The sequence below is a fragment of the Podarcis muralis genome, chromosome 15 (assembly GCF_964188315.1).
Source record: "Podarcis muralis chromosome 15, rPodMur119.hap1.1, whole genome shotgun sequence".
In the NCBI taxonomy this organism is placed as follows: Eukaryota; Metazoa; Chordata; class Lepidosauria; order Squamata; family Lacertidae; genus Podarcis; species Podarcis muralis.
Window position 1 is genome coordinate 30,462,979 of NC_135669.1, and position 71,248 is coordinate 30,534,226.

Genomic DNA, 71,248 nt, shown 5'->3' on the forward strand with positions numbered 1-71,248 from the left:
CCTACCTGATTTGCAGTTTTTGAAACAAAACATGCTGGCAGGCAAAATCGTCCTTCGAAATCTGCAGTCGTCCAGATTTCGCACATGCAGTTCTTTCCAACCAAGTAAGGTGTACAAAAAAATGCATATATTAAGATGTGCCTAAAATTGCAGATATTACTGAAATACATACAAAATGCATTGCATATGGTAAATATTGCTTTTCTTTTCTTTCTTTCTTTCTTTTTTGGCAGAATAGTCAAAGCTGCATTCGAAGACAGTGTGCATGAAAATTCTACTGAATTTTCTCAAGGACTTCTTTTTAAAATAAATAAATCAGCAAAGTGATGTGGTAAAGTGGGAAACTGAATGCAAGAGAGCCAGAATGCAAAAGTGAAATCAACAGATTTGCATATCCCTTGTCAGGAATGTAAGGCATGGTCTTTTCTGACATGCTTCATTGCATTTTTTGAAGTGGGTTGGATCCCTCTTCTTCCTTAAGAATAAATCACTGACTAATATTTATATAACCTTTCCTGCTCCAGTATCTCAGAAATTTATCCCCCAGGAACAAGGAAGTGGGACTTCTCTGTTCGATCGAGGAAGAACCTAGCAAATATTTCCTCTTGGCCTAAACCAACCTGAGGTTGGGGTGTGTGTTTTCCCTCATCCCGGTCTCATCATGAACCTGCCCACACCTGATAACCAGAGACTATAAAAGTTCTCGGAACCTAGCAATATCCACAGCCAGGAGCTGAGCACAGCAGGTGAGGCTTAGCACCTTTTTCTTGCTGCTGAGGACATGGCAATGCCCAGCTTCCCACACATAGGAAGTTAGCCATGTCCATTAATTTCAATGGGTCTACTCTGAGTAGGAGTAACACAGGCAACAAGCCTTGGTCCTATTTGTTGCATTTCTATTCCACCTTTTCCTCCAAGGAAACTCAAGGTGGTGTATATGGTTTTCCCCCTCCTCAATTAACCCTCACAACAACCCTGTGAGGTAGGTTAGGCAGAGTGTGGATTTGAACCTTGATCTCTCCCAAGTCTTAGTCCAGCAGTCAAGTCACTGCAACCACACTGGTTCTCTCCTTTGCTTCCCTTGGAACAACTTTTCGGGGTCTTAAAAAAACGTTTTTATTATTTCCCCTACTCAAAACCCACCCGTTCCTCTTTTATTTTGCAGAGATGAAGCGAGCCCTTTCTCTCCTGAGCCTCTTAGTGGCCTTTGGATTCCTGCCAGCATCCGAATCTTCCTCAGAAGGTAACACAACAAATCCTGTGACTCTTCCAAGGGTGGGGATATTTCTGGTGGGAAACTGGAAAAGGAATGTAATTGAATAATTATTTTCCTTTATTTTAATTTCACAGTATCTATATACTCCATGATTGCTCACAGCAGCTCACAAAAAGAGTTTTTAAAAGTATGTGCGTGGAACTCATTTCTAGGAATTTGCCTTTGATTTTTCATATAATCACAGAATTGTAGCTTTGGAAAAGGGCCCAAAGGGTCACGTCTTGTAGAGTTCATGCATCGTTTTGGGGACAGGGTGGGGTGAATTTATGGAAATCTTCAAGGAGATCCATGATTGAGTGGGTTGGGGAGGGTGCCTCTCTAAACCCCTTTTCTGTCAAAACCTGGTATGTGGATAGGAACCAACCTCCAAGAGGGCATCTCAGCTTAAGGCCTGCAAATAGCCACTCGCCTTTGGTGAGTTGAGAGTATTTTCAAGGTGACCAGGAAAGGAGATTTTTATTTTTTATGTTCGGTCCTGTGGAACAGGCTCTCAGAGTGTGGTGCAAATGAATTGACATACACATTTATGGGAAGGCTGGGCTGGTGAAAAATGCCAAGGTGGTGGGGTGGAGAATTTTTTGTAAACTGAATTGGCCAAGATTGTCCTGGATAGTCGCTGCATCATGCCATCTGTGTACCTTGCTGCTGAAATTTGATTCCCCTGGTTTGGACTTGGGGGGCCCTTTGAGCTGATGTTTTTGGTTCTCTCTTTTAAAGCTTTGGCCTCTGAGAAATTGACTGGTCCGGACATTTTATTCAGCATCAACACAGCCAAGCGGTTGGTGGATCAAGCATACAAGTTGTACCGGGAGAGGTGAGCTTCCTTCATGTAAATCTGCATTAAATATTCCCTCTGTCCACTTTCAGTCATCATTAGTGAAGTATGCCCCTAGGGTATATAAGTACAGTGGTACCTCGGGTTAAGTACTTCATTCGTTCCGGAGGTCCGTACTTAACCTGAAACTGTTCTTAACCTGAAGACCACTTTAGCTAATGGGGCCTCCTGCTGCTGCCATGCCACTGGAGCATGATTTCTGTTCTCATCCTGAAGCAAAGTTCTTAACCTGAAGCACTTCTGGGTTAGCGGAGTCTGTAACCTGAAGCGTATGTAACCTGAGGTACCACTGTACATAAGTACATACAATTAATCCAATAAATGTAAAATTATTAACAAGACATTATGATTTTTATGAATGGATCCCAAATATCATTGTATTTATCCATGCACAATCTGCATCTAAAAGCAATCCGTTCATATATTGCCAGAGTTGGCATAGCATCATTAACAAAGAATTTTAGAAAGAGCATGCAGTGGTACCTTGGTTTTCGAACGTCTCCGTTGACGAACATTTCAGTTTATGAACACGCCTTGGAAGTTGAATGTGCCACATGGTTTCCTCTGAGTGCAAGATTCTGAGCTGTTGGCTGTTGAGTTTTTGAACATTTCAGAAGTCAAATGTCTTCGGGAACGGATTACGTTCGTAAAACTGAGCTACCATTGTAGTTTAAAAAATAAAACTGAAGGGAGCAAAACAACAACAGCAACCCAACGAGTAAGGGTCACTGCATAAACTTGCCAGTTGCTGGAAACCACAAGAGAGGAGGGTGCTCTTGAGCTTGCATCCTTCTAGTGGGTTTCTGGGTGGAACAGGATGCTAGACTAGTTGGGCTATTGGCCTGATCCAGCAAAGCTCTTTTAGGTTCTTAGGTTCGCCATTAGGAAGGCTTGCTGTGAGACTTCTGAGCACTTTCTGCTAAGGTCCCCTGTCTCCCTGCTGCCATCTCCTCTGTGCTTCTCTTTCCAGAGCGAAGGAGAACTTGAGAAACCCCCATCTCACCCCCTCCGACTTCTTGAGACATTTAAAGGAACCGGTGGCAGGGACCAGGACTGCAATCCGGGCAGCGAGTTACATGGAAACGGCGTTGGATCTCCTGAGGCAGAAGCTGCAGAAGGTCTGGCACCGTCGGTTCAACATCACAGGTATTGTGAATCCCCAGGCAAAAGCTTTAGCACAGTGGGGATGGTGGTGAACTTTCAGCCTGCGAGGCAGGTTTAGCCAAGCCACACCCACTTTACCTGAGGCAGGTAAAAGCTGGCCAAAAGGGGGGTTTGAAGGCACTGCTGCTCAGCTGATGGTCGGTGCCTGCAAACTGCTGACTCTTTGCTTGTGCAGCTTGATTTCAAACCACGCCAGTAAATGATGCCCCGTGATGTCAGGTGATTGACAAGTGGGCAGCCTTACCTCTCACACTTGGTGCAGGGGGTGGGGTGGGTTAGACCGCTGAAGGTAGATTCCCATTGAAATTTGCTTCTAAGACAAAAGCCATTGCTTTTCTTCCCCTTATCGGATATCTTGTTTAGATGTGCTAAGCATCCAGCAGAAAGATATGATCACCAGAGCCACTGGCTGTGACTATCTGATCCGCCCAGTCCGGTGCCCACAAAACAGCCCTTATCGGACCATCACAGGAGAATGCAACAACCGGTAAGGAGAAGCTGGCTGGAGAAGGGTTTTATTTGGGGTGGGGGGTGCAGGCAGGTCAAAGGTTCTCCCTCATCTGAGGGGAAATACCACTCTTACCACTGGTAAGAGCTGGAGAGGTCATCTGGGAATCTGGGCCAAAGGAAGGTGTTGAAGGAAATTAGAAAATCAGAAAAAGGACGCCAAAATGATCAAGGGCATAGAGTGGCTTCCCTGTGAAAAAAGGTTGTGGTATTTGGGATTTATTAGTTTAGAGAAAAGTCAAGTAAGAGATGACATGATAGGAGTTCATAAAATCATGTGTGGCATGGAGGCAGCAGACAGAAGAAAGATTTTCTCCCTCCCTCATAATACTAGAACTCACAGCCCTTCCGTAAATGTGACTGTTGGTCCTGAATCTCCCAACATTCAGTTTCATTGGACGTTCATGATTTCTAGTGTCACGAGAGATGGCAAAAAGCTTTTCTCTCCCCACTCTCCCCATGCAGATCCTCATCTCTCAGAGCAGGCATATAAATATGTCTCTTGATATGTTCTTAACTGCCCAGAACTTTGCTGCTACGCCACATTTAGAGGCGGGCAGAAATCTGGTGCGTGGCTAAGTTCTGGCCTGCACGTGATTTCGAGGAGTGCGGATCAGCTCACCTTGCAAAGGTTAATCCCTCAAAGCATGCCTGCCTCCAGAAGAGCCTTCACGCATGGGGCAGAGTTCCAAACTAATGCGCTTCTCCCCCCGCTCTAGGAAGCACCCTCATTTTGGTATGTCTAACCATGGCTATGCCCGCTGGCTCCCAGCAGAGTATGAGGATGGTGTGTCTCTTCCCAAGGGTCTCATCCAGGGCCAGCTTTATCATGGACACCCGCTCCCACTGGTAAGAGCTGGGAGTCATCCCGGGATCCTGGGACAAATTGTAGAGAAACAGCCGTGTTGGGGGTGGGTTCGAAGAGGCAGCTGAGGTGGTGGACCAATCGTTCGGGGTTTCTAGGGGGACAGCATGGTGTCTGTCACCACATGGCCAACCCCTATAGGAGGAGATTACTCTCATTTGATACAGCAAATCCCTGAACACTCACCGAAATGAGATATTCTGCTTCTAGGCAATTTGAATTTGAGCCAATCATTTTTTAAAAATAAATAAATACAGCTTTCATCGATTTATCGTAAACAAATCTACGAACTAAGACATAACCATACAGATCATAACAAAAACTACAAACTAAGACATAACCATACAGATCATAACAAAAACTACACACAGGGTATATTCTGTATAAAAAACAAATGACTGAGACGCAGCTTTTAAGATCAGTCTATATAGTCCAATCAGGATGTGGGTGGCGCTGTGGGTTAAACCACAGAGCCTAGGACTTGCCGATCAGAAGGTCAGCGGTTCGAATCCCCCCAATGGGGTGAGCTCCCATTGATCGGTCCCAGCTCCTGCCAACCTAGCAGTTCGAAAGCACGTCAAAGTGCAAGTAGATAAATAGGTACCGCTCCAGTGGGAAGGTAAATGACATTTCCGTGCACTGCTCTGGTTTGCCAGAAGCGGCTTAGTCATGCTGGCCACATGACCCGGAAGTTGTACGCTGGCTCCCTCGGCCAATAAAGTGAGATGAGCGCCGCAACCCCAGAGTCGGCCACGACTGGACCTAATGGTCAGGGGTCCCTTTATGTAGTCCAACCACAAAGAGGACTGAGTCGAGGGGGGAGCGCATGTACAACTCTCCTTATCTATATAATAAGAAAATGGGGACCAGTCTGTGTCAAAACTGTCTGATTTGGCTTCGCCCCAGACAACGCATTGATGTCTGGCCAGGTATTCAAATAAAGCAATGGAATTGCATAGGAATTTTTGATGCTTTCCCGTATTGGGCTATTACCAACATGGCTTCTTATAGTAACTACGTAGTTTTTTAGAAATTGAATTTCATCCCCACTATACAATGGCTCAAAAATCTTATTCACGTGCCCTACAAACCCTCTAGTGCACTTCTTGGCAGTGGCATGAATGGCAGAGTGCTGCCACATGTTTGTGTCTCTGTGTTGTTGTTGCTTGCACATTGCTTACAGTTCCTCTTCTGGCTTCCCCTGTTGGAGCCAGAGCACTTAGCATTGAGGCTATGCAAATTGAACACTCTGCATAATTTCCTCCGGTGGCCCTTGGGTGCTCCACCATAGGTGCGGCAGGTATCCAACGAGATCATCGGCACCCCCAACGAGAAGATCACGGACGACCAGGAGCGCTCGCTGGCATTCATGCACTGGGGCCAGTGGGTCGACCATGACATGGACTTAGCCCCCATGACTGAAACCAGCATCCAGAACCAGGACGTCCACTGCGACACCAGCTGCAACTACGCGCCCCCCTGCTTCCCGATTAAGGTAACGGAAAATTCGGTGTTAAGAGATTCTTAGGGCGAGACAGGTGTATGTGTTTTCCTGGCGTGGGGTGGAGTCAGGTCTTTTGCAGGCCCTTTGTCCCCTTTGAACTATTAGCTCCCAGCAGCCTTTGACAACATGGCACCTTCCAGGTGTGTGGGACTACAACTCCCATCAGCCGGCTCGACTGTGATCCCATGAGTCCCAGCATTGTACAGGCATTCTGGCTGATGGGAGCTGCAGTCTGAAATATCTGGGTTACTACGTAGCTCTTGACATATAGCAAAGTGCACATCATAAATGTTGGAAGGTTCAGGACAGATAGGGAAAAGTCCTTCTTCACACAGTGTGGTGGTTAAACTGCGGAACTCGATCCCACCTGAGACAGTGATGGCCATCAAATTGAATGGCTTTAAAAGAGGATTTCACAAATTCATGGAGGGAGAGGGCTATTGATGGCGACTAGCCATGATGGTGATACTCTGCCTACAAAGTTGGGGACATTAATGCTTCTGTATACCAGTTGCTAGAAACCACAGGAAGGGAGAGTGCTGCTCTTGTGCTCAAATCCTGCTAGCAGTCTTCCCTTGGGGGCATCTGGTTGGCCACTGTGAGAACAGGAAGCTGGATGAGATGGGCCATTGGCCTGATCCAGCAGTCTCTTCCTGTGCTCTTATACTCTCTTATTGGGTGTTTCCAAGAGTGGCCCACAAACTGCATTTGCCCACTAGCAGATTTGTGCCAGGGGGCTGAGTAGGCTGAGTTTTTTAAAATATCTAGCAGAGCCCATGGGGAGAGGAGAAATGTGCCGCTGTTTGCATGGGAGGAACAGTTCCCTGGTCATCATATTGGCCAATGCCTGTAACATCACCTACCACCCTCCCACAATACTTGGATTAGTGGTAACATTTTCTTTTTTAAAAACAAACTTGTTGGGAGTGTGATTATTTTTCTTTCTTTCTTCTGGAAACTAAAAAACAAAACAAAACTTGGGCCAGTCACTGTCCCTGCACCTAACCTACTGCCCAGGATTATTGTGGGGATTAATGAAGAGGGGAGAACCATGTCTACTAACTTGAGCTTCTTGGAGGTATAGATGCAATAAATAAAAAACAAACAAATTGTGGGATTGTTTTCTGCAGATTCCACCTGGAGACCCGCGGATTACAAAGCCAGGCATCTGCATGCCTTTCATCCGGACCACCCCTGTTTGCAACCCCACGACATTCATCCGTGAGCAGCTCAATTCCATCACGTCCTTTCTGGATGCCAGCATGGTGTATGGGAGTGAGGAGCCTTTGGCAAGAAGCCTCCGGAACCAAAGCAACTCTCTGGGTTTAATGGCGCTCAACCAGAACTTCACAGACGCTGGTCTGGGCCTCCTTCCTTTCGAGAGCAATTCAAACAGCATCTGCCTCTACACAAACAGAACTGCCAACATCCCATGTTTCAATGCAGGTATGTCTTTCCACCAGGGCATGGTCAGCAGCTGCCAGTCAGTGTAAACAGTAGTACTCTAGGTGACCAATGATAAGGTAACTTCCTATGTTTTGATGGATCTGGGCATCAAGTGTTAGGCCAAATGCACACCATATGTTTAAAGCACTATGATACCACTTTAAACAGTCATGGATTTCCACCCCCAAAGGATCCTGGGAAGTGTAGTTTATTAAGGGTGCTGAGAGTTGTTAGGAGACCCCTCTTCCCCTGCCAGAGCTATAATTCCCAGGGTTTCCCGTGAAGAGGGATTGATTATTGACTCTGCCTGCCATTGGCTCTGGCGCCACCTGCTGTTGGGCTCCCTGCCTTCTGCCCTACCAGTCTCCATGTGGCTTCACACAGCAATAAAAGAGTGTTAATTCATTTTCTAGCTTAATCAGCTTGAAATCAGAGAGATGGTTTCTTTAATTTTGCAGGGGATAAACGTGTCACTGAAAATCTGGGGCTGACAGCTCTCCACACCCTCTTTGTCCGGGAGCATAACCGATTGGCCAGGGAGCTGAAGGTGCTGAACCCACACTGGGATGGGGAAAAGATCTATCAGGAAGCTCGGAAGATTATTGGGGCAGTAAATCAGGTATGGTGAGAAATGAGCTTTTCCTTCTGGCTTCATTCAAAAGGGAGTTTCACCCTAGCTTCATTCATGCCTTCAGGGAAGGTGCAAGGGAGGAATTTAATTCAGCTCACATTTAGAGACAAACTCACAGAATTTGCACTTTCTGCAAGAATGTTCAAACCAAATTCTTTGCATTTCTCCAAATTTCACAGTGCAGTTCTCCAGCCAAGTGATGGGTACAAAAATGCATATTTTGGGGGTAAAGTGTGCATTAAAAGGGAAATATTGGAGAAAATAACAAAAAAGTCAACTCACTGGGAAACCAAGAGTACCCTGAGAAGAATTGGAAACCCCATGACCTTGAAGAAGCCAACAGCTGTAGAAAAAGGCACTGTCCCTTTAACTGCCAAGGAGGCGGGACCTCCAGGCACTTAGGGGGCAGGGCCTCTAGCCAGCGACTACCTGGCCGGGCTATAAAACTCTGCCAGTTTCTCTGGGACCTCTGCTGAGACAACTTGGATGCCTGGGCTTAGCAGTGCTGTCCATGGTGCTGAACCCCCACCTCAGTCGCTCTCCAAGGTCCTGAGCTGTTTGGAGGAAAGGGCTGGATGTACAGTACAGTTGCATCTTAACACAAACGTTTGGTTTCAAGGCTTCTGCATATACATGAAAATCACATATTCCCAAACACCCCTCATGGCTTGTGGGTGAGGGGAGGAGAGACAGAATCCCTTGTGCTTTCAGATCCTGTGTGCCAAGCGGGCCTTACCCAGCAAGTAAGTCAGAGAGCTAAAAAGCTCTTCAGGTAACACAAACAGACCCATTGAGAAAAGCCTTGCCTGGATTGAACATGGATGATTTCAACCAGCCTGCCTTCAACCACATTGGGTTGAAATAGCACAAGTTAAATGTGTGTAAGATGTGGCTGTACTGCATATGTAAAAATCATGCCTGAGATGTAACTCCAGTTGCTCATATGAGTCCCATATTAGCCTGACCTCGGTTGTCTTCCCTCGTGTAAGATCCTGGAGGTCAGGGACTCTCTTTGTTTCCCTTCAAACTTTGTAAAGTGGCCACTAAACACCCATAGCCACACACTTGCACACACACACATTGTGCTCATTTCTATACAATTTTAATAAATAAAAATAATAAAAATATTAATGCTTGTGAAAACTTAAAGCTGGACAGAAGCTGTGTCTTAATTAGAGGACAAATTGCACTCTGGAAGGCTAGGGTGGTTTAATTAATTGTTGTTATTTTGTAACTGTTGTTTAAGTTTGAAATCAATAAAACATATTTTAAAAACCCAAAATTAACAGTGGAGTCTTCCCTGGTTTGGTTGCAGGTGATCACCTTCAGAGACTACCTACCCCTTGTCTTGGGCAATGAGATGAACAAGCAGTTGCCTTTGTACAAAGGCTACAATGACTCTGAGGACCCCACTGTCTCAAACGTGTTCTCCCTGGCCTTCCGGTTTGGACACGGTTCTGTTCCCCCGTTTGTGCCCCGCCTGGACCAAAACTTCAAGCCCCTTGTCCCATATTCCAATGTCCTCCTTCATCTCACCTTCTCTGCTTCATGGAGAATCATAATGGAAGGTAATGCTTTTGTTCCTTGTCCTGCGGGGTTCTTGGGCTGTCTGGGAAACAGAAATCTTCTAGGAACAAAGTAAGGGCAAACAGGGGTCGCAGCACAGCCTAAAAGACCAAGGGTGGGCATTTATGAAGAACTTTCTATAGAAGGTTGCTCCAAGCTGGAAAGTGTGCAGAAGAGGGCAGACAAGATGATGATGGGTCTGGAAACCAAGCCTTGTGTGGAACAAGTTGAGGGAGTTGGGTATATTTAGCCTGGAAAAGAGAAGACTGAGAGGAGATATGATAGTCATCTTCAAATATCTGAAGGGCTGTAGATGGAGCAAGCTTGGAAGATGGAGCAAGCTTGTTTTCTGCTACTCCAGAGGGGACAAATTTCTGATGGTAAGAGCTGTTCGACGATTTTGAAGGTGGAAAAACCGTCCCCTTTCCATTAAAAAACAAAAACAAAAGGACACCCTAAACCTTGGGTTGAGTGTTCCTCATCTTCAGGGCCAGCACTACCTTTCTCTTCCAGGTGGCATTGACCCTCTTCTCCGCGGCCTCCTGGCCGACCATGCCAAGCTGATGAAGCAGAACCAGATGATGGTGGAGGAGCTCCAGGAGCGACTCTTTGAGCAGCTTGAGCTCATCGGCCTTGATCTGGCATCCCTGAACCTCCAGCGGGGGAGAGACCATGGACTGCCAGGTAGGTGAGCCTGTCCTGAAGTTTTTGACCCTGTCCGTGGTTTCTTGTGCTAAACAGTGAGTGAAGAGATCCAGGGTGGCTTGGTGAGGAGGAGAGTCAACAGGAGACTTAGGATTGCAATGTCTTTACAGAGATGGGAGTTGGGTGATTCCCAAGAAACCTGAGGCCTTTCTGTTAGGTATAATTGGACCGAAGGAATTGTTTAATTTGTTTATGTATGCTATGATGGGGGCAAGATTGTCCAAGCACACAAATGGAAAGAAGAGGAAGCCCCAATGAAAGAAGAATGAAGATGATGGAATATTATGAGATGGCTAGACTAGCTGTGAGAATTAAAGAACAGAATGAAGAATGAAAAAAGAAATTATTGAAGGATGGAAGTATTTTGTAGCATATTTGAAAAAAATATCATGGTTATGTTAAAATGTATGCAGGATTTGAAGTACAGCAGCAGATAAGAAGTGGTAGTTTAATCATTTATAATCAACGTACCATATTTTCCCATGTATAAGGCAACCTTTTTTCTGAATTTTTTTAATGATAAATTGAGGGTCGTCTTATACACGGGTTAATATGCTGAGCAAGAGAGGGCTGGTGCTGCGGCAGTAGCAGGGAAATGTCAGAGAGTAGGCTGTTTACCTGCTCTTCCTGGCTTAGGAAGAGTATTTGGTGAGTGTCAGTATGTGGTATATTACTGCACCAGTTCCGTCAGCCAGAATGGGGGATTGTCGAAAAGCTGCTCAACAGCTCAGCAAACTTACAAAAGAAGCTCACCAACTGTTGAGGGCTCCGAAAAATAGGGGTCGTCTTATACATGGGGTCATGTTATATACGGAAAAATACGGTATATAATGGGTAAAATATAAGAAATATACCAGCTTTATAAAGAAAGAAAAGAACATAATGGAAGGGTGGATGGGAAGTCAGCGGATGTGAAATAAATGTTCTGATGTTTGTTTAAAAGAATTTGTAAAATTTGAAAAGCTAATTTTAAAAAAAAGTTTTTTAAAAAGGAGTTGAGTAGGCTGCAAGTTGAGCAGGTTGGGGGGGGGGGATAGCCTAAGATGTCCAAATCCTTTAGCACATTTGAAGAAATAATGTATTGAAATGTTTAAAATCCCCCATTAATATGAAGCACATTTCCATTGCAAATGTATTATACAACCTGGGGAAATCCTCGATCTCCAAATACAATTCATTCGTATTAGCGATCTCAGCAATTTATACACTTTTGTTGAACAATTCTAAGACAGATGCTTGATAAATGCATTCTAGCTTCAGAAGAATCACCATACCGTTTGGTGTAAAAAATCGGTTCCCTTCGGTGGTTGCACTGTGCCACACTGTGGTCAGTCACAAATACATCCTTGTAGCAATACTGTCAGTACTGCGAAAGAACGTTTGACCACCTTTCCATTACAACAATGCACTGGTCCTCAGCAGGTGACTCAGGACTGGAGCTCCAATCTCAGGATGGTCCTCGCAGAGATGTCACTGCCGTTTTGTTTTGTGAAGAAAAGCAGCCCTCCTCCTGCTTGAAACTGGAACAGATGCTGTTGGAAAGCTGTTTCTCCTTCAGTTATTTGTCTGGTGGCAGTAGTTGAGGAGGAGGGCAGGCTGGCTGGCAAAGGCCCTGCCTGTGGAAAGGAGGTGGCTAAGCAGCTGAGAGGAAATGGGTGTGTGGATTCGCTCCCTGTCCCCGTCCTCTCCCTGCTCAATAGTCAGTGCAGACCATAATGAGCTGGATGAAGCATGGGTCTGATTTTTTGGAAGGCCCATGTTCCTAAGGAAGGCAATTCTTCTGAAATCCCCCCTTCTTTACCCCAGTCTCCTCTTACTTCCATGGCACTTGGCTGCTCTGCTTCCCATTTATCCATCCTCCAGCCAGACTAACAACCTTTCCCTGCTCTGCTTCCACCAGGATACAATGCCTGGAGGCGGTTCTGTGGCCTATCAGAGCCCAGCGATGAGGCTGAGCTCGCTGCCGTGATGGGCAATTCCCAGCTGGCAAAGAAGTTCATCGACCTTTACGGGACACCAGAGAACATTGACATCTGGATTGGGGCCCTGGCTGAGCCCTTCGTCCCCTATGGGAGGGTCGGGCCCCTCCTGGCGTGCCTCATCGGGACCCAGTTCCGGAAAACCCGGGACGGAGACAGGTGAGCTGCTTGCCCTCTGAGGCTCTCATTTCTCTTTGTGACAGCTTTGTGACAGAGCTTGGGGCGTAATTAGAACCCAGGTTCCCTTTTTAGGGAAGGGGATCTGCAAGGAGGATGGCCATTTTCTTGCGGGGCTCAGTGTGCCATTCTAGGAGTGCTGCAATCGACACAAGATAATATCACCATTGTAAACAAACAATAAATGTCCATTAAAATGGCAAAAGTAGTTTCTTTCCCAAATAGTTTCTTTCTTGAACAATAGCAAACACAGTAAATAAAGAGCTCACTTGTGATATACCAGTGGTTCAGTGCTCGGATGTCATTCCGGTAATCCAACGTTTTGTCGCTAAAGAGCCCAGTCATCGAGCTTTGTAGTAAATAATATACAAGAGAAGACTTAAAGGTAAAGGTAAAGGTACCCCTGCCCGTACGGGCCAGTCTTGACAGACTCTAGGGTTGTGCGCCCATCTCACTCTAGAGGCCGGGGGCCAGCGCTGTCCAGAGACACTTCCGGGTCACGTGGCCAGCGTGACATTGCTGCTCTGGCGAGCCAGAGCCGCACACGGAAACGCCGTTTACCTTCCCGCTAGTAAGCGGTCCCTATTTATCTACTTGCACCCGGGAGTGCTTTCGAACTGCTAGGTTGGCAGGCGCTGGGACCGAACGACGGGAGCGCACCCCACCGCGGGGATTCGAACCGCCGACCTTTCAATCGGCAAGCCCTAGGCGCTGAGGCTTTTACCCACAGCGCCACCCGCGTCCCAAGAGAAGACTTAGGCTGACTTAAAGCAGGGATATATCTGTCTCCATCTGCATGTTTCCATCAGGAGGAGCATAGAAAGAGGACAATGTCCTTCAATTTGCTAAACCTGGTTTAGTCTTTATTCCTGCATTTGCAATTCTTCAAGATAAAAGCTATTTGGAAAGAGAGGAGAGGAGCACTGAACCACTGATATATTACAGGTGAGCTATTTATTCACTGTATTTGTTTCAGGGACTAGACTGAGGGGGACAAGACTGAGGAGTAATGGTGGGGACCACCCCCCTTCTCCCGAAGCTTCCAGAGAAGAGGAAGGCAGTATTGAATTACAGCAGTGGTTTGAGGAAGGTCACAGCTCAGAGACAGGCGAACAGAAGAGTTGGGAGGTGCTGGGAGAAGAGAAGGGGGAGACAGAGCAGCCAGCTGACACGTTATCACTGGAGAGCATTTATGGCCCCCCTTCTCCCAGAACATGCCATTCATTGCAAGAGCAAAGGTCTCAGAGACAATTAGCCCCTGGGGGGCACCGTAAGCGGAAGTGCTGTTGTTAGGAAGGGAGCAGGGAGGCGTTCAGTTGGAGCAACGCCATTAACGGGAGATAGACTGCATTCCTTTGTCTCTCACTGTGACGAGTAAACAAATTAGTAAGAACTCTTCTTTGTTTTTCTCTGCTTCTTGCTGCCACCATGGGAGGGATAGAATTCCCCGAAGCCTAACAGTTTGCTATTGTTTAAGATAAAAACTATTTGGGGAAAGAAACTACTTTTGCCATTTTTATGGGCATTTATTGTTTGTTTACAGATAGTTGCCTTGGCGATATTATCCTGTGTCGATTGCAGAAGTCATTGTATCCCCACCCTGTTCATTGTTTCATTCTAGGAGTGCGGGCATTGTTGGTACTTGACAAAGGCCCTCTATTGATCCCCAGAAACCCCCCAACTCTGTTCCTCCTTAGGATAAGAAGCTGCCTTATGGTGAGACCTATCTACTTCAGTGTTTGCTGCTGGTAGCAATGCTCCCATCAGCCCCAGCATCGTACAGCCACCCTAGCTGGGGCTGATGGGAGTTGGAGTCCAGCAGCATCAGGAGGGCACCAGGATGGCAAAGGATGCTCTAAGCATCTGACTGGCTGCTGCAGGAAACCAGGTGTGAGACAATGGGGCCTTTGGGCTCTTCTGGGGATCTCAGATAATGTTAGTGAAAACAGTTAAAAATACCAGAAGTCAAAAAACGTAGCAGGTGCATGGAAAGATTTCAAGGAGTGGTGGACCCTTTTCAGCCTGAGAGTCACATTTCTTCCTTGCCAACCTCGGGGTGATGTGGGGTACATATCAGTGCTAAGTAAGGCCAGAGGCAAAAGTGGTTGGAGGCAGTGGGTGTGAATGTAACCTTTGTACAGTAGGCTACGCCGCAGCCATGCACAACCCAGAGGCTTCTGCATGTGCTCGTCTCCATCCTCCACCCAGGCAAGCAATCCAGGCATTCTCAGAGTTTGAGGATGCGGCCCAGTCAGTTAAAATCCCTCCAGGGAGATGCAAAGCAGGGCATGACCTGGGAGCACCCTGAGAGCCAGAGGGAAAGGTCTAGAGATGCACATCTGGCCTGCTGGCTGAGGACTGCCCACCTGTGATTTAAACCAGTGGTTCCCAAAGCGAGCAGTACCACCCCCTACAGGGTGGCGGGATTCTCTAAGAAGCAAGGGGGCGGCAGGAGGGCATTGGAGGTGTAAATAACTAACTGATTTGGAAAAGCTGGTATCACTGGTTCAAGTTGGTCAGTTTTGTTGAATGAATTAAACTCAATAGTTTTAACTGGATTTTAAGTAAATGCACAATTAATTCTTACTGTTTTGAACTTTGTTGTGTTATTATCTTATTTATAGTGAGGCACACAAGTCACTATTATGAATAACAATTTTTATAGGGTAGGGTGTGCTGGGGGGGGTTTGAGCTTGTGGAATCAAGCGGGAAGTGGCCCCCAAAAGTTTGGGAGGTGCTGGTTTAAAGGATAAAACCCTGAAAGCATTTGCTCAGATGAAACTGTCTTCTAGCATTACTCAGGTTAGAATACAGCCCTTGTTACCAATTAGACGGGGTTTGACGTCCCAGGACAAATGCCAATCAACCTCTTCCTCTGCCCTTTCCTCCTTGCTTGTTGCAGATTCTGGTGGGAGAATCCCGGGGTTTTCACCCCCTGGCAGCGGCGGGTTCTGAGCGGCGCCTCGCTCTCCCGCATCATTTGTGACAACACCCACATCCAGGAGGTGCCCCACGATGTTTTCAAGATGAACCACTACCCGAGCGATTTCGTGAACTGCCGCAAAATTGGAGGACTGGATTTGTCTGCTTGGAAAGAATAGACTGGCAGCAACTGGGGAAGTTTTGGGGTGGGTGGGTTGAGACATTGCAAACCTGCCAGAATGCCAGAAAGTTAATGTGAGCTGGGACTCAGCCCTGCGGGTATCACAACCACTCCAGAATGCATAGTGACCTTCTTCAGGTCACAGAGTGATGAAAACTGACCTGTCTCCTGAGCGAGACTCCCAGTTGGGTTGGAGTTCAGATCCTGTAGATAGTGAATCATAGCATTGTTCAGTTGGCAGGGACTCCAAGGTTCATCCAGTCTAAACCTTTGCAATGTCGGAATAACAGCTGAAGCACCCCTGGCAGATGACCATCCAACCTCTGTTTAAAAAGCTGTAGTGAAGGACCTTTGTAGTCCACTGCCACAAACTCTCAAAATGCCTCTTTGCCATCTCTGGGCCAAAATCTGGGATTCATCTCTGCCATTCATATTTCCTGACATTCTGGGAAGGCGGTTTGGGCTCTGGGATGAAGGAAGGTCAGTTTGAGGTGGCTATTTGGGGTAGATTGGGGCTAAATCCAGCAATGACCATCCAAGGATTTGTGACACTCAAATCTGCCCTTGGGATGTGAAAACAGCACAACCAGCCAGATATTTTAATTAAGCAAAATATCACAAAATAGCAAGGTGGGGTTTTTTTGTTCTTTAGAGTTCTTGACTAGGCAGAACTCAGAATCTGAACGCTTGCTCGCCCTTTTGCAACATTGTTGTTTGGCCTAGTGAAGTATTGCCCTGCTGTGGATTTTCTGATGGAATGAGCCGTTCATCCGACTTTAAGATTTGCTCTTTTCTCTTTCCTTTCCATATTGTCACATAGCTGGATTTCGAAAGCGATGTGCAACACATATTCTGATTTCATTTCAGTGATTGTATAGGCACTAACCGGGAGGTGTATTTATTTTTTAATGCTGGAGTTGTGAGACTTATCTGATCAATACTAATAAAAAAAAACACCCCAGATAAATACATGAAACTGTAATCTGTGTCTCCAGGGTGACTGGTGCCCCTTGGGCGGAAGGCAGGGAGCCCAACAGTAGGTGGCGCCAGAGCCAATGGCAGGCGCAGCTGACTAATTCTAGGCTTATCTTCCTCTTCCTACTCTCTGCTAAGTTCTATGAAGGCAACAATGAGACTAATCAGATGATAGTCAGTGGCACCTTCTGGGCTGGTTGTAACAAGGCAGGCAGATGGGGGTGGGGGTGTTGGCCAAAGGGAGACCGAGGTGGTGGGGCAGTGCCCCACTTGCCTTAATGTACAATCCTCTACTGCTGTGCTTTCTGAACAAAGAGACACAGGAAGCTGCTAATGGCTCCAGACCCATAAGAACACAATAAGAGCCTGCTGGATCAGGCCTATGGCTCATCTAGTCCATCAGGTTTGTTCTCCTCAAGGAGGCTTGCCTGGCGAAATCATTATACATCTTTAGGTTGTTGTCAGGCAATAGCTTTCCTCTATAAACAGGCCTTTAACTCTCTGTGGCCTTTTAGAAGTGGGTTAGATATTTTCAACGTATTTCTTTTTTCCTTTTGGTTTCAATGTATCTACAGTATGTGGGTTTTTGTTTTCATTTTGTTCTGTCTGGTTGGCTGCTTTCAATTTGCTTTGGGTTGCCCTAGACAAGAGAAAGCGACTCACAAACTCAGTGAATAAAATAAATAGCCTAGGATCCTGTTCTCACAGTGGCCAACCAGATGCGCTCAGAAACCCCACAAGCAGGACCCTAGCACTAAAGCAATTCTCCCCTCCTGCAGTTTCCAGGAACTGCTATTCAGAAGCATTGTTTCCCCAAGTTGTGGAGGCAGAGCAGAGCCATCATGCCCAGTAGCCATCAAGAAGCTTCTCCTCGTCCATGAATTGGTCCCATCATCTTTGAAAGCCATCTAAGTCCTTCAAAGCCCTATACGGCCTAGGACCCTCGTATCTACGGGACCGCCTCTCCTGGTATGCCCCACAGAGGAACTTATTGTCTTCAAATAAAAACATCTTGAAGGTCCCAGGCCACAGAGAGGTTAGGCTGGCCTCAACTAGAGCCAGGGCTTTTTCATCTGCGGCTCCAACCTGGTGGAACGCTCTGTCACAGGAGACAAGGGCCCTGCAGGACTTGACATCTTTCCGCAGGGCCTGCAAGACAGAGCTGTTCCACCAGGCCTTTGGTCAGGGTGCAGCCTGACTCCCTCCTTTGGCAACCTTTACAAAACTTTAGTTTATGGTTGCCATCAATTTTGATTTTAATTAATTTTTATAATGTTTTTATAATGTTGCACTATTTTAGTGTTAGTTACAGATAGGTAGCCGTGTTGGTCTGCCATAGTCAAAACAAAAAAATTCCTTCCAGTAGCACCTTAAAGACCAACTAAGTTAGTTCTTGGTATGAGCTTTCGTGTGCATGTGTATCTGAAGAAGTGTGCATGCACACGAAAGCTCATACCAAGAACTAACTTAGTTGGTCTTTAAGGTGCTACTGGAAGGAATTTTTTTATTTTAGTGTTGTTAGCCGGCCTGAGTCCGGCTTTGGCTGGGGAGGGCGGGATATAAATAATAATAATAATAATAATAATAATAATAATAATAATAATAATAATAATTATTATTATTATTATTATTATTATTATTATTATTATTATTATTATTATGTCAGTGGCCATCCCTGCGCAGCAGACCTGCAACAATTGTCCTTTGAGCATAGTGTCAACCCATTTGGTAGTAACCTCCCCGCCCTCAAGTTTCAGCCACTGACCATTTAGGGGTATCTGTATCTGCCCCCCAAATACATTTTTCGTTTTGAAAAAGTGTCTATACAGAGAGTTTTCTTTCTGAAGACAGAAAACAGCCTCTTGCCATCATAATCATAACCGTAATCCCAATTTATTTCGAGCCATTTCAACCACCCAGGTAGCTGTAATTTAGCAACATCGTGCATGTCTCGTTGAGGTGGAAACAAATGGATCTATCACACAGCAACTGCTTTATTCTGGATCTTTGTCGCGAAAAGCAAGGTTGGGTAGGACTCCCCCTGCCCATGCATATTTCCAAAACAGCAGGTGGGACATGAGCAGGGGCAGGAATCCAACTGCAGCCAAGCGAAGGCCTTTCTTCTTTCTTAGGGATGCAGGTCCCAGGTCTAGATCCACAGGAGCTCCGTCCTCAACAAGAGCCATCTGCAGCTAAGAGAAGAAGGGGAGAAAGAGGATCAAAAGCGCTCCCTCCCCAGAGAGATGCTGAAGATGCACTTCTTTGCTCCGGCTGTCAAGGGCTGGTCTGAATCAGATGTCAGAGACTGGCCTGACTCCGAAGATGAAGGAATGCAGGCACAGACAGAGCAGCCTCTGACAGAGGAGGAGGATCCCCCCCCCCACCTTACACGTTCCCAGAAGCAGAGAGACCAGCAAATTCAGAGGCTGCTCAGCCAGGGGAAGAGCTGGACAGTTTTGAGATAGTAGCTAGGCAACCAGGAGGAAGGGAGCCTTTGGGAGATTCTTAAATCGAGAGTGGCGGGGAAGTCCCTCCCTCCTCTAGAACTTGGAGGACTGAAAGGGTCCAGGAACAACGGAAGCTCAGGGGAGGGACAGGTGGCCGGTGGTGCACTTCTTGCTGCGGAAGGGGACAGGACTCAGAGTGAGCAACTGCCATCCGTGGGGAGGGCGGCCTGATGTTGCTCTCAGTATGTTGTTGTAAATACAACAGACTATAAACCTGACAAAGGCTCGTTACTTCTTATCGGAAGCTACTGGAGGGGAAGGGGAAACTGACACTGGCTTTTGACCCTTTATTTTAGATAGATAGATGACAGATACATAGAGATACCGGTTCTGTGTACCATTGAGTACCACCAGAAAAAAAGCACTGGTGATCATGATAGTAAGTTATGCCCTTGTAAACTCCAAGCATTTGGAAAATGAGGAAGTGGAAGGTGGAGGACCAAGGCTCCCGTGGTCAAATCCAGCAAGCATTTAGTTGCAGTGGGAGCCTGTGGGACTCCCTGCCACATATCCCTCTCCATTGACAGACTCACAATCAGAAGTGCACTTCCAGGCAAAGAGGCTGAGCCTTGGGACGGTGCTGCAGCGGACAAAATCCTGGGGGTAGCTGTTGGCCCGGAAGACATTACGTGGCACCTCACGGATGTTGGTGTTTTCACAGATTATGTGAGCCAGTGAGACTCGGTTGAGGGCCTCGAGCTGCGATGGGGTGAAGACGCCGGGATTCTCATAATAGAATCTGAGGGGGAAGAGAAAAGGGGTCAGTGCCCTAGCACCTGGCACCATGAAAGCAAAAGGAGAGCCTGCTGGATCAGGCCAAAGAGGGCCCATCTAGAAGCGGGGATCAGATATCACTGGGCACTACCAATGCTGAGTCATACTGACCAATCTCCTTGTTAAATCTAGATTATAAAACCTCTCCGGTCCTTCTGGTCCATAGATTTAAAACGTTTATTGACATTTCTACACACCCAGTCCAATCTGGGTTTGTTCGAGGGTGAAGAATTACTGATTCAATAAGGATTTTTTTTTTAACATTCTTCCTTTCAGCAGGAAAACATCATCCACTTTAGCAAGCTTCACACTTGATATTTTTAAAGCATTTGATTGCATAGAACCAAATTATTTAATGGAAGTAGTTAAGAAATTTGGATCTGGCCCAAAATTTGTAAAAGCTTTGGAAGGTATTTATTATAGATTACTGTAATTACCTCATGATTAGGTACCGTAAAATAATACGTTTAGTATTTTACACACACACACACACATCCCTGCCACGACCCTATTTTTGATAGTCGTGTCATGTTTACACATGTGTACACATTTATGTGTGTACAATTTTGTAACAAGAAAATAAACAATATTTTCTAAAAAACATTTTGGTGCAGACAAGCCTACACAGACATGTAGAATGTTGCAGTATATTTTAATCTATTTTTCACTTATTGCTGATTTTATCTTTCATATGCTTTAAAGAATGGTTTTTAATTTTTTCCCTTTTTTGTAAACCACTTTGAGGGTTTTTTGTTTTTGTTTTGTATAGATTTTATGAAAATAAATTAAAAGTAAAACAAAATAACCATCTCCTGCTGGGCTTGCCACTAGTTTATGGGCTGTAATTTGCTTGCCTTTGTGATGAAATGGCTTCTGCTTAATTTAGAAGGAAAGTGATGGGTGTACATAAGCTACTTAGGAAGACCAGTCGATTGAAAGAGAAAATCACAGAGGTTCTGGGCTTCCTCTGCCTGCTCACCTGTCACCGGTCCGAGTCCTTCGGAACTGGTCTCCGATGATGCACGCGAAGGTAGGACCAACTCTGCCATTCCGGACCAAAGGCTCTGCCACGCCCCCAACCCAGAGGTCAATGTTGTTGGGGGTCTTGTAAAGGCTCATAAACTTCTTGGCCACATCGCGGTTCTGGATGACGGCAGCAAGTTCGTTTTCATTCTGGGGTTGGGAAAGGCCGCATAATTGCCGCCAGGCATTGTAACCTGCAGGAGGAGCACCAATATCAAAAGCTGGGTTCATTTCAAGGCATCTGAAGTGCAAAAGAGGCACTCTAGCACAGGCAAAGAAGAGCGGAGTGGGGTTTTAGAGGGGCGTTGTTGTTGTAATGCAGCCAACCCAAGTGGGTGGGACCCCTTCCCTGGCATACAGCCCGCCAGGAAGTTTACTTTTGCTAGGGAACGCAACAGCAACAACCCTCCCCACCTGCGGTTTCCAGCAACTGATATTCAGAGGCATCCTGCTTCTGATGGTGGAGACAGAGCATAGCTATTGTGGAAAGAGGGGAACAAAGAGTTCCATAGTGCTTCCTGCCAAGGTGGGGTGTGTGACCTAGCTAAGCCTGACAGGACAGCTTACTCTATGGTCTTAACCCCTTCGTGCATTAATTAGAGTTAAACACGTTGGTTATATCCCACAAGAAGGCTGTTGGGATGTGAAGAGAGGGCTGTTCTGCTCAGCTCCTACTTGTGGGCTTCCCATCTGTCAACCAACCATCAGGGCAACTGTGGGGCCACAGGATGCTGGACCAGATGGGCCATTGCTCTGATCCTGCAGGCTCTTCCTAGGTTCTTTGGTGCAGAGTCTCTCTGTCTTCACTGGCCTCCCATACCCATCTCCTGAGAGTTTCTCAAGAGGCTGGCCGATGAGTCTTTCAGACATTTCTCTTCACTGGCTGGTCATTGAGCAACACTCTCCAACATCTGTGCAGGCTCTGCTTGCCTTACCTGGGAGGCCGTGATCTCGGCCTCGCTGCATGTTGAGGGAGGGCAAATCCAGTCCACTGCCATTCCTGATCTGTTCAAAGAGTTTGTTCCTGAGAGCATCCACCACCAACTGGTCCGGCCTCACCAGTTTGGCTGGCTTACCCAAGAGGCCTCGCATAAGCGGGTCAATACCTCCTGGAAGAACAAAACATCTGCTTGCAAAATTATGGCTCACTGGCACATTTAGCTGCTGCCTGAGGGACCTCCATCTCCCCCCCACCTGCTGGACCTGTAGCCTCTACTGGATTTCCAGACCACAACCTGCCTGCAGCTGTGCAAGCAGGGCACATTTTAGAGTTGGAAGGGACCACAAGGATCATCTAGCCCAGCCTTTCTCAACCTGTGGGTCCCCAGATGTTGTTGAACTACAACTCCCATCACCCCTAGCTAGCAAGGCCAGAGCTCAGGGATGATGGGAGTTGTAGTCCAACAACATCTGGGGACCCACAGGTTGGGAACTGCTGATCTAGCCCAACTCCCTGCAATGAGGGAATCTTTCACACAACATGGGGCTTGAACCCACAACCTTGGGATTAAGTGTCTCATGCTCTCCCAACTGAGCTATCTTGCAGGGTTTAACCACTGATTGATGCTACAGCAAGCCCCTTTGAAGCTGGCCTGAAAGAAGGGATTTGACTCCAGTTTGCTTCCTGCCAACAGAGGAAGCAAATGCCCTCAACTGCTCTAGGGAGGTCCTGACAGCGAGCCCTGCTTACCGAGGAAGAATCGGGACCTCACTTTTGCCCACTCCTGATGTCACACACAATCTCAGCTGTGGAGGGAATGTGCTTTGGGGAGATTCGCCATGCGCATCAAAACTAGGACCTTTGCCGGCCAAACTTGGCCTGTGGCCTGGAGGTTCCTGCACTGCTAAGTGTACGGGCTGGCACATATGGGGAGAAGTACCCTAGCCTCAATCGACGGTCTTTCTGCAATTTGAGATAGATGGAAAAATCATACTGAAAATACCATGTGACGGGGGAAGGACGAGATGATGGAGCTGCATATTCTACAGGGCTCACGGGGGCAGAGAGGAGAGAGGAAGAAAAAGAAGCCTCTTTCACAGAGGAAGAAAACTCTGGAGGAATTAGAGGGTGTCTTTTGACACAGAACTCCCCAAGGGCACTTTGGGCTCCGGAAAAGGGCTGCTGAGAGTGGAATCGGAGAGAAATATTTTGCCAACCCCCTCCCCCAGTACAGTCGTACCTTGGATCCTGAACTCCTTGTGAGTTGAACATTTTGGCTCCTGAACGCCTCAAACCTGGAAGTGAGTGTTCCGGTTTGCAAACATTCTTTGGAACCCAAACATCCAACTCAGTTTCCGATTGGCTGCAGGAGCTTCCTGCAGCCAATCGGAAGCTGCACCTTGGTTTCCAAACATTTTGGAAGTCGAATGGACTACCAGAACGATTCTGTTCAACTTCCGAGGTACGACCGTATTAAGATCCTAATGACTAATATCAATAATATAAGCACCCACAAACTAGTTGCTGAGCTGGTGATACACTTTAAACGTTAACCTTGTACGTGTAGCACAACACAATGCGTATCACACAACAACTTTGTTGTAGTTGCATGGTCTTCCCTTACAAAAACATACAGATGTGACGGCGCATAATACGACAAGGCTGCACCGCCGTACAGTCAAATCACAAGTCTGCAGTCTGCAAGTCTTTATTCAGAATGGTGTGTACATTGAGCATGAAACGCATTATTTTGTTAAGAATGACATAAAACGTATGCAAAATGGTTGGGCCCCAGGACCTCTTTCGGACCTGAGGGCCCCCGAAGTTTGCACCACCTTCCCCCCTCCTCTTCTTGGACTTGCCCAAGAGGTACATACCTTGCTGAAGGATTCTCCATGAAGCAAAAAATTCCTTCTCGAGCGGGGTCTCGCTTTGAAGCTGGTAGCGGCTATCCAAGCGAAACACCACGGGCTGCACTGAGGCATGCCAAAAACGGAAGGCGTTGGTGAAGGAGCTGGCGATTCGCGGGTCCACGGAGTCATTGTAGCCCGTGCTGCGACCCACAAAACGAGGGAATGCGTCACCCAGGAGGGCCGGCAGGTATTCACTATAGGTGATTTTCTGGAATGTAGAAGCAGAGGAGAGCGTGAAGACAAACACACACTGAAGTTCTCCCTTAAAACATACTCAAAGAAACCAAAACAGGACAGGCCTAGTGATCCCAGTAGGTCTTGTCCCAATGAGGCAGTTGCAGGGACTGAGGGTCACCACCTTCCCACAGCTGCCTAAGTCCCCTCCAGGGTTTCTCTCAAGCAATATGAGACTGCGCCTGTGTGTCTGACTTTGCTCCTCTTGCTTCATGCCTCTTCTGGTCCTGGGAGACTGAGGGCGGGGGCAAGGAAGGGAGCTTATAGTAGCAGGAAGGAGAGACACCCATGCCTCTTCACCAGCCAGACTGCCTCCTCTCCTGCCTCTGCTTCTAATCCTGGGATCTTTTCTGCCACAGACTCTTCTTGCTCACCAAGCCCTCCCAGTCTGCTCCGTCTTCTCCCTTGGACCGCTCATTGCCATCCTACTGAAGGCTCTGAGCCTTCTTCTCCTGGGGGTTCCCTTGGGGGTTCCCCAGCTGGTGCCTCCAACCCTTCCTCTGCATCTAGCCAGTCCATGTCACTGGGATGGTGACTTGAAGATGGTGGCTTGAAGATGGTGTACAGGCCCTTCCACTCCTCAGTGCATCTCCACAACAACCCTGTGAGGAAGATTAGGCTGGGAGGCAGCGACTGGCTCCAGGTTGAGTAGAGATTTAAACCCTGGCCTCCCAGGTCCAAATAGCCTGAAACTCTAACCACTACACTACACTGCCTTTCTGTCAAGCTTAAACTCCGCTCACTCTGCATACCAAAAAGGGTTTCAGTAGGTGATTGACCTAGTTATTCCAAGAGAATCCCACATGAACTGAGGTTGGTCTTGGTGGGTAAGAGAGATAAGAATCTACCCCACCCGCCATACCTCTCCACAGCTAGCTCACCCCATCCCAAACTCATGAACATCAGTAGTCTGGACTGAACACAGTGGGGGCTTTTCCCAACCGGCCTTGCATCTGGACAAGACCTGGCCTCATTCTTAGCGTCGCAGGGCTGCTGTCTCAACCAGTACCTGAATTACTGCTCCATTGATTTTCCGGGCTATGTTGTAGATGGTGTCTGAATCCATGTGTGGATTCAGCATCTTCAGCTGAGAGGCCATGCGGTTGTGGAACCTCATGAAGAGCGTCTGCAAGGCAGTTAGACCCGGCATCTCGTTGACACGATTGTCCCCTTGAAGACCCCAGAGAAGAAGGAAGTGTTGTTAGATCCAACCAGCCACCTTGTGCTTGTAAGAAACAACTTGGAAAGCACAGGCTCTCTGCAGGGACTGCATTTTAGCAAGACTTCGTCTATCTATCTATCTATCTATCTATCTATCTATCTATCATCTATCTATCATCTATCTATCTCTATCTATCTATCTATCATCTATCTATCTATCTATCTATCTACCTACCTACCCATATATTATTATTATTATTATTATTATTATTATTATTATTATTATTATTATTATTATTATATCCCACCTTTTCCCCAGACAGGGACTCAAGGTGGTTTATACAAACTGAAACAATGCAGATAAAAGACAAGAAGATAAATATATATAAAAGATAAATCAATAAGAGGTAATTAAAGTCTTTTTTGTTTTTGTTTTGTTTCTTTGCCTTTTTTGTTTTTGGTAAAAAAATAAGAAAGCAAAAACCAAACAAAAAGAGGTAATTAAACTCTAATAGAATTAAAACAATATAAAATTCATATCAAAATACAAATAATAAAAACAGTACAGCACTCTCAAAAGTCCTCCCTTAAAAAACAGCCAGTCCTCAAAGTCCTGGCAGAATAAAACAATCTTCACCTGCCAGCAGAAGGACAACAAGGAAGGAGCCAGTCTAGCTTCTCTAGGGAGGGAATCCCAAAGTCTGGAAGCAGCCACTGAGAGCCTAAAGGCCCTTTTTTGAGTCCCCATTAAGCATGCCTGGCCCCATGGGTTATCTGCCCCTTCAAAGCAGGAACCACAGCTAAGGAATCTCTGGCAGATGGTTGTCCAACCTCTGTTTAGAAACCTACGAGGAAGGAGATTCCACCAGTGTCCAAGGTAGACCTGTTGAAAATCTACTACCACCTGGAAGTTCTTCCTAATGTTTAGTGTCTTTTCTTGCCATTTTAATTCCTTGGTTGAGGTCCTATCCCCTGGAGCAGCAGAAAACAAGCGTGCTCCACCTTCCATGTGACGACAGCCCTTCAGATATTTGAAGATGGCTTCCTAATATCTCTCAGTCTTCTTGTCTCCAGGCAAAACATACCCAGCTCCCTCAACTGTTCCTGACAGGTTTCCAGAGGAGCATAGCTGAGTGGGAGAGCACCTGCTCTGCATGCAGCAGGTCCTGGGTTCAAATCCCCAATGTCATCTCCAGGTAGGGTTGCCTGAAATCCTGGAGAGCAACTGCCAGTCAGTGTAGGGCAGGGGTCAGCAACCTAAGGCCCATGGGGGTCCTTTAACTGGCCCACAAGCTGCTCCCGAACCAAGCTGCCTGCTCAGTGAGTCCACGCGCATTGTGCTAAACCAGCGCGATGTGGGGATTCACTTCTGCATTGCTGAAAATTGCGTCTGCACAGGCACTGGAAATTGCGGGCATGCGCATGATCTGGCCCACAGAGGGATCTCTACTGGAGTGAACCTGTCCAGGCAAGGTAAACCTTGCCAACCCCTGGTGTAGGGCAATACAGTGGTACCTCAGGTTAAGTACTTAATTCGTTCCAGAGGCCATGAAGCTCATTGGGGGTGACTGTGAGGGGTCAGTCACTGCCTCCCAGCCCAACCTACCTCACAGGGTTGGAAAATTGTAACGCAATACAGTGGTACCTTGGGTTAAGTACTTAATTTGTTCCGGAGGTCTATACTTAACCTGAAACTGTTCTTAACCTGAAGCATGACTTTAGCTAATGGGGCCTCCCACTGCCGCTGTGCAGCCAGAGCACGATTTCTGTTTTCATCCTGAAGCAAAGTTCTTACCCGAGGTAATATTTCTGGGTTAGCGGAGTCTGTAACCTGAAGCGTATGTAACCTGAAGCGTATGTAACCTGAGGTACCACTGTACTGAGCTAGATTGACTTGTGGTTTGACTCAGTAGAAAATACCTTCCTTTTCAAATCAAGAACAATGAGAACCGGAATCTTACTTGGTCTTTAGCCGAACGACCAGAGCTCTGTAACAGAACATCTGCCTTACATGCAGAATCAGCCCTTCATTTAGAATCATGAGGACTAGCATGTTGGTTTATTTTAAAGGACATGACCATAGCTCTGTGCAGGGAGAAGGTCCTAGGAAGGGTGGGAGTATCCCCTCTTTTGAAACCCTGGAGAGCCCTTGCTGCCAGTCAGTGTGAAACAGGGGTCTGATTCAGTATAAAAATAAACAGACCTACCTGCAAAGAAACAGGGGATCTTTGCTGTCGTGTTGGTTTTATTGCAGAGCTCTGGGAAGCCTGGTGGGTTGCCAAAAGGGAGGTAGGCCAGCCCCTTGTCTGTGTAGTTCAGGTTGACAGCCAGCAGCCCTTGGTTGCTTGAGGTGTTCCTCAGTTGCCTCGCCCAGTCGACTTCGCTGGCATAGACCATGCTGGCGTCAAGGAAGGCCGTCAGAGCGTTGATCTGGTTGCGCATGGCGTAGCCCCCGTTGCAGGCGGGGGCCGTTCTCGTGAAGGGCATACAGCCTTTGGGGTCTTTCACCGGGTCATTAGGAGGGATCTGCAGCCCCACAAAATAATAATTATTAAAAAATGAAATGGAGAGCCAGTCTAGTGGTTAGAGTGGCAGACTATGACCTGGGAGGCCTGGGTTCGAATCCTCCCCACAATGGCCATGGGGGTGATGTTTGGCTTTCAGCCTAGGCTACTTCACACAACCCTGTTGGGAGGATAAAATGGGGAGGAGAACTATGTACACCACCTTGAGCTCCTTGGAGGAAAGGTGGGATAATAATAATAATAATAATAATAATAATAATAATAATAATAATAATGATGATGATGTATGTGACCTTCAATCTGGCTCCCAGTACGTTTCCAGGCACAATTCAAAGTGTTGGCGCTGACCTTTAAACCCTAAACGGCCTCGGTCCAGTATATCTGAAGGAGCGTCTCCACGCCCATCGTTCTGCCCGGAAACTGAGGTCCAGCTCTGAGGGCCTTCTGGTGGTTCCCTCACTGCGAGAAGCCAAGTTACAGGGAAACAGGCAGAGGGCCTTCTCAGTAGTGGCACCCGCCCTGCGGAACGCCTTCCCACCAGATGTCAAAGAGATCGACAACTACCAGACTTTTAGAAGACATCTGAAGGCAGCCCTGTTTAGGGAACTTTTAATGTTGAATAGACTGCTGCATTTTAATATTCTGTTGAAAGCCACCCAGTGTGGCTGGGGAAACCCAGCCAGATGGGCAGGGTATAAATTATTATTATTATTATTATTATTATTATTATTATTATTATTATCTGTGATCACACAGGGTGGGGGGCAGGTCCATGCAGAGTCTTGTTAGAATAAAGTTATAAACTCAAACAAAATAGCAACTGGTCGCTGGTGCCCCCCCCCCCCCCCGCCAGCTTAGTCTTCTGAGGCCCTGGGCAAGTGTATTTGGCTGCCCACCCCCTCTGCACAGGCCTGGTGGGGCTTCCCTTCAGGTGTCCAAGCCTTGTCTAAGCTCAACACCAGCCCCTGCAACAACCGCCATGAAGTCTCCGCTCGAGAGAGAAGAAGAAGAAGAGTTTGGATTTGATATCCCGCCTTTCACTCCCTTTAAGGAGTCTCAAAGCGGCTAACATTCTCCTTTCCCTTCCTCCCCCACAACAAACACTCTGTGAGGTGAGTGGGGCTGAGAGACTTCAGAGAAGTGTGACTAGCCCAAGGTCACCCAGCAGCTGCATGCGGAGGAGCAGAGACGCGAACCCGGTTCACCAGATTACGAGACTACCGCTCTTAACCACTACACCACACTGGCTCTCTGAGAGATGAAATTCCTGAGGTCGTCAACCTTTACAGGCCGGTTACCGCATTTGGCATTGTGGTGGGCGGGGGAGGGGGGAGCATCCTGGAGGCCAGTCACAAAATGGCTGCCATTGGGGAGGGTGTGTGGCCTAACCCATCAATCAATCAAAATACAGATAAAAATAAAAATAAATACCCTACATGGACAGTTAAAAAATATAAAAAAAATATTTTCTGGAACAGTTACCTATTGAGTTGTTTCTTGTTTTTTTTATAACATTTTTTTTATGTACGGATAAAATTGTTGCAGAAGCCGCTTTGATACGTTGTATGAAATTGTGATCTACAAGTATATTTTTCTACAAACATAAAATAAAATTTAACACACAGTCAGAAAACAACCTGCTGCCACATTTAAAAGGGCCCAAAAAAGTGGCAGAGCCACAAAATGGTAGTTGGCGTGTGCCCCCCACCCCCTCAGCCCCCAGAGAGAAGCTCTTTGCACCTCTCCTCTGTTCAGAGACCAAAAAGGGAGGGTAGGGATCCAATTCTGGCACCCAGTGAAATCGTGCTGTGTATCAATTATGGATTATTATTATTAATTATCATTTTTAAGGAGGTGCATGCAATGTAGGAGAAGCCGAGTCAGTGCAAGCAGGAGGTGAGCAGGAACAGCAAAGAGTTTCTTGCTCTTTGTGGATTTTGGAGGGGATACAGTGGTACCTCTGGTTACATACTTAATTCGTTCCGGCTGTCCATTCTTAACCTGAAACTGTTCTTAACCTGAAGCACCACTTTAACTAATGGGGCCTCCTGCTGCTGCTGCGCCACCGGAGCACGATTTCTGTTCTCATCCTGAAGCAAAGTTCTTAACCTGAGGTACTATTTCTGGGTTAGCGGAGTTTGTAACCTGAAGTGTATGTAACCCGAGGTACCACTGTATTTAGAGAGACCTTTCGTGGGTGACACAGGGGAGGTGCTGGCAGGCCCACTGGATCCCGTTGGTGCCATGTCGGGGATCCCTGAACTATTGTGTCGGACAGGTTGCGTTTCTGGAAAAGGGTAGAAAGAACCCTGGACTTTTACGCACCTTGATGGGGAAGCAAGGGGGTACATTTGCGCAAGTGTTTTCACAGTCTGCTCCTTTGATGAAGGTGAAGGTGCCCGTGGTACTGGGCCCAAAATCCAAGTCGTGCTCAATAAACTGGCCGAATTGCACGAACATGACCGAGCGGAATGGGTCGTCGGTGAGTCTTTGGTCGTTGATGGCGACAATCTGGTTGGATACTTCCCGGACCTGCAGCAGACGTTACCAAGACATAACAGAGGAACAGATCTTGGTTGCCGATTCCAAGCGCCAAGGCTGATGGTTGTAAACTTGCGGACCCTGAGCTTGGACACCCCCAAAAGGCCTCACCCTGATCCAGATTCACTGAAGGGGCCAAAAACACCCCGTCAGTCAAAGTTCAGAATCTAAAGCGAGGGCAGAATGCGGCAGCACAGTTGCTGGCAGGAGTGAGACCTTGTCAGCCTATAGCACCACTGCTCAGAGATCTGCACTGTCTGGCTGATTTGTTACCAGGCTAAATTCATAGCTGTGATTCCTGCATTGCAGGGGGTTGGGCTAGATGACCCTTGGGGTCCCTACCTACTTTACAGTTCTATGATTCTATGATGGAAGAACACAGATTATAACATGGCCGTTGGGGCCACTTTCCTATCTGCTTTGCCACCTTCCCCCTCTTTCCCTAAAATCCTTCCCTGCCCCCCGCTTGGGCTCCAAAAATGGCCCAGAGGACACCCAAGTAAAATGTTCAAAAAGAAAATAAAATAAAAAAGGCTTCTGATCTTCTGTCTGTCACTTACATAAAAGGAATTATTCAAAACCTTCACTCCAGAATGATATCCAACTGATCTACTATCTGTTAGGCAGTAATACTTATTAACCCAAATATCTCAAATTAATTCATTTTACTTTCCACACAAAAAGTCCAAAAGGGCTTCTCTAATTATTGTTATTAATAAATGTGTCAGCAATGGTTTTTCTGTAATCAAACATATCAACTTTATCTCCCATAACTTCAACAACTATTCCTCCATACTAAACAACAATAAGTCTTTCTGCCTTTGTCCACAAAAGAGTCTCTCCGCTGTGATCATATATTAAAATAATATTCCATCGTTATTTTCTTGCTTTGGATTCATTAATTCACCCATTTTGTATCTTCTGTTCCCATTTCCTGTTGTCATGCTGTGGATTTCAATCCTGATTTTTTAAAAAATCATCCCTTCTCTTTTCCTAAAACCCTGACCTGTTCTGAGCAACCGTTCAGAAATCCGCATTGCAAAGCAGAGCACAGCTGGGGTTGACTCCTTACCAAGGGCAGGGGGGATCCATAATATGTCTTGTTTTCCGTCCAGCCACGCGGGAGGGATATGCCATCTTCGTATTCTTGCAGAAGCCGCCGGGCATAAGGGCGGTTGTTGGCCCCTAAGGTAGGAATCCTCCTGGAATGGTCCAGAAGGGCCACAGAGATTTATTTTTAAAAAGCAGCAAGGGGGGGGGGGCAGAATCCTATTTTTATTTATTGCATTTAAATCCCACTTAGGGGGGAGTTCATGGTTTTTCTCCTCCGTTGTTAATGGGAACTTTGGAAGCTGCCTTATATGGAGCCAGACTATGGTTCCATCTAGCTCAATATTGTCTACACTGATTGGCAGTAGCTCTCCAGGCCTTTTCCCCAGTCCTACTGGGAGATGCTGTCAGGGTTTGACCCTGGGACCTCCTGTCTGCGGGGCAGATGTGCTGCCTATACCACTGAACTATGGTCCTGCCTGTGAGCAGCTCACCAAATGAGTTCATGGCTGGGCTGGGATTTTAACAGCTGACATGCTGGATATAGAAGCTTACCTGTTGTTACATTCTCCCGTAATAGTCCGGAAAGGGCTATTGAAATCACACTGCAATGGGCTCTGTTCTTGCTTGGCACAGCCAGACGCCTTGTAGATAGTTTGCATCTGGCCTGGACTGAGAACATCTGTAGCAGGAAGGAGATGGAAGAGGTCTCAGCTAGGGACACGCAAGGGTTTAATTCGTTTCATGTTTTTAGTGAGCTGAACAGATTTACTACTCCTCTTCCGCTGATAAACCCAGATCAGAATTTTGTGATGCTAACATCAAAAGAGCCTGCTGGATCAGGCCAATGTTCTAGTATCCTGTTCTCACAAAGGCCAACTTAGAGGCCTATGGGAAATTTGCAAGCAAGACCTGAGTGCAACAGAAATTCTCCTTCCTGTGGGTTTCAGCAACTCGTATACAGACAGAGTAATTGATACATCAAACACAGGGGTCTCGGGGTCACCCAAAAACCAACGTTGTCCGATTCCTTCAAAACCAGTGCCAAAGTTTTGTAGTTGTTTTGTGGTGAAAACCCCATGTTTTGTAGTGCCTCACAAACAGAGTGCTTCATACTTCAAACCCAGGGATTTGCAGTTAACACCCAAAAAACCAACATCATCTGATTCACTCAAAAACGATGCTGAACTATGGCAAAGGTTTTGCAGAAAGCACATTGGGTTCGATCAATCAGTTTATTACAGTCATAGACCAGCAGGCAGAGAATAGAATATTAAGTGCATAAAAAAACCCTGATAATTAAAACAGATAAAAACTAAAAACAAATAAAAACATTCAGTAAAACAGACAATTAAAACATTTTTTTTAAAAAAGCACATTGGGTTTGATATGTGAAGTACTCCATTTGTGGGGCACACAAAATGTGGGGGTTTTGCTGCAAAACGACTACAAAACTTTGGCGCTGGTTCATCTTGAAACAAGAATTGCACCTGGTTCCTCCTCCATCACCTACCTGTGATGTTGAAATCCCCGGGAATTGCCGGCTGCAGCTTCTGTTTCAAGAGGGCCCAGGTGACGTGCATGGTGTCGGCTGCTTTCACCGCCTCCTTGGTTCTTCCCATGGGCTGCTTGAAGGAGACCAGGAGATCTGTGGGGTTGACCTTCTCTCTCTGCAGCTTCTCATTTAAGCTGGAGGGCCAGAAAACAGTTGAGTGAAGCTTTGTCACGCAACAGCACTTGAAAGCACATTACATTATATTGTTGTTGGTTGCTGGGGTCAGTCTGGATGATGCCCTGAGCACCTCCTAATTCTTGGTCTCCTGTAATAAGTGAGGGTTAGACTCTAATAGAGGATTCTATTGCTGAACTAGCCAGAAAAGTTTATTTGTAAGACTTTAGCTCCTGCCATCATGGCTATTTCAAGCACAACACCATAATGACTTTCTGATTATCTTATAATAAGCCTCCAACCATGTCTAAAATTAAGTGGCACAGAAATTCTGTTAAATGATAGTTTAATGTGATTTTATTGATTATTGATTGCATCACTTTGATCTTGCAGGGCTTCTGTGCCTTTTTGACAGGGGCATGGCAAGCAGATATACAGGAGGGGTAGCCTTCTCCTGTATGTGAAGGATTTCTGCTCGAATTTCCACCTGAAACACAATGCAGCAACTCTCCAGCAAACTGGGGAAAGTCGGCAGAGAAAGCAGAAGAGAACCAGCAAGGTTGTCAACTTACCTGCTCCTACACCTTTAACAGCAGCCTGAGTTGTCCACTTCTCCTTTTAACAATTATCTGATCTGTCAACACTAGCGGTTGAATCTTTATGCAGTATGGAGTAAAGGACAAGCACTTTGCCACCACTGCTGTTAAATGCACAGGAGCAGGGGCCAGGAAAAGAGCTGGCAACCTTAGGCACCCAGTTTGCTCATGGACCCTTGCCATCGTGGCCACACCCAGGTCCTTCTCATGTAAATCGGCACCGTCCTGTGAAACGCAGAATCATAGAATTGTAGAGTTGGAAGGAACCAATAAGGGTCATCCAAACCAACCCCCTGCTATGCAGGAGCCACAGCTAAACCCACTGTGGCTGTGTGGAGAAGGGAGGAGACGCAGCCCTCACCGTTGCTGGGTCCGTTTGTAGGCATCTTCGACCAGCTGTTTTGCTTCCTCCACACTCCTCAGAAGGTCTGAGGTGTCCAGAATCTTCCCAATGGCTGCAACAAGAGAGAGAGACCATCCCTTAGTCTGGGTTTGTCCAAGAGGAGAATCTTGCATCAAATGCCTCCATTTAAAACCAAGGGGTGTCATTTGCACCTCCCACTTAGAACAAAAAGCTGCAGCATAATTGCTAACAGGAGTGAGATATTGTCAGCATGTAATACCTGGGCTCAGAGAGCTTGTCTGAGGCCTGGGGCTGGGAGTCCTGTTCTTGGCATGACTGTGTATGTCTGGCAGGCCCTGGGGGGGGGGGGCAGAACAACATAACCCTCCGAGGCCGAGGGCAAGTGTACCCAGCTGCCCCCGGTTCTGCACGGTTCTGCTGTACTGGTTGCCAATTTGATACCAGGCAAAGTTCAAGGTGGTCCTATTCGTATACAGTGGTACCTTGGTTCTCAAACTTAATCCGTTCTGGGAGTCTGTTCAACTCCCGAAACCGTTCAGAAACCAAGGCGTGGCTTCTGATTGGCTGCAGGAGCTTCCTGAAGTCAATTGGAAGCCGCGTCGGACATTCAGCTTCCGAAAAACGTTCACAAACTGGAACGCTTACGTCCGGGTTTGCGATGTTCAGGAGCCAATTTGTTCAACAACTAAGCTGTTTGAAAACCAAGGTACCACTGTACATGTATAAAGCTTTTGGGACCAGTTTACCTGCAAAATTGCCATACCCCACATATGCCCACTCAAACGCTTTGATCTCCAGAACTGGCACAGTTACAGGTGACACATAATACCTGTACTGAATTTGTAGGAATTCAATCTTTTAGCGTGGAACTCCCTGCCTATTGAAATCAGGCAGGCACCGTCACTGTACAAGTGCCACATAATTCCCTTTCTGCCTTTGTAAGAATGTATTTCACATACTAATGGCAACACCTTGGACTTGACTTGGGAGCAGATCAGCGATCAGCGTAGCTCTCTGAGCAGAGCTGTTCTATGCTGACAAGGTTGCCAGCTGAGCAGGAAAAAATGTCTTGGTCTGCTCTAAGGAGTTTAACAGCAGCCTGATAGGCAGAAATCAGCAGGCGAGGCTTCTCCCTGCGCAAAGAGAAGTAACATTGCCTGCTAACCCATTCAAAGCACAGGAGCTGGGTCCAGTTTAAAAGGTGGCCATTTTAGACATGGCTTTCTCCCAGAGAATCTTGGGAACTGTGGTTCAGCAAGACAGTTCTCTGTTATACAGGTCCCCAGAACTCCATTACAGAATGACAGTTCTCCGGATTCTTGGATGCTGTAGAGCAGAGTTTCCCAAACTTGGGTCTCTGGCTGTTTTTGGACTACAACTCCCATAATCCCTCACTAGCGAGACTGGTGGTCAGGGATGATGGGAACTGTAGTCCAAAAGCAGCTGCAGACCCAAGTTTGGGAAACACTGCTGTAGAGGCAGCATACAAAGTAAATTTCCAGTTAAGGGCAGCAGCTAAGCCACAGAAGGTTTGGAGAGGATCCGAAGGACTCATCCCTCTGGCAGACTGTAACATGCTGCTAGGCGGGTCCCGTAAGCAAATACAGGGTGCACAGCTTAGAACGATTTCAGAAGGTTGCAATTGTTTCCATGGTGGGCGGGGAGGGAAACAGAACTCAAACTGCAGAGGAACAGCTTGTGCAAAGTGATCCAGTGACAAAGCGCATTGCAGAAGTGCATTGCAAAACTCAGAGAAGTGGGAATTTCAAAGGATGTTTTTGTGTTTCATTTCATGGGTCGTTTCAACTATGTAGGCTTCCCTCTAACAGCAAAATGTTCTCCAGCGACAAAAAAGAGTGGAGTCCCCTGAGAAAACATGACACAATTTCTGGATTTGGGGGGGGGGGAGCAGGGGAGCAGGACTGATGCAGCAGGTATTTGCACACATTGTTCAGAAACAGGTCGAATTACAGGCCTTCTGGCAGCTACAGGTTGCAACACACAGGAAATTTGAAGGTTTCCTTGAAGCAACTGAAATTCTTCTGTTGACAGATTTATCCCTGGCCATTCTGCAGAATGTTTCGGGCTGTTTGGGAGCAGTGCTGGGTTTATTGCACAAATTCTGAAAACTTCCAACTGAGGACCCAGATTACAAGAGGCCTGAAACACATTTTTTTGTTTCGTTTGCTAAATTTCAAGTTTATGTAATTGCTATTTTTAAAAGGAAAACATACTCCAAATCAGACTTTACCATTCTGATATGACAATATATATATATATATATATATATATATATATATATATATATATATATATATATACACACCTACTGGCTGCAGAAATATTTGTTGTTGGGTTTATAAATCTGTGCAGAAATGAGTTGTCTTATATGCTAAGCAACAAACAGATAACAACACAACAAATTTTACTGGTCAATCAAATACAGATTACAGCAAAAAAAAAAAAAAACAACAACAACAGAAAAAGAAGAAAAGGTGTAAACAAAGAATATCAGAAACAAATTAAAACATTTCTGATAAAATCCTTGTAATGTGTAGAGCATGTATACATGGGTGACTCTTATCTCAGAGCACAAAAGTGGACTCAAGGACTTTCTTGAGTTGGGACGTTTTTATGGCAAACTTTGCTGCACTGAGCATGACTGGTTTGACCGAGCAACACAGCAGATACTTGATTTTGTTGATGTCACTGAGGGTGACAAGAAGAAGGGGTCAGCAACCTTTTTCAGCCGTGGGCCGGTCCACCGTCCCTCAGACCATGTGGTGGGCCGGACTACATTTTGAAGAAAAATATGAACGAATTCCTATGCCCCACAAATAACCCAGAGATGCATTTTAAATAAAAGGACACATTCTACTCATATAAAAACACCAGGCAGGCCCCACAAATAACCCAGAGATGCATTTAAAATAAAAGGACCATTCTACTCATGTAAAAACAAGTTGATTCCCGGACCATCTGAGGGCCAGATTTAGAAGGTGAATGGGCATCATCCGGCCCCTGGGCCTTAGGTTGCCTACCCCTGCACGAAGGTCAAGGAATTTCTTTAAGTATTTAGCCCTTAGATTTTTATACAGCATACGGACTTCCGCTCGGCGCCAGTGTTTAATGGCGGTCTTCCCTTCGAGCTCCGGAGGGGGACTGCTTCACGAGTTCGGGTCTGACCGCTACGGCGAGCGGGGACCCATAAAAATCACAGGCGCGGAGGCCTGTGAACAAGGAGGCTCGGCGGGCACCTTTTGCGCCCCCCCTTACTGCAAAAGAGCCTTTTTAAAGGCTCCGGAGCGGCATCGGGTGTGTGCGCGGTGCTGAGAGCCGCTACCCAGCTCGTGGAGTGAAGCCGCATCGCCATAAACGGAGAGCGCTGATTCCTTCCTGAAATTCGGAATCGAAGACAACTACCTGTGAGTAGGACTTAAGTCCAATTGGATCCTATAAAAATTAAATGGAAATCTGGCCGAAAACGGGAAAGGTAAAAAGTAAGGAAGTCTGCCTTTCCCGGACTGCATGACAGCTAAGCAACGAACTGACAAAGCTGCAATTGAGGAAAAGTAATTTAAAAGTCAATAGACCCTGATGTTGGATGTGAACCCCCCCAGCAGGCAGGAGCAGGGGGGAAAGAAGTGAACTTTTGTTAACCTGCATGGAAGTTGAAAAGAGAAAAAGTTTTCTGCCGTCTTAAATCCTTGGAACGGACTGCCTAAACAAGTAAGGCACTTAGACTGAGAACTGTCATTTGGGATCTGCTACAAATAGGATATACTTGCTACAAAGTTGGGACTTTACTAAAAACATTTGCTAATAGCTCTGTTTTTGGTTACTTAAAGAAATATACTGGAGACTGTTGTTACTAATTCCTTGGGAAGACTTTTTGTTTCTTTGTTCCCTGGATACTTGGGACTTCTCCCTCTAGAGGGCTGAGGGGAAACAGTTGTAAAATTGATTGGGAAAGGACAATTCAGTGGAAATTTCCATCTGAAAACAGCTATTGTGGGAACGGCCTTGGGACATGAGTGGCCTAGCAGAAGAGATAACAACAAGAGCTAAGAGCAAGGCGGCACAAAAGAAAAGGGGCTCATTATCAAGTACAGTGCCAGCAGGAGTAGCTGGCCAAGAAAAAGTTACAATTACACATATGGATCCTGTGACGCAAGCATTAGTTAAAATAAATGAATCTTTGGAAGCCTTGACAAAGCAGGGTGCAGAAAATTCTAAACAGCTGAAAGAAGTTTCAGCAAAGCTTGACCTAAATACTAAAAGTATTGCATCTAACACAGAAGCTTTAAATAAATTAGCCGCTGAGAATGTTACAATTCGGAAAATTGCCGAGGAAGCTAAAGTTATTGCAGAATCCACTCAGGAAAATTTAATACCAGTCTGTAAAAAGTTGGATGAACATGAATTGGCTCTGTCTATGCTTGATCTGCAACGGAAGGAGAGAAATCTGAGGCTGAGACTTGTGCCTGAGAGTGAAAAGGATAATCTGGTGGACTTTCTTACAAAAGAAATTTTGGAGTTTTGGCAGCTGAATTCAGAGGAGGAAGAATTTAAGATAGTCTCAGCCTTCAGACTGGGGAGAAGACAAAGTTCAAAGAAACCAAGGGACTGCATAATAACATTAAGATCCAAAGAGGAAAGAGACAAAATTTTAAATCTGCATTTTAGAAAATCTTTAGAGATTGAAGATTCTTTTGTGGAGATTTTCCGGGATATTCCTAAATATTTATTGGAGGTAAGAGCACACTACAAGGATTTGGTTTATCTGCTGAGAAAGAACAATTTACCCTTCAGGTGGGAATTCCCACAAGGTTTGTCTTTTAACTACAAAGGAAAAAAAGTTAAAATAAGAACAGTACAAGACAAAGAGCGATTTTTGGGAAAAAATGAGGAAGACCTCCTGAAGGGGGTGGTGGAACTGGAATCAACCCCAGTGGCAAAAGAAGCAGCAGATATCCAGAACTTAACATTTGGACTCAAACCACCGACGGAGGAGGAACAACAACTTGGAGCAGTTGGAGGAGAAAGTAAATAAATAACAAGATGGCTCTGCAATTTCTAAGCTGGAATTGTAATGGTCTAAACCTTCCCAGAAAAAGACGTGAAGTATTCCATATTTTGAAAAGAGAACAATTGGATCTGATATGTTTACAAGAAACCCATGTGACCAGAATACATAGAAAATTACTTATCAATAAAAGACTTGGACAGGAATTTATTTCATCGGACAAAGTTAAGAAGAGAGGAGTAGTGATTTATGCAAAGGAAAAGTTGGCCCCAAAGATGATCTTTAAAGATGAGCAAGGAAGATTTCTGGCAATTGAAATACAAGTCCAAGGAGGAAAAACTGTTGATAGTTGGAATTTACGCACCAAATGAAGGGAAGGCAGAATTTTTCAAGAAGTTGCATGAGATTTTAATGGATTACCTGGATTACAATGTAATTATGATGGGAGATATGAATGGCGTTGTTTCTACAAATATGGACAAGGCACAAAGACAGGTGGTCTCCAAGGATGGGAGACTTCCAAAGACATTCTTTGAGATGACTGAAAATATGGACCTAATTGACATTTGGAGAACAAGGAACCCTCTTGAGAGAGAGGGAACTTTTTTCTCTGAAGCAAAAATGACATGGACAAGAATCGACCAAATTTGGGTCACTAGTGGGATGGCTTCAAAGATTAAAAAAGTAGAAATCTTCCCAAAGACTTGCTCCGACCATAACACTGTAAAGATGGAGATGAAACTAACAACAGCTGGTTCCTTCAGATGGAGAATGAATGACACCCTATTTAGAGATGAAGAGATCTACAAAAAGGCCCAAAAAACTTTGAAAGACTATTTTGAGATAAACCTGAGAACAGAGGTGGAGAAAAGAGTAATTTGGGACGCAAGCAAAGCCGTGATGCGAGGTTTCCTAATACAACAGAATTCTATAAAGAGGAAGAAACAAAATGAGAAGAAAGATAAGATTTTGGAAAAGATAAAAGAAGGAGAAAAGAAACTGAGGTCGAAACCAAAGTCACATGAGATTTTGAGAGAAATTAAGTATTATCAGATGCAGTATATGGAATTGATGAATCAAGAGATAGAATGGAAAATTAAACAAATGAGACAAAGGACATTTGAATCAGCAGACAAATGTGGGAAACTTCTTGCATGGCAGTTGAAGAAAAGACAAAAATTGAATACGGTTACAAGTTTAGAGGTGGAAGGAAGGAATATTTACAAGCCAAATGAGATTAGTAACTGTTTCCAGAGTTATTTCAGAAGACTGTATGCACAAGGGCCGGTGAAAGAAGGAGAAATAGATGAATTTCTTAAGAAATATGGATTACAAAAGATCTCACAACAAAGTAAAATGATTTTGAATGAGAAAATAACAGAACAAGAAATAGAGGGTGCCATTCAGAATATGCAATTGGGAAAATCTCCAGGACCAGATGGACTGACTTCCAGATATTACAAGGCTTTGAAGGAATGGTTGGTACAACCGTTGAAGGAGGTCTGTAATGAAATTATGGAGGGGAAAAAGGCGCCTGAATCGTGGAAAGAAGCATTTATTACACTTATACCAAAAACTGAGACTGAAAAGAACCAGATTAGGAACTACCGCCCTATATCATTACTAAATGTGGATTACAAAATTTTTGCAGACATTTTAGCAAAAAGACTGAAGAGAGTGTTGGTGGGTGAGATTCACAAGGACCAGGCTGGCTTTCTTCCAGGGAGACATTTGTCAGACAATGTGAGAAATATAATAGACATTATGGAACTGTTAGAAGCAAATATTAATACGAAAGCTGTTTTAATTTTTGTGGACGCGGAGAAAGCCTTTGACAATATTTCCTGGAGTTTTATGAAGAAGAATCTCCAAGGGATGGGGGTAGGCCAAGGTTTTGAAAATGGTATAGGTGCAATATACTCGGAACAAAAAGCAAAATTAATTGTAAATAACGTGGTTACTGAAGAATTTCCTATAGAAAAAGGAACACGACAGGGGTGCCCAATATCCCCACTGCTTTTTATATCTGTCTTGGAGGTTTTGTTAAATATGATCAGAGGGGACCAGCTGGTTAAAGGAGTTCAGGTCGGAGCCAAACAATATAAATTGAGGGCTTTTGCAGATGACTTAGTATTGACTTTGCAACAGCCAGACACTAGTACGAAAAGAGTTTTAGAATTAATTCAGGTATTTGGTCAAGTAGCAGGATTTAAGTTGAACAAGCAAAAAACTAAGGTTTTGGAGAAAAATCTAACAAATGGTGAAAAAGAGAGGTTTCAGAGTGAAACAGGATTAATGGTGGCAAAGAAAGTGAAATATTTGGGGATTAACCTGACATCTAAGAATGTGAACTTATTTAAAGATAACTATGACAAATGTTGGACAGAAGTAAAGAAAGATCTAGAAATATGGTCAAGTTTGAGACTTTCCTTGTTAGGCCGAATTGCTGTTATTAAGATGAATGTATTGCCTAGAATGTTATTTCTGTTTCAGACATTACAGGTTGTGGACAAAATGGACTGTTTCAGGAAGTGGCAGAAAGATATATCAAAATTTGTCTGGCAGGGCAAAAAGCCCAGAATAAAATTTAAGATATTAACTGATGCAAAAGACAGAGGGGGGTTTGCCCTGCCGGACTTAAGACTGTATTATGAATCGGCAGCTTTCTGCTGGCTGAAAGACTGGCTACTTCTTGAGAACACGGACATTTTGGATTTGGAAGGGTTTAACAATAGATTTGGTTGGCATGCATATCTATGGTATGACAAGGTAAAAACTCATAAATGGTTTAAAAACCATATTGTCAGGAAAGCACTATACAATGCTTGGATCCACTATAAAGATTTATTGGAAAATAAAACTCCTAGGTGGTTGTCACCAATGGAAGCTAAGGAGGTGAAAAAACTTAATATGGAATCTAAATGGCCAAAATACTGTGAAATTTTAGAGCAAGATGGTGAAAAAGTTAAACTACAGAGCTATGAGAAATTAAAGTCTAAAGTACGAGATTGGCTTCATTATCATCAAATAATGGAGGTGTTTAAACAAGACAGGAAAGTTGGCTTTCAGATGGAGAGGTCAAAATTAGAAACAGAATTGTTAGAACCCAATACTAAGAATTTGTCAAGAATGTATAACCTGCTGCTGAAGTGGAATACACAAGATGAAATGGTTAAGTCAGCCATGATTAAGTGGGCACAAGACATTGGTCATGACATTATGTTTGCTGACTGGGAACAGTTATGGACCACCGGTATAAAGTTTACGGCATGTAATGCCTTAAGAGAAAATATTATGAAAATGATTTATAGGTGGTACATGACCCCAGTCAAGCTTGCAAAAATCTATCACTTGCCCAATAATAAATGTTGGAAATGCAATGAAACTGAAGGCACCTTTTATCACCTTTGGTGGACTTGCCCGAGGATTAAGGCCTTTTGGGAAATGATCTATAATGAAATTAAGAAGGTTCTTAAGTGTACCTTTTATAAGAAACCAGAGGCATTTCTCCTGGGCATGGTCGGCCAATTGGTGTCAAGAAAAGATAGGACGTTTTTTATGTATGCTACCACAGCAGCAAGGATTCTCTTAGCAAAGTATTGGAAGACACAAGAACTTCCCACGCTGGAAGAATGGCAGACGAAAGTGATTGACTATATGGGATTGGCGGAGATGACCGGCAGAATCCGAGACCAAGGAAAAGAGACGGTGGATGAAGATTGGAAGAAATTTAAAGTTTACCTTAAGAATTGTTGTAAAATTGATGAGTGCTAAAATGTCAAGGTTAAGAAAATATAGAATTACAGCTGTAAATTGATTAAGTAATAGAAGAAAGGGGGGGGGAAGAAAATGAGTAATCAGTCAATTGAAGCGAGGGGTTGCTGAAGAAATTTTGAAATAGGGATGCAGAAGGGGGAGGTATGGGGAAGTCGGGGAAGTAAGGTTTATGAAAAAGAGGTTGTGAAATTTTACGTGTTTATATGTTTGTGTGTTTATGTATTGTTTATTGTATTGTTTTTTATTTATGTTGGAAAATTAATAAAAAATTATTTTTATATATATATATATATATATATATATATATATATATATATATATATATACATATACAAAATAGCATATAGTGTTTGGTTTCCTCCACTGACTGGCACCCGAAGATGCGGAATCGCTGTTCTCTAGGGATATTTTTGTATCATCCATCCAGAAAGTTAATTTTGATTGTCTGGAACCTTAAACGCCGTGCGAAGCAAAGGGGAAGTACCAGTAATCTCAGGCAAATATTTATCTATTTCGAGCTCAGTTTTTACAATGGGATAGATGGTAGAAAATCTAGATGCCTTTTTACAGCTTCCATATCCCTTCTAGCAAATAATTCCTGCAGATGCTCTTAATTGAATCTTTGACTACACTGCTACATGCTAAGCAGGAAACCTCCAGGTACTTTCATTTAAAAGCCTCTCAAATGCAAATGGACTTATTGCAAGATGAGTATTCCAGTGAGATTGCTGCTTGTGTATGCAAATATCAATGTTCTATTTTTCATTGTGCTTTCTGTTACAATAATGCACTTTAAAAGATACTGCTATGGGGGCCTCTTAACCTTGAAATAGTTTAGGGCATCAGAATGTCTTGATCTGGTCCTGTTAAGGCAGGGTGGGTGGGAGGATAGGTGGGTTAACAAAACCCAGAACACTCTCCAAATATAATTATTTTTAAAAGCAATAGCAAAAAGAGAAGCAAGGGCCTTACCACGGAGAGGAAGATCTGTTGCCTGGAGAGGTGTCGTGGCCACCAGGCATCCCAGGAGAACAAGGAGCAGCTGTGCACCTTGGAGAGCAAGAGAAAGAGGACAATTTTATTTGGGGGAAAAAAATTAAAATATTTAAAGAGCAGTTTCCTTCAGTGCATGACTGTGCACTGAACTTTGCATCTACAGATCTGTGAAAGCCCCACTTGCTCCAACATTTCAGTCTCATCCCCCACCCGAAAGAGCAAAAGCAGGCAGAGATTTGTATAACATTTAGAAAGCATTATCATTGAAATAGGAGATTAGTTTTCTGACTCGCCTAGAATTTAGGACCAGAAAGCATTTGGAGGGGTAAGGACCACTCACCTGACATCTTTGATGCTTCTGCTCATCGGTGGCTTGGACACCAACACTTTTATACCTGGACACACCCCTCGGATGGCAGGAGGAACTGTCCGCAGGAGCTGGATTGGTGGAGGAAAGGCCACACCCCCTTCTCCGCCCCACCCTCTTGAGATGCACTGACTGCTGTATGAAGCCCCACCATGCATTGTTCCAGGAATGCAGATTTCAAGCTCTGCCCAGTTGTGGGGGAGGCCAGTCTGTGGCCAAAGGGTTGCTCCCAGGTCATTTGGAGCTGCGGGAATTGGGGTGTTGCCTCACTGCTCCTCAAAACTAATTGCTGAGTGTGATTGACGATTGCAGCCGGGGTAAATGATGCTCTGCAGGCTTCGCCACCGGAATTGAGTAACTGTGTCCCAGAGTAAATTGAGTAACTGTGTCCCAGAGTGTTTCCTCACCAAAGGCTTCCTGGGACTGAGCTGTGCCAATTTCGCACTGTCATCTACTTTTGTAAAGTCTTGTTAAGGGATATTTTAAGCGAAACGGTGAATCTGTTTGAAAGGAAAGAAAGAGCTTGTTTTGAGAATATGAGAGCATCTGGATAAGACAGTGGCTAACCCCCTACCTTTAACCCCTACCAGGGTTGTGGGTTTGAGCCCCACATTGGGCTAAAGATTCCTGCATTGCAGGGGGTTGGACTAGATGACCCTCATGGTCCCTTCCAACTCTACAATTCTATGAATTCACCTCCAGGCCTTTTAATTCCCTCCTCTTACATTCCCGTTCCTTATACAGTGGTGCCTCGCAAGACGAAATTAATTTGTTCTACGAGTTTTGTCGCCTTGCGATTTTTTTCGTCTTGCGAAGCATGGTGTCGGGAAAGTTTTGGAAAAGCTTCAAAAATCACCAAAGTCTTTAAAAACCTCAAAAAAGGCTACCACACCGCGTTCTATGAGTTGCTCCTCGAAGTCAAGTCGCAACTGTATTAACGGTGTTAAGAAAAAGGAAACAAACTTGCAAGACGTTTCCATCTTGCAAAGCAAGCTCATAGCGAAAATCGTCTTGCGAAGCAGCTCAAAAAACAAAAAACCCTTCCGTCTAGCGAGTTTTTTGTCTTGCGAGGCATTCGTCTTGCGAGGTACCACTGTACGTAGATTGTTGAGAGCCAGTAAGTAACCTTGTACATTTCTGTAAGATCAAAAATCGTCTATTCGAGGACCTGTGGCTGATCTTAGTTATGATTATTTTACAATTATTTTTCTTTAATACAAACTCTCCTGAAGGTGGCCTTCATAGAGTTATACAAAAGGTTATCCTGGCGATTCGCCGTTTCCATGCATGCGCATAACATCATTTTGAGTGTCTGCGCATGCGAGAAGGGCGAAATCTGGAAGTAACATGTTCTGTTACGTCTGGGTCGCTGCAGAGTAAACCCGAAGACGCTCAACCTGAAGCTACTTCAACCCGAGGTATGACTGTAATAATACATTTTGGGCGGATTAAAGCTCTATCCAGGAATGGAGCTAGGAATCTCAGCAGCCATTTCCCCCAGGCCATATCCCCACCTTTGCAGCATATTCTATTGCACGGATGTTCGCTTAATACAGGGAATTGTCACAAGCCTCAATTGGCACCTTTCCATTGCTATTTCATAGTGCTAGAGTTGCCACATGAATTTCTGCTGCAAGATTCTGCTCCAAAACAATGTATTGCTTTAATTAATTTAAAGCAATAGACATGTTGCTTTAATTAAAATTAAAATTTATTTAATTAATTGCAATAATCAAGTCATTTGGGCTGGATCCAGTTCTGGTTAGTCACCAGAGCACACTCCCAGCATAATGAAGTTTATGATTGTTAAATTTTGGATTATATTCTAACTACTACTAATAATTCATTTACCATACTTATTAGCCACATGTTGCAGCTGTATTTGAGCAGATTATTCTGTATTGCAACACAGGGGTTTTGTTTATGTTACACATTGAAAGCACAAGAGCAGGCTAAGTTGTGTTTTCTATTCAGATGGCAACACTGTCTTTTAGCTGCTTCTCCTTCTCTAACCATGTCTCATTCCATCCTCAGTTTGAGTTCTTTCTTTTAAAAAGGCAAGCAAAACAACATAATATATTATCATGTACTGAGATTTATAACTAGATAATGACATGATCCCCTGGCCGGAACCCCTCTGACATGATTTTATAGCTCCTTGCAGACACAGATAAGTATGTGACCTGGCGTGTAGCACTCTTTGCAACTGCTGCTAGGAAAATTAGAGCAAATTCTATAGCCAAGATAGCCACCAACTGTAAAGGAGATGAATTTATTTGACCCTATCTACATCAAGCTATATTCTATCTTTATCACCAAACTCCAAATATAATTGCACATTGTATTAATTAACATTCTTTTTAATATATTAGTGGCCATGTGACGATTTTAGCCTACAAATTTTATTGTTTAATGTCTTAACCTGTATATTAAGGTACTTTTATAGCTTTGTTTAGAGTAGGTAATGTCTTGATAATATAAATGTTTTAAGTTTTTGGTATTAATCCAGCATATTTTCTTTTAATTGTTGAATGATTCTGTGTACATTGCGGCAGCCTTTGGCTATGTGCAATAAAACTGACTGACTGACTGAACTAGATAATGCATTCTTACTTCGTATGGCTGTACATGCAGAGCCAGTATCAGGCATCCAGGGCAAGACTCGCGTTCCTCCAAAATAACTGGTGACTTCAAGTTTCTAAAACAAATGTCTTGTAGAAAAATTGAAAACGCATTCAAGTCGAAGGTGCTGAATTTATTTTAAATTGCAAGAATAAGTAATGCAACAATCGTTGATTATCTTTCTCAAATACAAAAAAAAAAAGTTTCAGCATGTAAACCGTGTTGAATAACTTGTGACTTGTGATGTAAAAAATTTATGTCCCTGAAAAGATTCGGTTTCATTTTGTGTGCCCATTCCTTTGCAAATTTCGTCACCAATTCCTTCAGGTCAGGTGGTGATGTTTGGACATGTTCAGTGGATATAGTTGCCAAGCCAACTAGTCTCTTTAGCAACATTGCTGAGCGTATATAAGGTTTTGCACGTTTGGGCTCTGAGAAACAGCTTTCACCACTTGCCACTGGCACTGGAAGTGTGAGAAGGATCCTTAGAGCAATAGAAACATTAGGCAGATTATCCAGGAGTTCTTGCTGTAATATGAAGATATGTAATACAGAAGAAGAAGAAGAAGAAGAAGAAGAAGAAGAAGAAGAAGAAGAAGAAGAAGAAGAAGAAGAAGATAAGAGAGTTTGTGTACTGGTCCAGTAAGCGCTTCCGCTGCGCCACCAGCAACAGCTCTCTTTGCAGAGCATTAATTAAGTCCAGTGCAGAGATTCTTGTTGCAGCACAAGCTTCAAAGTCTCAGCAGCAAAGAAATAACGACACAGGGAAGCCTGTCTTTCCAAAGACAGGTTTATTGCAGAAAGATAACAGAAACACCTCCGGAGCTTTCGGACATTTTTGCTTCACGCCCCCACAGGCAGAGAAAACAAACACTCTTTATATACTGAGCAACTTAACAACTTAACGAGCTTGACTACTTAAAGTCACATGACATTGCTAACTTGCCAGCGTCTTAGGTTTCCCACCCTAACACCCCCTCTCGCTGGCAACACAAAAAACAAAAATTACTTCAGACCCATTTCTTCACAAAAGTTTTCATGCCGCTGAAACCCAAGCGGTTTTGTAAAACCATCAGCTTGATTTTCATGACTGGGACAGTAATTTAATTTAACAATTTCTGCTTTTACCATTTGACAAACATTTTGAAAGCAGATATCCAAATGTTTTGTACGACCTTTAAACTGCCCATTTTGTGCTAACTTAAGACACGGTTGATTATCACCCCATACAGTGATTGGAGTGATGGCCTTTTCATACATCTCTTGTGCCAAGCATTTGTAAAATTCTAGATCTCTACATAACTCAGATAAGGCACAGAACTCAGCTTCTGTTGACGACAAAGCAATCAGGTTCTGTTTCTTGGATCTCCACCCAATCAGAGAGTGAGGATTTGCTGAAGAAATTTGAAAACAGGGATGCAGAAAGGGAAGGTATGGGGAAGTCGGAGGAACAAGGTTTAAGAAAAGAAGGTTTTGAAACTATACTTGTTTATGTGTTTGTTTGTTTTTGTATTGTGTATTGTTTGTGTTAAATATGTGTTAAAAAACCAATAAAAATCATTATAAAAAATAAATAAAAAATAAAAAACTGCAAAACAGTAGACATTAAAAATTTCCTGATACAAGGTTTCCTTCAGATGTTTTCTAAAAGTCAGATAGTTGTTTATTTCCTTGACATCTGATGGGAAGGCGTTCCACAGGGCAGGCGTCACTACCGAGAAGGCCCTCTGTATTGTTTCCTGTAGCCTCGCAGTGAGGGACCAGCCGGAAGGTCCTCGGAGCTGGACCTCAGAGACTCTAAGATTACACCCGCAAGCTCCTTTAGTATCCTTCGGTACGCTTGGGTGCAGCTCATCAGGCTCTGGAGTTCTGAATTCATTTAAAGTAGCTAGCTGTTCTCTTGCCACCACTTTTCCTGTGTTGGGCTGCAGTTTCCTCCTTGCATCATTTATTCTGTAATCACCAGGTTGGACACTGCTTTCCTTTTGGGTGAAGACAGAGGCGAAGTACTGTAGGTTCTCAAATATAAGATGGGGGACACCTGAATTGCCAGTAGTACACGTGAAAAGGATCTAAGGGTCTAAGTCAGGGGTCAGCAACCTTTTTCAGCCGTGGGCTGTGGTGGGCCAGACTGTATTTGGGAAAAAAAATATGAACGAATTCCTATGCCCCACAGAGATGCATTTAAAATAAAAGCACACATTCTACTCATGTAAAAACACCAGGCAAGCCCCACAAATAACCCAGAGATGCATTTTAAATAAAAGGACACATTCTACTCATGTAAAAACACGCTGATTCCTGGACCGTCCACGGGCCAGATTGAGAAGGCGATTGAGCCGCATTCTGTCCCTGGGCCTTAGGTGCCTACCCCTGCAGGAGGGTCAAGGAATTTCTTTAAGTATTATACATAATAATGTGGCATGCATCAAAATGAAGAGAAATGGTTCATACACCTGCATCTGCCCCTACCTTATGCAACCCATGTCAATTTAAAATAATAGCAGAGTTCCCAAGTAACAACAACTCTTTCCAGCCAGGAGAAATCGAGGAAAATCATTTTGAACCTTCAGGGGTATGTTAAAAAACATTGCTTCGGATTTGTGAAAATTCACGATCATGAAATGAAATAATTCAATTTTCAGATACTGAGGAAGTGAAGGAAGAACTGATTGAGTTACAAAATGACATTGAGCTGAAGTCAAAGTTTAAGGAATTATAATTGTGTTATACCACACCGCGTTCTATGAGTTGCTCCTCGAAGTCAAGTCGCAACTGTATTAACGGTGTTAAGAAAATGGAAACAAACTCGCAAGACATTTCTGTCTTGCGAAGCAAGCCCATAGCGAAAATCGTCTTGCGAAGCAGCTCAAAAAACAAAAAACCCTTTCGTCTAGTGAGTTTTTTGTCTTGCGAGGCATTCGTCTTGCGAGGTACCACTGTACGTAGATTGTTGAGAGCCAGTAAGTAACCTTGTACATTTCTGTAAGATCAAAAATCGTCTATTCGAGGACCTGTGGCTGATCTTAGTTATGATTATTTTACAATTATTTTTCTTTAATACAAACTCTCCTGAAGGTGGCCTTCATAGAGTTATACAAAAGGTTATCCTGGCGATTCGCCGTTTCCATGCATGCGCATAACATCATTTTGAGTGTCTGCGCATGCGAGAAGGGCGAAATCTGGAAGTAACATGTTCTGTTACGTCTGGGTCGCTGCAGAGTAAACCCGAAAACGCTCAACCTGAAGCTACTTCAACCCGAGGTATGACTGTAATAATACATTTTGGGCGGATTAAAGCTCTATCCAGGAATGGAGCTAGGAATCTCAGCAGCCATTTCCCCCCAGGCCATATCCCCACCTTTGCAGCATATTCTATTGCACGGATGTTCGCTTAATACAGGGAATTGTCACAAGCCTCAATTGGCACCTTTCCATTGCTATTTCATAGTGGTAGAGTTGCCACATGAATTTCTGCTGCAAGATTCTGCTCCAAAACAATGTATTGCTTTAATTAATTTAAAGCAATAGACATGTTGCTTTAATTAAAATTAAAATTTATTTAATTAATTGCAATAATCAAGTCATTTGGGCTGGATCCAGTTCTGGTTAGTCACCAGAGCACACTCCCAGCATAATGAAGTTTATGATTGTTAAATTTTGGATTATATTCTAACTACTACTAATAATTCATTTACCATACTTATTAGCCACATGTTGCAGCTGTATTTGAGCAGATTATTCTGTATTGCAACACAGGGGTTTTGTTTATGTTACACATTGAAAGCACAAGAGCAGGCTAAGTTGTGTTTTCTATTCAGATGGCAACACTGTCTTTTAGCTGCTTCTCCTTCTCTAACCATGTCTCATTCCATCCTCAGTTTGAGTTCTTTCTTTTAAAAAGGCAAGCAAAACAACATAATATATTATCATGTACTGAGATTTATAACTAGATAATGACATGATCCCCTGGCCAGAACCCCTCTGACATGATTTTATAGCTCCTTGCAGACACAGATAAGTATGTGACCTGGCGTGTAGCACTCTTTGCAACTGCTGCTAGGAAAATTAGAGCAAATTCTATAGCCAAGATAGCCACCAACTGTAAAGGAGATGAATTTATTTGACCCTATCTACATCAAGCTATATTCTATCTTTATCACCAAACTCCAAATATAATTGCACATTGTATTAATTAACATTCTTTTTAATATATTAGTGGCCATGTGACGATTTTAGCCTACAAATTTTATTGTTTAATGTCTTAACCTGTATATTAAGGTACTTTTATAGCTTTGTTTAGAGTAGGTAATGTCTTGATAATATAAATGTTTTAAGTTTTTGGTATTAATCCAGCATATTTTCTTTTAATTGTTGAATGATTCTGTGTACATTGCGGCAGCCTTTGGCTATGTGCAATAAAACTGACTGACTGACTGAACTAGATAATGCATTCTTACTTCGTATGGCTGTACATGCAGAGCCAGTATCAGGCATCCTAGGCAAGACTCGCGTTCCTCCAAAATAACTGGTGACTTCAATTTCTAAAACAAATGTCTTGTAGAAAAATTGAAAACGCATTCAAGTCGAAGGTGCTGAATTTATTTTAAATTGCAAGAATAAGTAATGCAACAATCGTTGATTATCTTTCTCAAATACAAAAGAAAATGTTTCAGCATGTAAACCGTGTTGAATAACTTGTGACTTGTGATGTAAAAAATTTATGTTCCTGAAAAGATTCGGTTTCATTTTGTGTGCCCATTCCTTTGCAAATTTCGTCACCAATTCCTTCAGGTCAGGTGGTGATGTTTGGACATGTTCAGTGGATATAGTTGCCAAGCCAACTAGTCTCTTTAGCAACATTGCTGAGCGTATATAAGGTTTTGCACGTTTGGGCTCTGAGAAACAGCTTTCACCACTTGCCACTGGCACTGGAAGTGTGAGAAGGATCCTTAGAGCAATAGAAACATTAGGCAGATTATCCAGGAGTTCTTGCTGTAATATGAAGATATGTAATACAGAAGAAGAAGAAGAAGAAGAAGAAGAAGAAGAAGAAGAAGAAGAAGAAGAAGAAGATAAGAGAGTTTGTGTACTGGTCCAGTAAGCGCTTCCGCTGCGCCACCAGCAACAGCTCTCTTTGCAGAGCATTAATTAAGTCCAGTGCAGAGATTCTTGTTGCAGCACAAGCTTCAAAGTCTCAGCAGCAAAGAAATAACGACACAGGGAAGCCTGTCTTTCCAAAGACAGGTTTATTGCAGAAAGATAACAGAAACACCTCCGGAGCTTTCGGACATTTTTGCTTCACGCCCCCACAGGCAGAGAAAACAAACACTCTTTATATACTGAGCAACTTAACAACTTAACGAGCTTGACTACTTAAAGTCACATGACATTGCTAACTTGCCAGCGTCTTAGGTTTCACACCCTAACACCCCCTCTCGCTGGCAATACAAAAAACAAAAATTACTTCAGACCCATTTCTTCACAAAAGTTTTCATGCCGCTGAAACCCAAGCGGTTTTGTAAAACCATCAGCTTGATTTTCATGACTGGGACAGTAATTTAATTTAACAATTTCTGCTTTTACCGTTTGACAAACATTTTGAAAGCGGATATCCAAATGTTTTGTACGACCTTTAAACTGCCCATTTTGTGCTAACTTAAGACACGGTTGATTATCACCCCATACAGTGATTGGAGTGATGGCCTTTTCATACATCTCTTGTGCCAAGCATTTGTAAAATTCTAGATCTCTACATAACTCAGATAAGGCACAGAACTCAGCTTCTGTTGACGACAAAGCAATCAGGTTCTGTTTCTTGGATCTCCACCCAATCAGAGAGTGAGGATTTGCTGAAGAAATTTGAAAACAGGGATGCAGAAAGGGAAGGTATGGGGAAGTCGGAGGAACAAGGTTTAAGAAAAGAAGGTTTTGAAACTATACTTGTTTATGTGTTTGTTTGTTTTTGTATTGTGTATTGTTTGTGTTAAATATGTGTTAAAAAACCAATAAAAATCATTATATATATATAAAAAAAACTGCAAAACAGTAGACATTAAAAATTCCCTGATACAAAGTTTCCTTCAGATGTTTTCTAAAAGTCAGATAGTTGTTTATTTCCTTGACATCTGATGGGAAGGCGTTCCACAGGGCAGGCATCACTACCGAGAAGGCCCTCTGTATTGTTTCCTGTAGCCTCGCAGTGAGGGACCAGCCGGAAGGTCCTCGGAGCTGGACCTCAGAGACTCTAAGATTACACCCGCAAGCTCCTTTAGTATCCTTCGGTACGCTTGGGTGCAGCTCATCAGGCTCTGGAGTTCTGAATTCATTTAAAGTAGCTAGCTGTTCCCTTGCCACCACTTTTCCTGTGTTGGGCTCCAGTTTCCTCCTTGCATCATTTATTCTGTAATCACCAGGTTGGACACTGCTTTCCTTTTGGGTGAAGACAGAGGCGAAGTACTGTAGGTTCTCAAATATAAGATGGGGGACACCTGAATTGCCAGTAGTACACGTGAAAAGGATCTAAGGGTCTAAGTCAGGGGTCAGCAACCTTTTTCAGCCGTGGGCCGGTCCACTGTCCCTCAGACCATGTGGTGGGCCAGACTGTATTTGGGGGAAAAAAATATGAACGAATTCCTATGCCCCACAGAGATGCATTTAAAATAAAAGCACACATTCTACTCATGTAAAAACACCAGGCAGGCCCCACAAATAACCCAGAGATGCATTTTAAATAAAAGGACACATTCTACTCATGTAAAAACACGCTGGTTCCTGGACCGTCCACGGGCCAGATTGAGAAGGCGATTGAGCCGCATTCTGTCCCCGGGCCTTAGGTGCCTACCCCTGCAGGAGGGTCAAGGAATTTCTTTAAGTATTATACATAATAATGTGGCATGCATCAAAATGAAGAGAAATGGTTCATACACCTGCATGTGCCACTACCTTATGCAACCCATGTCAATTTAAAATAATAGCAGAGTTCCCAAGTAACAATCACTCTTTCCAGCCAGGAGAAATCGAGGAAAATCATTTTGAACCTTCAGGGGTATGTTAAAAAACATTGCTTCGGATTTGTGAAAATTCATGATCATGAAATGAAATAATTCAATTTTCAGATACTGAGGAAGTGAAGGAAGAACTGATTGAGTTACAAAATGACATTGAGCTGAAGTCAAAGTTTAAGGAATTATAATTGTGTTATTATCTTCCTTAGAGGGTCGTGCAAAGTGCTCTTCTGAACATTGCTTTTTGTTGGCAAGGGTAGAAGGCACGGGGGATGAATTTAAGAAACCAAGGGATGGTGGCTTGAAAACATTTGGGAACCGCTGTTCTAGATGTATTTTCCTGTTTACATATTCTGTTAGCCATCAACTAAGAAGCTTTCCCACCAAATCCGAAACACTATTTTATATGCAATAAATTAACCACAGTTGAAACCAGCAGGAAAGCTCAGTCAGTAGAGCATGAGAATCTCAATCTCAGGGTTGTGGGTTTGAGCCCCACATTGGGCTAAAGATTCCTGCATTGCAGGGGGTTGGACTAGATGACCCTCATGGTCCCTTCCAACTCTACAATTCTATGAATTCACCTCCAGGCCTTTTAATTCCCTCCTCTTACATTCCCGTTCCTTATACAGTGGTGCCTCGCAAGACGAAATTAATTTGTTCTACGAGTTTTGTCGCCTTGCGATTTTTTTCGTCTTGCGAAGCATGGTGTCGGGAAAGTTTTGGAAAAGCTTCAAAAATCACCAAAGTCTTTAAAAACCTCAAAAAAGGCTACCACACCGCGTTCTATGAGTTGCTCCTCGAAGTCAAGTCGCAACTGTATTAACGGTGTTAAGAAAAAAGAAACAAACTTGCAAGACATTTCCATCTTGCAAAGCAAGCTCATAGCGAAAATCGTCTTGCGAAGCAGCTCAAAAAACAAAAAACCCTTTCGTCTAGCGAGTTTTTTGTCTTGCGAGGCATTCGTCTTGCGAGGTACCACTGTACGTAGATTGTTGAGAGCCAGTAAGTAACCTTGTACATTTCTGTAAGATCAAAAATCGTCTATTCGAGGACCTGTGGCTGATCTTAGTTATGATTATTTTACAATTATTTTTCTTTAATACAAACTCTCCTGAAGGTGGCCTTCATAGAGTTATACAAAAGGTTATCCTGGCGATTCGCCGTTTCCATGCATGCGCATAACATCATTTTGAGTGTCTGCACATGCGAGAAGGGCGAAATCTGGAAGTAACATGTTCTGTTACGTCTGGGTCGCTGCAGAGTAAACCCGAAAACGCTCAACCTGAAGCTACTTCAACCCGAGGTATGACTGTAATAATACATTTTGGGCGGATTAAAGCTCTATCCAGGAATGGAGCTAGGAATCTCAGCAGCCATTTCCCCCAGGCCATATCCCCACCTTTGCAGCATATTCTATTGCACGGATGTTCGCTTAATACAGGGAATTGTCACAAGCCTCAATTGGCACCTTTCCATTGCTATTTCATAGTGCTAGAGTTGCCACATGAATTTCTGCTGCAAGATTCTGCTCCAAAACAATGTATTGCTTTAATTAATTTAAAGCAATAGACATGTTGCTTTAATTAAAATTAAAATTTATTTAATTAATTGCAATAATCAAGTCATTTGGGCTGGATCCAGTTCTGGTTAGTCACCAGAGCACACTCCCAGCATAATGAAGTTTATGATTGTTAAATTTTGGATTATATTCTAACTACTACTAATAATTCATTTACCATACTTATTAGCCACATGTTGCAGCTGTATTTGAGCAGATTATTCTGTATTGCAACACAGGGGTTTTGTTTATGTTACACATTGAAAGCACAAGAGCAGGCTAAGTTGTGTTTTCTATTCAGATGGCAACACTGTCTTTTAGCTGCTTCTCCTTCTCTAACCATGTCTCATTCCATCCTCAGTTTGAGTTCTTTCTTTTAAAAAGGCAAGCAAAACAACATAATATATTATCATGTACTGTAGCTTCTGTTGACGACAAAGCAATCAGGTTCTGTTTCTTGGATCTCCACCCAATCAGAGAGTTACCAAATTTTATTACACAGCCAGACACTGATTTTCTATCCTTTAAATTTGCCCAATCACTATCTGCCCAACAAGTAATCTGTGCTTGTCCTTCCGAAGATAATTCAAGGCAAAAATCTTTGGCGTATTGTAAATATCTTAACACTCTTTGAATTCCTTTCCATGCATTTACACTAGGTTTTGAAGCTTCTCTGCTGAGTAAGTTAACAGCGTAAGCAATATCTGGTCTACTCCATTGCGAAAGATGAAGTAAGCTTCCCAGTGCTGACTGAAAGATTTCAGCACGCTTGAATTCAGCACTATCCTTGAACTCATTGTCTTTTACAAAACCCATTTCCATTGGTGTTCTAACACCTGCACACTCCGTCATGCCAAACTTTTTCAACATTTGCAATATCTTGCCTTTTTGATTCAGTAGAAAACTGCCATTTTTGGTCCTATCTATCTGAACACCAAGATAGACCTTCACATCACCAAGATTCTTAACTTTGAACTGTTTATTTAACTCTTTGGCTAGTTTTTTTACTTGTTCTTGTGTCTTTGAAGTATAAATCAGGTCATCTACATAAACAAGCAAAGATTCTTGAGCATCTCCTGAACTTCTGAAATACAAGCAATTGTCAGCCTTGCTCCTGCTAAAACCAATGCTTACCAAAACGTCATTCAAACACTCATTCCAATTATGAGCAGATTGCTTGAGTCCATAAATAGATTTATGTAGTTTCCATACCTGATTTGATTTACCAACTTTCAATCCTGGCGGTAGCTCCATATAGAGCTCTTCAGCCAAGTCTGAATGAAGATAAGCTGTAGAGACATCAAATTGATTCACTTTGAACCCTTTCTGAGCAGCAACTGCTAATAGTGCCCGTAGGGTTTCACTCCTTGAAATGGGTGCATAGACTTCGGAATAATGTAACCCCTTTCTTTGCGTAAAACCTCGAGCTACAAGCCTTGCTTTGTACTCTGGTTTCCCCATCGCTGTTGTCTTTATCCTGTACACCCACCTACAACTTACTGCCTTGGTACCTTCTGGCAGTTTGGTGATGGAAAACACACCCAGTTCTTTCATAGAATTCAACTCCTTTTCCATGGCCTCACGCCACCTACTGGCCTCCTCCTGGGGTAATTGCTCAACCTCCTCAAAACTTTCTGGTTCGCAATTTGCCAAACCAGCCCAAACACTAATAGCTTGGTACCTTTCAGGAGGTTTACCTTTGTTGGTACGCTTAGAACGCCTTAACAGTTCCTGCGATGTTCCTTCAGTTTCCCCCTCTGACCCAGAATCACTAGTCGTCACCTGTTTGTCACTAGTAGTTGAAGAACTTTCTGATTCTGACTTTACACGTCTCTCTTGCTGTACAGGTGAACTTTTAGAGCTAGAAGATTCTGATTTACAGACTTGGGTGAACTAGACGATTTCTCACCCTCGTCCTCAGACTCAAATTCCTCAGCCTGTTCTGGAACTAATACCTGCCCTGGGGCCTGAGTTTCATTGTTACTGTTCACCACATCAAATAGTATGTCAGGATTTCCATGAATTTTATTCCAACCATCCTGTTCACAAAATTCAGCACTTCTGCGGAATCATTTTATAAGCTTCTATCGTGTCACCTATCTCTTGTAGTGTAGTGTGGTGTAGTGGTTAAGAGCGGTAGACTCGTAATCTGGTGAACCGGGTTCGCATCTCCGCTCCTTCACATGCAGCTGCTGGGTGACCTTGGGCTAGTCACACTTCTCTGAAGTCTCTCAGCCCCACTCACTTCACAGAGTGTTTGTTGTGGGGGAGGAAGGGAAAGTAGAATGTTAGCCTCTTTGAGACTCCTTCGGGTAGTGATAAAGCGGGATATCAAATCCAAACTCTTCTTCTCTTCTTCTTCTTGCCTTTTCTCTAAATGCCCCAGACACTCTAAAAGTCCCAGATGCTGCAACCATTCCTCATAGGGGAGTCGTTCCTATTCCCTTGATCATTTGGGTTGCTCCTTTCTGAGCCTTTTCCAACTCTGCAATATCCTTTTTGAGGTGAGGCAACAGAACTGTACACAGTATTCCAAGTGAGGTATCAGCATAATGACATTATGACATAAGCAGTTTTCCCTTCAATTCCTTTCCTAATGATCCCTAGCATGGAATTTGCCTTTTCCACGGCTTCATACTAGGTCACCGCAAACCCCTCCATAGAAAGAAGTAAACGTCTAATGGCAACAGTCTCCTTTTTTTGTGAAAATAGACTTTAATGTAATAAATTAGTTTTCTTTTAAATAAAAACATAGTTTATCCAAACCCCGACACCCTCCACTCAATGGCCCAGAGTGAACAGGATGAGCATGATTTTCCCCTCCCAAAACACATGCAGAGGAACATCAGTTGCAAGAATGAGAGTCACACCATTAGTCTATAGTTTTGAAAAACCCCTTGGCCTGGAATACAGGCTTCTCCTCAACACAAGAGACACACTCCTCACGCTAGGTGTACCTGCTGGCACTGTGCTGCCTCCCCAGCCAGAAGTGCTTGACAGCTCACATAAGGCAGACCTGAGGAGAGGGTCACATGACCCTTTGGGGCTGCCATATTTGTTTGGCACAGTGGGATGTAGGGATGAGGGCCAGACTGCCTCTCTCCACCACCGCAAGAACTCACATGTCCATGTCTTTATCAAAGCTCCTTCTTGCTTCTTTTTTTTTTTTAAAAAAAAGAAATTTCTCCAGAGTTTCTACAGAACAAGAAATTTCATTTAAGGAGAAATTTTGGGCCTATTTTATAGTCCCACACTCAACCAACCCGCTTGGGAGATTTCTTCACCCCGGATATGTATGAAAAGCGCTGGATTTTATCAAAACACTTGGTTCTGAAAATACTTTAAAGGTTTTCCCCCTGCTCTGCTTGTGAGCTTCCTGGAAGCATATGGGAAACAGGATAGAGCCCATGGAGGCAGGCCTTTGGTCTCACCCGGCAAGGCTGTCAGCCAGAAATCTATGGAATGGGTCCTGCCAAATGTCACCTGCATGTTCTGGTAGGTTCGGTGAGGTAGGAAACGAAGTTATTAAGAAAAGGGAGCTGTGAAGTTGTTGCTGAATTTTGCAGAATGTAAAATCCTGATATTTGGGGTGTTGAATTGAGGGAAACACTTGAGGAATTTAAAGGACTGTAAAAAGATATGAAGTGAGAATCCTCCAGAGCAGGGGGGAGGACCTTATTCAGCCAGCTGTCTTAAAACATCCTGCCCAGTGGCAAAGAGAACTATAATGGTCCTCAGGATCTGATCCAGTGCAAGAATGTGAAAAGATTCTGAGGAGACGAGGGCTCCCAGACTGCTAAGTCACTGTGACCAAAATTACCCAGAGGCTCTGGGTTGTTCAAATGTTGGTGGAGTCATAAGAACATATGATGAGCCTGATGGATGAAACCAAAGGCCCGTCTAGTCCGGTGGCCAACGAGGTGCCTGTGGGATGGGAAACCTGCAAGCAGAACCCAAGCGCAAGAGCAACTCTTCCCTCCTGTGGTTTCCAGCAACTGTTGGTGGCCATTGCGGCCTCATTCAGAGGGAGTTCAGAAGTGCCCTGAAGGCATCTACTCCAGCATCGTGTTCTCCCAGTGGCCAGCAAGATGCTGCTCCAGAGAAGCGGACACGGAGCAATGGATCCAAACTACAAGAAAGAAGATTCCACCTAAACATTAGGAAGAACTTCCTGACAGTAAGAGCTGTTCGACAGTGGAATTTGCTGCCAAGGAGTCTGGTGGAGTCTCCTTCTTTGGAGGTCTTTAAGCAGAGGCTTGACAACCATATGTCAGGAGTGCTCTGATGGTGTTTCCTGCTTTGCAGGGGGTTGGACTCGATGGCCCTTGTGGTTTCTTTGAAGGTGGAAAATTTTGAAGGTGGAAAAACCGTCCCCTTTCCATTAAAAAATAAAAATAAAAGGACACCCTAAACCTTGGGTTGAGTGTTCCTCATCTTCAGGGCCACCACTACCTTTCTCTTCCAGGTGGCATTGACCCTCTTCTCCGTGGCCTCCTGGCTGACCATGCCAAGCTGATGAAGCAGAACCAGATGATGGTGGAGGAGCTCCAGGAGCGACTCTTTGAGCAGCTTGAGCTCATCGGCCTTGATCTGGCATCCCTGAACCTCCAGCGGGGGAGAGACCACGGCCTGCCAGGTAGGAGAGCCTGTGCTGAAGTTTTTGACCCTGTCCATGGTTTCTTGTGCTAAACAGTGAGTGAAGAGATCCAGGGTGGCTTGGTGAGGAGGAGAGTCAACAGGAGACTTAGGATTGCAATGTCTTTACAGAGATAGGAGTTGGGTGATTCCCAAGAAACCTGAGGCCTTTCTCTTAGGTATAATTGGACCGAAGGAATTGTTTAATTTGTTTATGTATGCTATGATGGGGGCAAGATTGTCCACGCACACAAATGGAAAGAAGAGGAAGCCCCAATGAAAGAAGAATGAAGATGATGGAATATTATGAGATGGCTAGACTAGCTGTGAGAATTAAAGAACAGAATGAAGAATGAATTTTTTTTTTATTGAAGAATGGAAGTATTTTATAGCATATTTGAAAAAAAATATCATGGTTATGTTAAAATGTATGCAGGATTTGAAGTACAGCAGCAGATAAGAAGTGGTAGTTTAATAATTTATAATCAACACCGTATTTTTCCATATGTAAGACAACCTTTTTTCTGAATTTTTTTAATGATAAATTGAGGGTCGTCTTATACACGGGTTAATATGCTGAGCAAGAGAGGCCTGGTGCTGCGGCAGTAGCAGGGAAATGTCAGAGAGGAGGCTGTTTACCTGCTCTTCCCGGCTTAGGAAGAGTATTTGGTGAGTGCCAGTATGTGGTATATTACTGCACCAGTTCCGTCAGCCAGAATGGAGGATCGTCGAAAAGCTGCTCAACAGCTCAGCAAACTTACAAAAGAAGCTCAACAATTGTTGAGGGCTCTGAAAAATAGGGGTTGTCTTATACATGGAGTCATGTTATACACGGAAAAATACAGTATATAATGGGTAAAATATAAGCAATATACAGTGGTGCCTCGCAAGACGAAAATAATCCGTTCCGCGAGTCTCTTCGTCTAGCGGTTTTTTCGTCTCGCGAAGCAACCCTATTAGCGGCTTAGCGGATTAGCGCTATTAGCGGTGGTTTTTTTTTTATAAATATTTTATTGCAATTTTTTAAGAAGAAAAATTCACCAAATATATAACAAACACAGATATTATATATATAAAAAAATAACAAATCACAACCTTTCATACATTTTTTCAAAATCTTCTGGACTTCCTCACGTCTCCTTTTCCTGCGTTCTCCGAACAAAAATTATGTTCCGCAATTTATTGCCTTATTTCAGATCTTATGTTCTAAATCTAATGTGTTATACCTCTAGCTTTAGATATTTCCATCAAATACTTAACTACTTATTTTAGGTATAACCTTAGTTCAAATCTCATCTTTATGGTTCAACTTATTCTCATACATTTCTCATCTAGACTGCTGATGCCAGGTTCCTTCCTTTCATGCACTTTCTTAACATTCAAACAATTTATAAAGTCTTTGTAGGTAATCTTTAAACTTCTTCCAGTCCTCTTCCACCTCCTCCTTTCCCAGGTCTCGAATTCTGCCAGTCATCTCAGCCAACTCCATATAGTCTATCAGTTGCGTTTGCCATTCTTCCAGTGTGGGCAAATCTTGTGTCTTCCAGTGCTTTGCGATGAGTATTCTTGCTGCTGTTGTTGCATACATAAAAAAGGTTCTATCCTTCTTTAACACCTTCTGGTCGACAATACCCAGAAGGAAGGCCTCTGGTTTCTTAGGGAGCGCTATTAGCGGTTTAGCGGCTATTAAAGGCTTAGCGGCTTAGCGGCTAAAAGGCTATTAGTGGCTTAGTGGCTTAGAAAAAGGGGCGGGGGAGCGAAAAAAATTGCAAGACTCGCAAGGCATTTTCGTCTTGCGAAGCAAGCCCATAGGGAAATTCGTCTTGCGAAGAGCATCGAAAAACAGAAAACCCTTTCGTCTAGCGGGTTTTTCGTTTTGCGAGGCATTCGTCTTGCGGGGCACCACTGTACCAGCTTTATAAAGAAAGAAAAGAACATAATGGAAGGGTGGATGGGAAGTCAGCGGATATGAAATAAATGTTCTGATGTTTGTTTAAAAGAATTTGTGAAATTTGAAAAGCTAATTAAAAAAAAAGTTTTTTAAAAAGGAGTTGAGTAGGCTGCAAGTTGAGCAGATGGGGGGAGGGGGATAGCCTAAGATGTCCAAATCCTTAAGCACATTTGGAGAAATAATGTCTTGAAGTGTTTAAAATCCCCCGTTAATATGAAGTGCATTTCCATTGCAAATGTATTATACAATCTGGGGAAATCCTCAATCTCCAAATACCGTTCATTCGTATTAGCGATCTCAGCAATTTATACACTTTTGTTGAACGATTCTAAGACAGATGCTTGATAAATGCATTCTAGCTTCAGAACAATCACCATACCATTTGATGTAAAAAATTGGTTCCCTTCGGTGCGTTGCACTGTGCCACACTGTGGTCAGTCACAAATACATCCTTGTAGCAATACTGTCAGTACTGTGGAAGAACGTTTGACCACCTTTCCATTACAACAATGCACTGGTCCTCAACAGGTGGCTCAGGACTGGAGGTCCAATCTCAGGATGGTCCTCGCAGAGATGCCACTGCCGTTTTGTTTTGTGAAGAGAAGCAGCCCTCCTCCTGCTTGAAGCTGGAACAGACGCTGCTGGAAAGCTGTTTCTCCTTCAGTTATTTGTCTGGTGGCAGTAGTTGAGGAGGAGGGCAGGCTGGCTGGCAAAGGCCCTGCCTGTGGAAAGGAGGTGGCTAAGCAGCTGAGAGGAAATGGGTGTGTGGATTCGCTCCCTGTCCCCGTCCTCTCCCTGCTCAATAGTCAGTGCAGACCATAATGAGCTGGATGAAGCATGGGTCTGATTTTTTGGAAGGCCCACGTTCCTAAGGAAGGCAATTCTTCTGAAATCCCCCCTTCTTTACCCCAGTCTCCTCTTACTCCCATGGCACTTGGCTGCTCTGCTTCCCATTAATCCATCCTCCAGCCAGACTAACAACCCTTCCCTGCTCTGCTTCCACCAGGGTACAATGCCTGGAGGCGGTTCTGCGGCCTATCAGAGCCCAGCGATGAGGCTGAGCTCGCTGCTGTGATGGGCAATTCCCAGCTGGCAAAGAAGTTCATCGACCTTTACGGGACACCAGAGAACATTGACATCTGGATTGGGGCCCTGGCTGAGCCCTTCGTCCCCTATGGGAGGGTCGGGCCCCTCCTGGCGTGCCTCATCGGGACCCAGTTCCGGAAAACCCAGGACGGAGACAGGTGAGCTGCTTGCCCTCTGAGGCTCTCATTTCTCTTTGTGACAGCTTTGTGACAGAGCTTGGGGCATAATTAGAACCCAGGTTCCCTTTTTAGGGAAGGGGATCTGCGAGGAGCAAGGATGATGGTGGCCATTTTCTTGCAGGGCACAGTGTGCTCGGGGGTGGAGACGGAACCCTCTTATTGGTGGGACGAGCAACCAGAGGAGGACTGGCGCAGGAGGTGGAGGGAGGGGCCTTGGCCAAGAGCACCGGACGAAGTCACAATGGGAGAACAGACCGAGAACACCTTGGGAGACGAACCTGAGTTTGAGCACTCATACACTGAGCTGGAAGCAGAGGAGATCGAAGTAGACGAACTGTATCCAGCATCTACCCCCGCAGAGACGCGGCTCCCAGAACCTGCGCCCGACGGGCGGGAGGGGGGAAGGGGGGGCTTCGAGGGGGGATGGATGTCAGGGGTTCAGGGAGAGAGGCACAGATGAGGGAGGAGACTGAGAGCGAGGGGGAAGAATCCAGGAACGAGGAGGAGGAGGATGACAATGACTTGAGGGCTTCCATGAGTCTCTCAAGTGAATCGGAGGATTCCCAAAAGGGGGCGCCCCTGGTCAGGCCAAGGGGAGCCACAGGGGGGACTCGTCAGGAGCAGGGGAGCAGCAGGGAAACCTCGAGTGGGAGTGGGAGATCGGGGCAGGCTTCCCAGCCGGAACGGAGTGAAGAGGGTGGAGTTCCCAGTGTGACAGACGGAGCAGAGCAGGAAGCAGAGAGGGGAAGGAGATCGGGGCAACACGTCCTGCCGGAAGGGGCGGAGAGTAGTACAGAGAGTAGTATAACTGTCAAGAGGAAAGTCAGGGGTAGCGAACACGCGCCAAGTTCAAATGTGGAGGCGCGCGGAAATGCGGAGAGCCCGGAGGAAAGCAGGAGGGAAGGAACCCAGGGGGGCAGAAAGACCCTGCGGAAAAGGAAGGACAGGAAGAGGTGGACCAGCACAAGCCTCTTAAACTGGTGTAGAGGCGGGACTGATTCAGAGGGGACTTCAGCGGTCTAAGCGTAACAGACGTGGGGCTGTGCGCCTCGGCTGTGGAACAAACAATGTACTTCAATAAAGACTTTTGTAAATAAAGTGGACTTGGCGTTGGTCTCTTGTGAGCTGGGACCTGAGGCGGCCCTGACAGTAAGTCCCCTCTCAAAAAGAACGCAAAATTTTTTTTTTTGCAAAGCTCACGAAGTGTGGCAACCATGAGTGCGGAAGAACAGTTGACAGCACTACGAAACGCAGTCTCCGAGCTTTCCACTGCGGTAGTGGTCTCCCAGAAGAAGAGTGAAGAAGCGGAGGCGCGATGCCACGATCTGCAAACCAGGTGGGAACGTGCGTGCAAAGAGGGGTTCCTGGGGTCCAGATCAGAGGGAATCGGACTCGGAAGGCGGGGAGGAAATTTAGTAGCCCCCTTCGATGGGAACCTGAAGCACTACCCCAGTTTCAGAGCAGACGTCCTGTATGCACTGCATTTGCTTCGCAATGACTTTAAAGATGAGGAGGAGAAAGTGGGTTTTATTGTGTCTCATTTGCATGGAGACGCCAGAGCGTGGCTGCGCAATTTGTGGCGTGAAGATGGTCCTGCCCGCCGCGATTCTGATGAATTTATTAAAGCGATGGACGCTTGTTTCCAGTCCACCGTGGATGTTGATGTTGCGCGCCAACAGATGCACGGACTCAAACAAGGCAAAGCCACTGTGCGTCAGTACCATTCGCGCTTTTTTGCATTGCTGAATGTATTGGGATGGGAGAAAGACTCCAAACCAGTGAGAGATTTGTTCTGGGAGGGACTCCACAGCTCCATAAAAGATGAATTGGCCAGGGGTGACAGACCTCAAACCCTAGCAGAAGTAGTACAGAGGGCTCTTGCGATTGGAATACGACACGAAGAACGTCCTTGGCACAATGAGGAAGGTCGCCAGGTGCGTGCGCCAGCGAGGGCACCTCCTTTTATCCCCAGGGAGTTCGGCCAGGCGCATCCTTCGCCTCTAATGCGGCAGGGGGAGGAACCAATGGAGCTTGGCAGTGCTAGAGCTCAGACAGCAGCCAGAGCCCCAACGTCCGGTGCAGTCAAGGAGAAGCCTCCTAGAGGGAACAGGAAATGTTACATCTGTGATAGTGCACAGCACATGGCTAAAGAGTGTCCCCAGAGGTTCCGGAGACACACTGCAGCTTTAGCAACGGTCGCAGCAGACGTACCTCATGAGGAGCAGTTTCAGGGAAACGACAGTGCCTGGCTGGAGACAGCGATGCTGGGGCTCAGCCAGGCGAGTCTGTAGAGCAGTCCCCAGCGATTTTGCAGCACACAGACCCTTTACCACCCAAGCCAGCGGTGCAGCTCACTGCAACACTCCAGTTGCCGAATGGAACCACCCTTGAAGTCCCCATTACAATCGACTCTGGAAGCAACGCGGACTTTGTGGGGGTGCAGTTCGTCAAGCAGCATCGCATAGAGCTTCTGCCAGCTACGACGCCCCTGAACGTAGTCACGGTCGATGGCAGAAAATTGCTAGGAGGGCAAGTTGTGCAACAGACGCCTCCCATGGTGATGCAGATTGGAAATCATCGAGAAGTCATTAGCTTCAATGTCACCCGCCTATCAGACACGCCTATAGTGTTAGGCATGAGCTGGCTAGAGAGACACAGTCCAGCAGTGGCGTGGTACCAGCGACAGATCACCTTTTCCTCATCGTACTGTGCTCAACATTGCATCCAGTCCAGCCAAGGTGAGGAAGCTGGGCAGCAACTGCAACTAGGCATGGTGCAGGCAGTACCCCGCAAGTACGAGGGATTTTTGGAGGTTTTCTGCGAGAAGGAAGCTGACCAGCTGCCACCCCACAGGCCTTACGACTGTGCGATTGACCTGTTGCCGGGGGCGAAGCTGCCGACTGCAAAGCTGTATTCCATGTCTGAAGATGAGATGCAAGAACTCAGGGAGTTCATAGAGCACAATTTGAAGCGCGGATTCATTCGGGAATCCAGAGCGGTGGGGGGCAGTCCTGTGTTTTTTGTGAAGAAAAAGGACACGCCCCAAAAGAGACTCATTGTGGACTATCGGGCCATAAACTCGATAACAAAGCCCAAGGCCTTTCCCATGCCCAAGATTGACGACCTCCTAGCGACCATGCGGAAGGGGAGGATCTTCACCAAGTTGGATCTGCGCGGAGCGTACAATCTCATACGCATGCGTGAGGGCGATGAGTGGAAGACGGCCATGTTCACGCCTCTGGGCACGTATGAATACAGAGTTATGCCTTTTGGTCTCCAAAATGGATCCCACTGCTTCCAAGCCTTTATGCATCACGTGCTAGCGGGACTCCTCTACAAGAAGTGCGTGTGCTTCCTCTACGACATCCTGATCTTCTCAGAATCGCCGGAGGCTCACGAGAGAGACGTAAAGGAGGTCCTGCAGAGACTACGGGAACACAGACTCTACGCCAAGTTGGAGAAGTGCCAGTTCGATGTGACGGAGGTGGATTTCCTGGGCTACAAGCTGTCCGACAAGGGGCTGGCCATGGACAGCGCCAAGGTCCGTGCGGTGTTGGACTGGAAGAGCCCGCGCAATCGGAAGGAAGTCCAGAGGTTCGTCGGTTTCGCCAACTTTTACCGCAAGTTCATCAGGGGTTTCGCGAAGGAGACAGCAGCAATCACGGACACTCTCAGTTCCAAGAAGAAGAAGTTCACTTGGACAGACCAGGCGGAGCGCTCTTTTCAGAAGCTTAAAAGCCTATTCGCCTCCGAGGAACAGCTGCTGCACGTGAATCCCGGCAGGCCCATGCGGGTCGAGACGGACGCATCAGACAGAGCGGTAGGGGCCGTCCTTTTGCAGGAAGATCCGCAAGGGCACTGGAGGCCCTGTGCTTTCTACTCCCGGAAGCTCAGCAAGGCGGAACAGAACTACACCATCTGGGACAGGGAGTTGTTGGCCATTCACGCGGCTTTCAAGGCGTGGCGGCACTTCCTCATAGGAGCCAAGCACACCGTGCAGGTCCGCACAGACCACAAGAACTTAGAGTATTGGCGCACGGCGAAGCTCCAGAGCCAGAGGCACATGCGCTGGGTGGAATTCTTCGCGGATTTCGACTTCCGAATAGAGTACATCCCGGGGGACTCCAATGTCATAGCCGATGCGCTCTCAAGGAAACCGCAATATCTCGAGGAAGTGGCAACAGTAGCAGCCAAGCACATTTTCGCACCGCAGGCGTGGGCGTGCGCTTCAGTCGCCGTCAACCTGGACGCGGTGCGACGCGCGCTGCAAACGGATCAGTTTGCACAATCCAAGATGGAAGAGCTGCGCAGAGGTACGACGAGAGACGACGAGTTCCAGATACACGACGGGCTGTTAACTCGCAAGGGGGCCCTCTACGTGCCAGGGGACGATCTCCGCGCAAAGGTTCTGCACCAGTTGCACGACGCACCCAGCGCGGGCCATTTCGGCAAGGAGAAGACAGCGGAACTGGTAGCCAGGGACTTTTGGTGGCCCCAAATGCGAGGAGAAGTCGCGGATTACGTCGCCAGATGTGACACCTGTCAAAGGTCCAAGCCAGTGCACCAGAAGCCAGCCGGACTACTGGAACCGCTGGAGACGCCACTGCAACCGTGGGAGCGGGTAGCGCTGGACTTTGTTACTGATCTGCCCAGCTCCCGAGGCAAGACGGCGGTACTGGTGGTTGTGGACCTGTTCACCAAGATGGCGCACTTCATTCCTTGTGCGAAGGTGGCGACAGCGGAACAGACCGCCAAACTCTTCATCGACCACGTGTTCAAGGTGCATGGGCTGCCACGGTCCATTCTGTCCGACAGGGGGCGCCAGTTTGTTTCCAGTTTCTGGCAGAAGCTCCTAGGTATCCTGCACGTCAAGATCGACCTATCGCTGGCGAGACATCCGCAGACCAACGGCCAAGCAGAGAGGGTCAACGCTATCATGCAGCAGTACCTGAGATGTTACGCCAATCAGCGACCCGCAGCTTGGGTGGATTACCTGCCGATGGCTGAGTTTGCCTACAACAACACGAAGCACGCGTCAACGGGGGTGACGCCGTTCTTCGCTAACAATGGACGACATCCCAGAACCTTCCCAGGGCTCGTAACGACGGGGGAGGGGGCGCCGCAGGGGGCCGACCATTTCGCAGCAGAACTGCAAGAGGTGCACGAGGAGCTGCGGAGACATTTGGAGCTAGCTAAGCAAGCCTATAAGGTGCAGGCGGACAAACACAGGAGGGCGGGAGAAGACATCCAGGTGGGGGACTGGGTATGGTTAGCGGCCCAAGCGGTGCTGGCCAAGTCGTTAGCTAAGAAGAAGCTAGGACACAGGCAGCTAGGGCCATACCAAGTTGAGGCCAGGATCAATCCCGTAGCGTTTCGACTGGCCCTCCCCGAAGGTTCCAGAATGCACCCGGTCTTTCATAGGTCAGTGCTCACCCCCTACAAAGCCCCACACAGATTTCAGGAGTCAGGGACGGCACCAGAACCACGCAGAGAGTCACCCAAGAGGGGGAGGTCACCTAGGGCCGAACCAATCAACGAGGTCACAGAGATTCTGGACTCGAGATGGGGGGAAGAGGGAGTAGAATATTTTCTCGCCAGAGAGGGTACCCCAGCCAGCGCCAACAGTTGGGTGCCGGACTACGCTTTGGACGAGCCTCTTCTCAAGGACGAGTTCCATGCCCTTTTCCCACACAGGCCCATGCCAGCAGAGTACTTTGACGACTGGCTTTTTACGCCCACACTTTCAGCCAGCACTTTCCGGGGGTTTTCTTCCACGGAGGAGGGAACGCCAGAGTCGAGCCCCCCCAGGGGATCGTGCTCGGGGGTGGAGACGGAACCCTCTTATTGGTGGGACGAGCAACCAGAGGAGGACTGGCGCAGGAGGTGGAGGGAGGGGCCTTGGCCAACAGCACCGGACGAAGTCACAATGGGAGAACAGACCGAGAACACCTTGGGAGATGAACCTGAGTTTGAGCACTCATACACTGAGCTGGAAGCAGAGGAGATCGAAGTAGACGAACTGTATCCAGCATCTACCCCCGCAGAGACGCGGCTCCCAGAACCTGCGCCCGACGGGCGGGAGGGGGGAAGGGGGGGCTTCGAGGGGGGATGGATGTCAGGGGTTCAGGGAGAGAGGCACAGATGAGGGAGGAGACTGAGAGCGAGGGGGAAGAATCCAGGAACGAGGAGGAGGAGGATGACAATGACTTGAGGGCTTCCATGAGTCTCTCAAGTGAATCGGAGGATTCCCAAAAGGGGGCGCCCCTGGTCAGGCCAAGGGAAGCCACAGGGGGGACTCGTCAGGAGCAGGGGAGCAGCAGGGAAACCCCGAGTGGGAGTGGGAGATCGGGGCAGGCTTCCCAGCCGGAACGGAGTGAAGAGGGTGGAGTTCCCAGTGTGACAGACGGAGCAGAGCAGGAAGCAGAGAGGGGAAGGAGATCGGGGCAACACGTCCTGCCGGAAGGGGCGGAGAGTAGTACAGAGAGTAGTATAACTGTCAAGAGGAAGGTCAGGGGTAGCGAACGCGCGTCAAGTTCAAATGTGGAGGCGCGCGGAAATGCGGAGAGCCCGGAGGAGGAGCCTGGTCCCAAAGCACGGAGGAGGGGGGAGCAGGCGTCTGGGGACTCAGCGTCAGGGGAAAGCAGGAGGGAAGGAACCCAGGGGGGCAGAAAGACCCTGCGGAAAAGGAAGGACAGGAAGAGGTGGACCAGCACAAGCCTCTTAAACTGGTGTAGAGGTGGGACTGATTCAGAGGGGACTTCAGCGGTCTAAGCGTAACAGACGTGGGGCTGCGCGCCTCGGCTGTGGAACAAACAATGTACTTCAATAAAGACTTTTGTAAATAAAGTGGACTTGGCGTTGGTCTCTTGTGAGCTGGGACCTGAGGCAGCCCTGACAGCAACTATCTGTAAACAAACAATAAATGTCCATAAAAATGGTAAAAGTAGTTCCTTTCCTAAATAGTTTCTATCTTGAACAACAGCAAACACAGTAAATAAAGAGCTCACTTGTGATATACCAGTGGTTCAGTGCTTGGCTGTCATTCCAGTAATCCGACGTTTCGTTGCTAAAAAGCCTAGTCATCAAGCTTTGTAGTAAATAATATACAAGAGAAGACAGTGTGTAAATGACTTAAAGCAGGGATATATCTATCCCCATCTGCATGTTTCCATCAGGAGGAGCATAGAAAGAGGGCAATGTCCTTCAATTTGTTAAACCTGGTTTAGTCTTTATTCCTGCATTTGTTATTCTTCAAGGTAAAAGCTATTTTGGAAAGAGAAGAAAGGAGCACTGAACCATTACAGGTGAGCTTTTTATTTACTGTATTTGTTTCAGGGCCAAACTGAGGGGGACAAGACTGAGAAGGAATGGTGGGGACCATCCCCCCTTCTCCCGAAGCTTCCAGAGAAGAGGATGGCAGTATTGAATTACAGCAGTGGTCTGAGGAAGGTCACAGCTCAGAGAAAGGCGAACAGAAGAGTTGGGAGGTGTTGGGAGAAGAGAAGGGGGAGACAGAGCAGCCAGCTGACATGTTATCACTGGAGAGCATTTCTGGCCCCCCTTCTCCCAGAAAGCCACTCCCGATCTAGAGAGGGGGTGGGGTTGCGGGCTCTCGACCCATCAACAATCTCGCGGGGCTGGCGTCAGCCCCGCGAGAAGCAGGGATTCCCCCCAGCTCATCAATATTCACCGCCCACGGCGGCAGCCAATTGGCTGCCGCAGAGGGCGGGCCCCCCAGAGTTCACTTAAGGTCGGGGCTACCCGGGCTCACCCCTTTCGTTCCCCAGCAGCAGCGGTTTGAGGTTCTCCTTCTCCGTCGCGGTGATTCCTGCTTCGACCGGCAAGGGCTTACCTTTTCACGGAACGTCTGCTCACCCTTCTTAGAGCTCATCCCTTCTTTTACGAAGCTGCTTCCCTCATTTTGGACTCCTTTTTTTTTTTTTTTGCGCAAGCGGAGTACCCTCCCAGTCCGGTGGTCGGCCGGCAGGATCCACAGAACACACGCCGCCGT

The 71,248-nt window shown here is 45.5% G+C and overlaps 3 protein-coding genes across 3 annotated transcripts in view; 2 read left to right on the forward strand and 1 right to left on the reverse strand.

Annotated features, from left to right (window-relative positions):
* Window positions 1-707: 707 nt before the first annotated feature.
* LOC114585840 (myeloperoxidase-like) lies at window positions 708-16,734 on the forward strand. The gene is made up of 13 exons (XM_077919695.1): window positions 708-839; window positions 1,166-1,243; window positions 1,994-2,090; window positions 3,082-3,257; window positions 3,639-3,762; window positions 4,502-4,631; window positions 5,939-6,142; window positions 7,282-7,597; window positions 8,056-8,216; window positions 9,544-9,796; window positions 10,308-10,478; window positions 12,400-12,637; window positions 15,558-16,734. Exons 1-13 carry the CDS (start codon window positions 836-838, stop codon window positions 15,754-15,756), a joined length of 2,151 nt encoding a protein of 716 aa, XP_077775821.1. The 5' UTR covers window positions 708-835; the 3' UTR covers window positions 15,757-16,734.
* Window positions 16,735-18,709: 1,975 nt separating this feature from the next.
* Window positions 18,710-43,902, reverse strand: LOC144325685 (eosinophil peroxidase-like; the record flags this gene model as incomplete). The annotated part of the gene is made up of 12 exons (XM_077919693.1): window positions 18,710-19,979; window positions 20,994-21,231; window positions 21,973-22,146; window positions 23,855-24,098; window positions 25,134-25,294; window positions 27,493-27,811; window positions 30,136-30,342; window positions 31,424-31,553; window positions 31,957-32,083; window positions 32,915-33,090; window positions 34,028-34,121; window positions 43,806-43,902. Coding segments are annotated over 12 exons (2,235 nt in total), but the record flags the coding sequence as incomplete, so codon positions are not given.
* A 15,802-nt stretch (window positions 43,903-59,704) lies between these two features.
* The window catches only part of LOC144325712 (eosinophil peroxidase-like), a 15,943-nt gene continuing 4,399 nt past the window's right edge, over window positions 59,705-71,248 (forward strand). Inside the window, exons 1-3 of the mRNA XM_077919822.1 lie at window positions 59,705-59,744; window positions 59,852-60,022; window positions 62,979-63,216. Coding sequence (XP_077775948.1) covers window positions 59,705-59,744; window positions 59,852-60,022; window positions 62,979-63,216 — 449 coding nt within the window. The remainder of the gene's footprint in view (window positions 59,745-59,851; window positions 60,023-62,978; window positions 63,217-71,248) is intronic.

What these genes read in the sequence shown, in the direction of transcription:
- LOC114585840 (XM_077919695.1), top strand. An exon ending in ATGGACACCCGCTCCCACTG is followed by an intron (nt 4,632 to 5,938) that starts GTAAGAGCTGGG and finishes GCTCCACCATAG; the next exon opens with GTGCGGCAGGTATCCAACGA. An exon ending in GAGAGACCATGGACTGCCAG is followed by an intron (nt 10,479 to 12,399) that starts GTAGGTGAGCCT and finishes TGCTTCCACCAG; the next exon opens with GATACAATGCCTGGAGGCGG.